The sequence below is a fragment of the Rhyacophila brunnea genome, unplaced genomic scaffold, assembly GCF_057557595.1.
Source record: "Rhyacophila brunnea isolate RB1 unplaced genomic scaffold, BYU_Rbru_1.0 scaffold_201, whole genome shotgun sequence".
NCBI lineage: Eukaryota > Metazoa > Arthropoda > Insecta > Trichoptera > Rhyacophilidae > Rhyacophila > Rhyacophila brunnea.
In genome coordinates, this window is record NW_028232862.1 from 4922 (window position 1) to 73644 (window position 68723).

The 68723-nt window shown below is 32.7% G+C and overlaps 1 long non-coding RNA gene across 1 annotated transcript; it reads right to left on the reverse strand.

Moving 5' to 3' along the window:
- Positions 1-14444: 14444 nt before the first annotated feature.
- Positions 14445-56905, reverse strand: LOC147071009 (uncharacterized). The gene is made up of 5 exons (XR_015070861.1): positions 56541-56905; positions 51252-51335; positions 20837-20968; positions 19003-19155; positions 14445-14471 (listed from the first exon to the last, which is right to left on the reverse strand). It is a non-coding gene; the product is annotated as an uncharacterized LOC147071009 (long non-coding RNA).
- Positions 56906-68723: the final 11818 nt, after the last annotated feature.

The following is a 68723-nucleotide window of genomic DNA, read 5'->3' on the forward strand; positions in this document are numbered from 1 at the left end:
CGATTTGTAGATTGCCTTTGGTTTCGTTTTATTTATACTTACCTCACATTTGACCAGACACCAGATGTATCATTATTTTTTGAACTTTATAATAATATAATTGATAGGATGCATAATAGGTATTATGATATTTAGTTTACTATAAATGCATCAAAATATCAAAATAATACATAATAATATAATGTGGCAATACTATAAAGTGTTATCTTTTGTCTATCGCTGAAAAAATCATTGACTACTATCACGGAAGTCAAATACCGGTGTTAATATCGCTTACACTTCATTAGTGACTCGATAATCTTTGAAAACGAACGCTTGCAAATCGTAAAATGGACGTGAAACGTGAAGCAGGTGACTTCGAACCTCATGCAGATGAACAACATTGGTTCAAAGTCTCCTTACAGGGAAATAATCCAGAGTCAAATACTTACATCAAACAAGAGTATGCTGATGATCCCTGCCACGCTGCCGAGGTTAGTTTTTCAAAGGTTATTTTATTCTCTCTGATGGTAAACATTCTTCAGTGAATCAACAACTGATAACGCCAACTATATATTTATGTAAACAGGAATACAGTATATTATTTCCGAAAGAATTACTTATGTGGTTATTTTAGAAATCGAATTAGGAATTTATCAATAGCCGTAGAATGAAACTATTTAACACTTTCAACGATTAGGTACCTATAATAACTGTAAATGAGACGCCAGCGATAGTTAAACCGATTTATTTAGATAAGGTAACGTTGGTACGTTTGCTTTGAATTAACATCACGGATTCTTATTTTAGAGTTTAATTCAATATAGCAATTGAATTGGTCGACATGATTGAGTATGGACCAGTCTGCTCCACTTAGAAGTGTCATTATGACATCTCCAAAATTACCTATATTCATCATATTATTTTGTTTTATTTTAAATTAATTTATAAAAGGTATGAATTGACGTTGACAATTATTTAATCATTATCGTAGATTAGTATTGTTTGAAATATGCTTGTTGTCACTATATTTTAAAATACTCGTGCTTATTAAAGTTTGGCGTTAGATAACGATATACACACCATTGGGTCTATTCTATACTTATCGACAGATAAAAAATAAATATTATGAAACTTAGGGTAGGTTTGTATCAAAGTATTATCACTTATTGTACAGTTACAATACGTTGGTTGTAATTGTGGAATATCTACCTACCTAAGTTTGATAATATTTATCACTTTATCACTCTAGCGGGCGATAAATATTGAATAGACCCACATGTCCTCATTACAGAGTGTAAGAGCTGAGACCCCTCAAGTGTGTGGTCGAGCTTCACTCGTATTGTCGGTCTTCTTAAAAATATTCTAGATTTTATTATATAATGTTTTGTTTTTCAGAATATTGTTTCAGACCCAACAATAATATCATTGACGACAGATACTCAGCTAATTGACATCAAGACTGAGCTTATTGAAGTCAAATATGAAGATACGCAACAGGGTTGTTCTTTTTCGGAACAAGTGAATAGGGTAAGTACATATTAATAAGTACTGATCGTGTGAAGGGGTGGAATGATTATAGTGACGGAATGTACTGTAAAACATTCGAATATTTTGATATTGTTAGCTGTCACCAGTAGGTACCATAGAAATAGTAAAACAATTTGCATAGGTACTTACCTACTTGATAATTTTTAGATTTTTCTTGTCGTTTCTGCAATTAAAAGCAATACACCAATACCTATTAGGTGTACTATTCGTGAAACATACCTATTGTTGATGTAGGTACTTTAGAATAGGTAACTATTGGGTAAAGTATTCGGATAGCATTGGAGTAGTGATAAAATAAGTTATAAGAGAGTGCTAACTACTTTAAATGCAACCATTGTCGAAAAATGCTTTTTAATAATTCAACTCCATTTGGTAAAGTGCTCAGATGACATAAAACAGCTCAAATCCAACCGATGTATAACTCATTGAACAACCAACCGTTCCAATTCTTTAAAGTGAATAAATGAAAGCCGATGTTTGATTAATAAAAACACAACGAACTTGACACTGTTGAATGTTTTAGTAGGTACGTAAACATTGTGTTTGCTATAGTTTTTATCTACCATGGATCGGGCCATTCTGAATCACATGTACGCTGGACATGCCTACCCCTCAGCCGTTACTTTCCCTATCTATGCATCAGCCAGTACTCTCGCTTCGAGCATGTGTCATCATGCAGTGACTACAGGCGAAATAAAGGGCTGCACATGATGGCTGTTATAAATCAATCTCTTACCAAATCTGCCAATCTGTGCATCTTTATCTAATAACCGATTTGTTTTATTTAAAATATATTTATTATTTTTTTTTTCAGAGGCCTTCAACACACATGCCCAGTATTCAATCCGATACCAACTTTCAGCGAGTTGATTTCAAAGTGGAGTATGTTGGCGACACAATAAGCCAAAGCATTCATGAGGAACCAAAACCCGGTTGCTCTTATTCTGAATGGAAACCAGTATATCAAGTAGGTATCTTCACAATATTATATGAAACTTGAACAATGCATGTAATGCAATGCAACAACAAATTAATCTTTGTTTTATTTGTTGTTGTTAGATTAGTTAGTTAGACTACCTAATATATTAAAGAAATATTAATAAAACTTGGGTAATAGGTACGCGCACTTTGGCGCGAAAGGTACTTAGGTTCTGGAACGTGACTCGAAATTTTCTCAATAAATCGTTCCAGTCCACCAGCCAAAAGAGTTATGTGCAGTAATTTCGAGTAAACACTTGAATCACTTGACCAGTTTTAGCATCAGAAACAAAAACACACCTTTGTTCATCCGTACTAGATTCGAAAAACAAAGATTTTATGGAATCATTTTGAATCGTGAAATAATTCAATGATTTCTTTTGTCTCGCACCCCACAGACAAGCAAACGTGGAGTAGAGGGTACAGTTGTTATCTTTCAATATAATCTTTAAATTGGCTATTTATTACCCACATAAATCAGTAGTTTCATCATTCAGACCAATTTATTTACATTGTCATTACGTATTTCTGCTGAAGCATCTTTAATTTACGAATCGTTAAAATATATCAGCGATTATTTGGTTGTGACAATATCTTTTCTTTAGAAATTTCCGGAATACATCATTGTTGAGTTGATAAAAGTAACATTGCATTGAATTTTGCAAAGGTAAGCACCTTTACCTAGTCACGACCCAGTGTTGAGGCGCCACTTTCTTCTGTCCATCGCCAACTCTCGTGTCTCCTCCCACCATGCCAGACCTGTTGCACGTAGATTGCTATCGAGGGCTAACCACGGCGACAGAACTCTTGAGGCTGTGCCACAAGTGTTCGTAAAGTCGCACTCGCTGGTGGCATCTGGAACACATTTCCCAGTCACGTAAGGCGTTTCTTCGCGATTACCCCAATCACTGAAGGCTGCTGTGTCTGCTCACGAAGACATCTTCAAAAGAAATAGAAATAGAAAATAGTTTTCGATTTTCCGACCTATTTTCATCTTCAAATGGTCTGGATAATCGAGCTAACCTAGCTCAGGGAAGTTGCGCCTGTGATACTCAACGCAACATTGAATTGAGATTAATGTTTGTTACGCCAAGGTAAACGACTCCATAGGAGGTGGCAGAGAAAAAAACGTGCTGGTGAAATCTCGCATGCGTATATTAATTGTTAAATTATTTGTCCACGTTAGTCACATAACAAATACACGGTAGAACCGACAAGGTTCACTTCCATCTCACATCACAAGTCTTTCAGCGGATATATTTTACTTCGTATTCAAAATGCCCTCACAGGATTTGCTTCAGGCAGACTATATTATATTGTCTTAAGTATAAACTGATATGATTTTGTATTTAAGTATAAAGTTTATTTATTTTTTAGATCTCTTCAAAATACCTTAGCAATGTAAAATCGGAAAAGTATTTCGAGCGGATTGACTCTCAAGCGAATGTTCGCCAAAGCAATTATGAGCTATCTAGTTGCTGTTATTCCGAATGCAACCCAGGAAATCAGGTAATATAACAATCTATTCATTTAAAATAATCCACATACGATTTTAACGGTGTTAACTCTGAAAAAAAGCTCGATATCCGAATGGGAATGGCTGGAGAAACATTTAACTCGATGCTGAATGTCTGTGATCATCATATCAAATGCTGCCTATTGGACGCTTGCATTCTGACGGTGCTGCTTTACGGTAGCGAATCATGGCACCTCACGAATGCTCAGAGCAACCGTATACTGAGCTTTCAAAACAGAATTTTGCGACGGATACTAAATGTGCGGTGGTATAAATTTAGGAGTTGAGAGAACGTACCAAGCAGCCTCTCATCACGATGAGAGTGAAAAAGCGATGTTGGACCTGGTTCTGCTACGTGCTGCGGATGCTAGATGAGAACCGCCACCTGGATTGCCTGTTTTTCAAGCCGACCGGATTCCAGCGTCCTATAGTAATACTATCTATAGCGTGTATACGGCGGAGCTACGGAAAGTTGGTTTGCCCTGGAACGAATCAATAAGACCGGCGAGCGACAGGGATTCTTTGAGGCCCCGCGTGGTGTCCATTTGCTCCAATTAAGGGGCGGATATGGCCGAAGAAGAAAAAGAATAAGCTACCGAATTGTACCTGTGCCTGAATTGAACCATTGAACCTGTGCGAAAAAAACAGACGATTTAAATCGATTTTAACTAAAAAAACTTAGTAGAACTCACTTACCTTATTCAACACACTGTGAGTGCCAATTTAATAGTTTCCTATTTCTCTGATGCTCCAACATGCGGTCATAATATAAACTTTCTCAACCGCCATGAATCTAATTCATAAAGGTCAGTTTCCAAATAGGAATGCAAAAATTTGACAATGACTTGGCTTAAGTGATATTATTATTTATTATTTAATAGAAAGGTGATGCAGTGTGTTTCTAACGCGGTACATAAGACTATTAAATTTTACTGATTTTCAATTTAGATGCAAGAAAGTGGAATTATCACACACTTCAAAAAACTCATCATTACGAAGTCAAGTAACAGGTTGGAAAGGTGCGGGTAAAGAAATGCAAACTAAGTCGTATACTTAATTTCAGGAAGTTGATTTCAACGAAGAAAAGTATGTAGCTGAATTCTAATCCCGGTTTCTCTTTTTTATGATGTCCTGTAATTCGATTACATAGATAATATTCTATAAATACTAGTCTGCTGCTTAAATAATATATATAGGTCGGCAGCGAATATATTTAGCTAGGAATAGGATGCTCTGATAAACATATATGGATGAATAATGTTTTTTTATAATTCCTCATAAGGTTAAATGAATATAATATCTAGTCAGATTCCATATTATTAGAGTTATATTTTTAGTCTTAATAATATATTTAAATCCCATGTGAATTGACTGTAATAAAAATACTGATCCAGATAAGTATCCATTTTCCCCTGACATTATCCACCATGCTTGTCAAGATTCCTATGTTTATTATTGAGATTTTTGATTTTAATTCGATATTTCACCTTCTTTTAGTTGATTTCTGCCACCACTGCCGTGACCTATTCTGGTAGTCTCGGATTGTCAGAAAGAAAAGTACACGACCCAAACGATGAAATACAGATTGGCTACCAAGACATTAAAAAAGAATTGGATGTATATGAAACAATTACTAATATTATAGTCAGTCGCACTGCTAAACGTAAGCATATTATACAATCTACCCTCACAGATCCAAAATTATTAGTAGCTATTATAAAGTTAGAGAAAAAATCATTTAATAAGGAAAATTTTGTGTGCAGTTTCTGTTTTGATTTTTTTGCTTCGCTATCTCAATTGAAGTTTCACAAAACGTGTCATAAAAAATCAATAGCGGCGACTGTTAATTATGTAAGCATGCGATCCAAATTCAAGAATCAAAACAAAACGACCCATTCTGATAAAAAACCATTTAAATGTGACCACTGTGATTACTCTTGTAAACAATCCGGAGTAATGAAAATACACAAAATGATTCATTCTGGTGAAAAGCCATATAAATGTGATCAATGTAATTACTCTTGTATAACATCTTGTGTTATGAAATGGCACAAAATGACTCATTCTGGTGAAAAGGCATTTAAATGTGACCAATGTAATTATTCTTGTATAACATCTTGTAATATGAAAAGGCACAAAATGACTCATTCTGGTGAAAAACCATTTAAATGTGAAAAATGTGATTATTCTTGTAAACAATCTGGCACAATGAAATCACACAAAATAACGCATTCTGGTGAAAAGCCATATAAATGCGACCAATGTGATTTCTCGTGTATAACATCCAGCAACATGAAAACACACAAAATAACTCATTCTGGTGAAATGCCTTTTAAATGTGACCAATGTGACTATTCTTGTAAACAATCTAGTAATATGAAAAGGCACAAAATGACTCATTCTGGTGAAAAACCATTTAAATGTGAAAAATGTGATTATTCTTGTATACAATCCGGTACGATGAATTCACACAAAATGACTCATTCTGGTGAAAAGCTATATAAATGTGACCAATGTAATTTCTCGTGTATAACATCCCGCAACATAAAAACACACAAAATGACTCATTAAAACTCGTTAAAATTGGCATGGTCAGCAGATTACGATCTTTCGATATTCGATCTGGTCATATGAAATTCACAAAATGACTCATTCTGGTGAAAAGCCATTTAAATAGTATTCTATAAAATCGTGTAATATGAAAATACACAAAATGACCCATTCTGTTGAAAAGCCATTTCAATGTGACGTTGTAATTTATTATTCTTGTATAGTATCTGGCACCATGAAAGTACTTAAAATGGCTCATTCTGGTAAAAAGCCTTTTAAATGTTTCCATTGTTATCACTCATCCACAAGTATAAAAATACACAAAAAGGTTAAAAACTATTTAGATATGACCATTGTAATATCTCATGTTTTCCTGGTGATATGAAAATACACAAAATGATTCATTGTGGTGGAAACCAATATTAACCATATAAATTAAGTGTACATGGGCAAAATAGGAAATGTCGCACAAAACTTAAAAATTGCTTAGGTTTTTGGAAAACTTATATTTCCACGTGTACTTTTATCTAACCTAATGAAAAAGTATAAAACAAATCATAGTCCTTCGACGACAACGTATTTCTCAATACCCCATACAGGTCCATATGTGGGACTTCCCATGACCTGTAATGATTTGCATCAAGGAATGTCAAACATCAACTCTTACGTTAAGCATTAAAATGTCCAATATATATTAAAACTGCTACACAAGTACCTTTTACCCGAAATTAAATTGTGAATTATGACAATTTTTGGTTTTGTGATATTTCTTGTTTTGCTAATTTACCCTTCAATAACTCTTGTGTTAGATCTGGTAATATGAAAATACACTAAACGACTTACTCTGTAAAATGCCATTCAAGTGTGTTCATTGTGATTACTTATGTCGAACATATTATAGCATGAAATTGCATAAAAAGATACGTCATTCAGTTGTTAACATCTTAAATAGTCAATGCTTCTAGTTTTAGGTTGTTACTTATCGTTTTCAAAACTATAATTAATATGATTTGATTATGACATTAATATTTTCGAATTCTCTATCCTGTGTAACACTGGTCTTGTATATTATTAATAATCATCTATATGTATATATAATGATTGTGTGCCTTATTTATACTTATACAATGTTAATTTTCTTATCAGTATAATCTAGCCATCATCGTGACGTATAGAGTACCTAACATAGACAATAAAGGCTTGAACAATGTTACGAAATTAACCGAATTTACGTAGAAAATCAGTAATCGATTCTATATTAAACGACTTATCATTATCAATATCAGCCTGAGGATCATTTAACTGCTGGATGAAAGCCTATCCAACATGGTTTCGCTCTTCCCGGTTCTGTGCATTACTATATTTATCAAAATTACATAATATGCAGCTATTTATATCATCATTAGCACCAGCCTGTATCAATCCATTTCTAGATGGAGAATTCCATTCCTCCCGGTCTAATGAATTCCTCCGTTCATCAAAATTTATAAGATTATAAAGATACATACCGCTATATTTATAATAGTCATTATTCCTAATCAATCCACTGCTAGGTGAAGGCTTCCCCTAGTTGATTCTGCCCTGTGCATTGTTTTATTATGCTAAATAATAGTCAATGAATAAGGAAAGTGCGAACTAACGATAATAGTGAGTGAAAAAGACAAACTTGTAAATAATCCTACACTTGGAAGCCTTATTGGCTCACGACCGTAGTAATAATTATTTATATAATGTGACATAGTGTATTGATTTTTTTTCATATAATAATGTTTCCAATATGTCTTAAAAGTAATATACATACCCAACTCCGCTCGGAGACTTCAACCATGTGTATTATTTTCTTGCTAAATGACGTACATAATCAAAGACTCCGAAGGGTTGCGCACTGTCCATAATTGCTACATGGCCTTCCCATCGGAGTTTATCTATTTTAACAAATTTTAATGCTGAGATACATTATGCTCGGAAGAGGTGGAAGAGCTCTTGGGTTTTGGTAGGCTCTGCTGACAGTCTACCTACTTCAAATGTTGATACAATAATTAATTTCTAAACGAATTTAAAATCAATCTTTCCTAGAAATAATAGATGCTAGCGGCTGTAGTCCTACCCATTAATAGTATCGGATTTCAAATTAGGCGTCATATTTTCGCTGAAACTCCAATGTGTGTTAGTAGGTAACTATATAGTGCTGTCATTAAAATTTCCATACCTATATAATATTGTGTTGAGTCCTTTGGTGATATTTCGGACACGTCCATAATCGTTATGGCTATTATGCAACATAATTATACGCAACAATCTATAATGATTGAATTCCAAGCATTGGTATTATTTGATTACGATTCGATTAACAAAATAAATCAAATCAATGTAGAATGATCGCCGTTTCTATATTATATGGCAAATATGATAACTGTAGGTCACGAAACGGGCGGCAATTATTCACCAGTCTCTCCGACTGTCAAAAAAATAAACGGAATGAAGAAAGAATTGCCAATTTTCTTATTAAACTCTATTGTACATATTTACATTATTTTTCACATCTGAGAAAATATAATATAACCAATGGAAAAAAAATTGAAAAAATATGATACATCGAACCTGCGTCTCTCGGGATTTGCACCCATGCACATTGACCACTACGTTATAGGTATCATATCTAATTGCAACACATTTTAACTAATGGCTCTTAGAATACTTTGGTAGGTCATACAATACCAGAGTGGTCAATTTGCATGGGCGCGAAATTCGAGAGACGCAAATTCGATCCTGCTGGGTGTCGCATTTTCCTCATAAGAGATTTTTTCTATCGATTATATTGTTTTCTCAGAAGTGTTTTCAAAATTATCTATGATAAATAAAAAGAATGTTACATTCTTAAATCTAGCATGTGAGTCGCAATAAAGCGATTTCAACAAAAAGTTTGGATCCAAATAATGTGAAGAAATAAACGCTTGATAGGTAATTATGTATTAAGTAATTCAAAAAATAAAGTTTTGAATGTGTCTCATTTTATTATTAAAACAAGAACATATTACATTTTTTGAATTTTCTCCAGAACAATGTGTATTTTTCGATAAAAAGTAGGTTCTAACATAATAATATATTATCTAAAATAATTTTTTGGGAGTTTTTACCAGCAGAGTTTTTATATATAATTGATACTATATTGTCGAACAAGAACATCTTGCCCACATGTTAAAACTAAGAACTTAAAATCCATCCCAGTGCAGCTAATCGCACTTCCGTTATCAAATTCAAAAGGCGCCCCCAAATTTGTCATTTCATTTTACGCCCCAGTGATGTTAGAATTATTATTATATTGTTCACTTTTGGTTTATTGCTAAGAATAAAAGTAGTCGTATCTAAAAAGAGAGCCGATACATTATTTAACACGCCTCTAGTACGCGTTGCCGCCATGACAGGTAAGTCACTGAGAAGTCTTCTGTATGCAACTACAGCGAGTTCCTGTCGTCGCCGATTTCTTGTTGTCGGACAGTAATCAAGCCTAGCAAGGCAATTGAGGTTATAACTACTCAGAATAGTGATCATATGAAGTATAACAAAATATATATATAGAATATAATTAGGTATTTATAAAAGAGTCAGTTATGTATCTAAGTTGTCTATATGTATTAATATAGATACATCGGGGATTTTATCGACTCATCACACAACTTCCTGACACAAAAGGCTCAAAATAAATTTATATTAATCCGAGTTCACAATAAAACTTAATAAATCGCATAAGTTTTCAAGATATTTAAAGTTCACACAATAAAATAGAAGTTTTAATTAATTATAGAAACACACAAGATCGCACGAGGTCCCGGGGTCACAATATTAAATGTTGGGAGCCGATGTCCAAAATTAAATAAGTCTGAATCCGTCCGACAGGGTTTGAATTGCACAAGAAGACTGTTGATGAAAATCGAAAAAATAAATTACATGTGTCACAGAGATCTTCTTTAGGTAGGTAAGTACAAAAATGATAAATTGAATTCTTCGCTAGATATTCTGTAAAATAGTATGTAATTACAAATGGCTCATTTTTCGTTTTACAAATAGGTATATTATAATCGCTATGAATCTCTGCAATGGTCTTACTTCCATCAATAAAACGTTTTGATGTATAAGCACGTGCATAATGGCTCTCAATTTTCGGAACAGACTATAAATTGATTAATTAAATGCCTTGCCTAATACTTTCGTCTACCTTCCTCTGCTTTTCGTGTTTTTCTCGTCGATCATTTTCAAGTAAAACGTCAACAACTTTTTTTTTGTTTTCTAGGATACCTAGTACGAATTGGGCGATTGTTGATATCTAATGTGTTTTTAAAAAACAGTTTACACACTCGTTCTTGCTGATTATGTAAATGAAAATAAAAGGTGTTATTATTCTGCCTTTGGTTTCTCGTACCACCTATACGAATGTATCGACATTTGGCTGAATGATTCGCGTGCTACCTAATCGAAATATATTGCCTTTGCATTTCAATACCTATTTCTAAACTCCCGATATGCAGAGAACTTAATTCTCTCTTCCTCATTGATCTTCGTCGAAAATTTTCGCTTACATTTTTTCCGGACAAGCCGGTTTTATCTTCTTATTCCTAATTGTCTTGCTACTTGTATGTGATTTGTACTCCTTGCCGATATTTCTCGCCTTCAATACATTCGTCTTCCAAAAACCTTCATTTCTTTTTTTAATGGAGTTATCGAAATGGTAGTGTCATCTTCAGTTGACACTTTAAACAACTTGCGTTGAGAGTACTGCTCGAATCTAGAGAAAAAGTAATAGTTGAAGTGGTTTGATCAGTGATATTAATTGGAATATCCGGTTCATTGCTATTGTCAGTCTCACTATTTTGCACCGGTATGTAGGTTGTATTACCAATCAAATCTTCACTGTCTTCATAGCATGACACAATTACTTGAGGACGAAGAATCAGACTCATCAGATGAAGAACTGGAATAAGATTAATTGCCAGAAGCAGCACAAATATCTCTAGCATTTTAATTAATGGTATTATTTAACCAGCTGGGATCTCTGAAAAATAAAAATATATACAATATGTAAGTACTGTAACACCCATGATTATTGGGCCTCTCCCGATAGTCTAAATTACGTGCGTAATTATTTGGCGTAACCATGTTACCTGACCTTGTTACAAAGGATTGAGCAGTGCGGCTTAATGCTTATTTACCTATAACGGCTAGGCACAAAATATATGTTACAAACAACCAACTAGACAGGCTTCGATCCAACTTATTAAGGAACAAAAAGAACAGTGAGTCTCTAAAAGGAGAAATCGGTAAGGTAGGTTATGCGTACTAAGATTGTCCACTAAGATTGGCATCATGAAAAATCTAGCTACTATAAAAATATTCGTTCGTTCTCACATCAAAAAAATAAACTTAAGAATAAACAAGTAATTAAGTATACGCAGATACTTACTAAAAAAACACTTGAAATCAGTCGGGTCGCAGCCTATGCAGTCTTTGCTGCTTCAGTCGGTAATTTCTCTTACGAGTATGGTTTGAAAATTACTAGTCATTTTTATAATAATTAAAATTTTAAAACTTAGGATATTTACAATACTTACTACTCAAATAATAAGAATTTTCTTTCAACAAAAAAGGTAAAGCGTTTTTTATTAATGGTTAACAGTAACAGACTAGGTGTTAAATGTTTTATTAAAACATTTGCTTGAAACTAATTTGTGGAAATAAAGTATTCGACAGCTGTGGAGTATAAAAGCCAGTAGCTGAAAGTTAAATTACTGGATATGAGTCGTCTTACAGTAATCGTTTGACAAAGTTCGTAGTATATATTACACGAATATACATTATGATAGTTTACAATATGGTGTATAAAAGTATTTGGTATACATAATTATACATCAGCAACTGCATTTTGATCTGGCGTTTGATTTGTAGTCAGCAGTGGCGAAGGGTGGAGGTAGGTTGTTAAGATCCGCCATAAATAGTGCACATTAACCTTTTTCAGTGAAATGTATATGTTTTTATTGAAATAAGACTACATTTTACACATGGTGTTGGTTGAGTTTTAAAAATCAATTAAACCCTGTCTTAACCAAACCATAATAGTATTGGTATATTTTAGGCGATATGACAAAATTGTGCACATTTTTTCATTCTTACTTATTTGTTTTCGTTAGATTAAGAATACGTATTACACATATTGTTGGTTCATTTTTTCAATTCATCAAGCTATGCCTAAACCAAACTATAATAGATAAAAAATATTATTCTATCTATAAAATATCCAAATTTGTGTATCATTTAATTGCATAATTTTAAATATTTTATAGATATACGAGTAATTTTTGACTATTATCTATTATGGCTTGGTTTTCGCAGGGCTTAATTGAATTTTAAAATCTACCAACACCATCTGTAAAATGTAGTCTTATTTCAATGAAAACAAGTATGTATGACTGACAAAGTTTAGTGTGCAATATGTATGGCGGATCTTAACAGCCTACCTCCACCTTTCGCCACTGGTAGTCAGTATATTAGTGATCAAATATCTATTTTTAACTTATTAAATTATTCGACCGCAAAATTATTTTTTTTGCGACTCATATAACGGTAAACAAGTTGACTGTTTAGCTGGATCAGCAGATTGATTGACGAAATGAAATTCGGTGTTGCAATGGAAAATTAGTCGAATAATCCTTTCCCATAGTATGATATTATATTTGTAATAATAAATAAAATTCGCAAACTACTCGAATTTAAACCGCTGACTCGTTCAAAATAATTATGTACCAGAATATAATGTTTATGTATTACTTTTGACTGTATAAATAACTAATAATGATTTATCAAAATATCACTCGAATCTAAGTACCTGGATCGGTACTATCTCAGAAGGTAGATAATATGTACTGTCATTGTATTTATACTATTGTGCCGATCGTTACGCTGCTAATAAAACTCGCTCCTGCATACATCTTCGTCTTCTTCATTATCATCCTCAACACCATAACCCACACATCGAACACCACAATAGTGACACCAACAGATTCATTAATATCGGAATAAACTCACTGTTTTTAAAAACAGTCTCCGATTATATAATTTTTTTCACCAAAGTAAGCCATTTTATGTAATTTTATTCTAGTGGATTATTTACAAGAGTCGTTAGATTGGCACATTTAATTGGATTTTATTACCAGAATGAGTCAATTTGTGTTTTTTCATATCACTAGATGTTATACAAGAGAAATGACATTGATCACATTTAACTGGTTTTTCACCAGAATGAGTCATTTTGTGTTTTTTCAGAGAACCAGATGTTATACAAGAGTAATTACACTGGTTGCATTTAAATGGCTTTTCACCGGAATGAATCATTTTGTGTATTTTCATATGACAAGATTGGATACAAGAGTAATTACATTGGTCACATTTAAATGGCTTTTCATTAGAATGATTCATTTTGTGAAATTTCATACCACTAGATCGTTGGCATGAAAAGTCACATTGGTTACATTTAAATGGTTTTTTAACAGTATTTTTTTCTTTTTTCTTTAGATTCTTGAAATAAGATATTTTATGACACGCTTTGTGAATGTTTAATAGAGATAACGATTCAAAGAAATTAAAACAAAAACTGCACACAAAATTTTCGTTATTAAACGATTTTTTCTCTAATTTTATAACAGCTACTAATAATTTGGGATCTGAGACGTTAAATTGTTTATGCTCACGTTTAGCAGTGCTACTGACTATATTAGTAATCGTTTCACAAGCCCCCAATTCTTTTTTAATGTCTTGAGAGTCAATCTGTATTCCATCGTACTTCTAAGATTCTTTCTGATAATCCGAGAGTATAGAAATAGGGCATGTCAGTGGTTGCAGGAATCAACTAAAAGAACGTAAAGTACTGCATTTTAAGATGAAGATAAATGACATAGGTACATATATCTGAGAATAAAAATTAAAAAATCAAACACCCTTAAAGGTCGACTAGTGCTAGGTCAAACTAGAGATGATAATATGATATTTTCAAAGTATAAGACTAGACATTTCTTAAATGTTGTAGAAAATTTATTTATATAATTTTATGCTTTATTATTTATTGAATTTGTATTAAATATTTGATGTTGGCATAACGTATTTTTATTACATCTATATACATAAAACAAAGTCGGGTTAGTTACACCATTTATAACTCGAGAACGGCTGGACCGCTTTTCACGATCTTTGATTTTTTGGATTTGTCTTAGCCACGAATAGCAGAATAACCATTAAAACATCGGATAAATCACGGAAAAAATAAATTATGAAGAAAATTATTTTCTCATACATTTTGACATTTTGAACAATGAACCTCGTGCATTCGAAAATAAAAGAAAATCACAAAAAAATTAAATCCGTATATAACGCCATCTCTGATACATGACAGAAACGATAATCAAGAAACAAACAAACAAACAAAAGAAAGAATGATAGTCGAAATGTCTAACTGTCAATGGTGTAGTGTGCCCAACATTTCGTGCTTCATGTCAAGAGCTCAATTTGCTTGAAAACGATACTCATTGGGATATGACAATCGCTGAAGCAATTAATTCTACATCTCCAAATCAGATACGCACATTATTTTCTATCATTATTTCGACATGCTTTCCATCGAATCTACCTGAACTGTGGAAAAAGTACAAGGATGACATGTCAGAAGACATTTTACATCGAATTCGTGTCAGTTCAGGGAATCCCGATCTTAAGGTGAATGACGAGATACATAACCAGGCTTTGCTATTGATCGAATACATGTGTTACCTTATGTGCAACAGTTTTTAGTCAAGTTAGGAATGCCAACGCCACATCGTGGAATGAACGACGCTTTCAATCGAGAATTGGAACGTGAACGTGAATATGATCGAGATGCATTGAACCAATCAGTTCGAACGAATGTATCACTGTTGGACCCCTTAACAGAAAGAAGTGTACGATACGTTAGTGAAATCAATTGATGATGGAAATGGTGGCTTATTTTTCCTCTACGCGCCCGGTGGAACTGGGAAGACATTCCGCATATCATTGATTTTGGCTACTGTTCGTGCGAGATCCGAAAATGCTTGCTAGAAGGATGCCGAACGTCTCATTCAACGTTGAAATTGCCCTTAAACCTTCAAACGACTGAAAAACCGACATGCAACATTGCGAAACACTCAGCAATGGCCAAAGTTTTGGTAGCAAGTAAAATCATCACCTGGGATGAATGCAAAATAGCGCACAAACGCGCATTGAAAGCACTCAATCGAACTATGAAAGATCTGCGCAATGACTCAAGAAGTTTTGGAGGCTCAATAATTCTACTATCTGGCGATTTCCACCAAACACTACCAGTCATTCCAAGACCGACCGCTGCCGATGAAATAAATGCTTGCCTCAAATCATCGATCATCGCTATGTGAAGAAACTTCAGCTGACGACAAACATGCGAGTTGCATTGCTAAACGATCCATTTGCCAAAGATTTCTCCAAACAATTGCTGACTATCGGTAACGGCCATGTTCCTGACGATGAATCGAACGGATTGATTTCGTTTCCGCTGAATTTTTGAAATTTAGTCTCAACTAAGGACGAACTCATCAACAAAGTGTTCCCGAACATCATTGCTAACCACAAAAATCACAATTGGTTGAGTGAACGAGCATTATTGCGGCAAAGAACAAAGACGTGGATCACTTAAACTTCACAATTCAAAATCAAATCGTTGGTCCACTGCATTCCTTTAAATCTATCGACTGTGTAACAAACGAAGACGAACCAACCAACTATCCAACTGAATTTTTAAACTCATTGGATCTGCCTGGCTTGCCACCGCACAATTTACAACTGAAGGTTGGCTCGGTAGTCATCATGCTTTGAAATCCGAAGCAGCCAAAACTATGTAGCGGAACGCGTTTGGTGGTGAGAAAACTCATGGGCAATGTGATTCACGCGACGATAATCGAAGGAATGTTTAAAGGTGAGGAAGTTCTCATTCCGAGAATTTCGATGATCCCAACCGATATCCTATTCGAGTTTAAACGAATTCAATTCCCAATTCTTCGTGCATTCGCCATAACGATCAACAAATTACAAGGCCAATCCTTGAGTGTTTGTGGCCTAAATCTATAAAATGAATGTTTCTCTCACGGTCAATTGTACGTAGCATGTTCATGTGTCGGCAAACCATCTGCTTTATTCGTTTTCGCACCTGACAACAAAACGAAAAATGTCGTATATCACAAGGTGCTTCAACGAAGGGAATCGACCCGAGTGCAACCCATCCAGCAAATAATTTAACAGAAAGTAGTGCAACAATACTATGCGAATCATTTCGATTCGCTTCAATAAAGCAAATGCCTTGCTGCCACGTGAATTACATTCTTTTTTTTTCTTTTGACCATGTCCGATCCTAATAGGATCATATGGGCCATAGCCAGAGTAAAGGTTTGTATTAACAGATTTTATTTTTACGAGAAATGGATGTCAGCCACTTGCTCAACCTATTAGGACCATACTCTGACTCATGTACGAATTAAAAACAATATGTGAACTTGCCAGACCCAGGATTCGAACCTGGGACCCTCGACACTATACACCGGCGCTTAATCCACGCAGTCATCGTGGGTGTACAGTTCAATGTAATTAAAATACTTTTCATTTTGATTTGATTTTTGCACATTTATTGAACTTCTTCATTTTGAGTATTCATTTTAACTTAATAAAAAACTGAATTTAATTCAGCTAATAAGTTAACACAATTCATTCATTCATCATTCTGAGGCGGTACAAAGTTCGCCGGGTCAGCTAGTATAATAATATATTTTAAACCTCTCGATCTAATGGTTTCAGTACATTAATGTGCCATGGAGATTTCACTTTTAAAAATTATTAATTTTTCAACGCATTTATAAAGCTATTAGTAAAATTGTTGTTAGTGTTATATACTTGATAAAATAATTACGGTATAAAATTATATATATTATAAGTGTGAAAGCAAAACTGACACAGTCTAACAAGAATTACGAATGCTGATTAATTTGTAATAATTATCGACCCTAGAAGAGGTAGTATTTTTTTAAATACGCCATATCTTTTGGTGGACTTCCTCATTATACTTAGCGCTCTATTCGCTTCAAACAGACTTCGGACATGTGCTCGTCTGGAATGTCATTTTTTTGTCAAAAAGTAACTCAAACGCATTGGGGTTGTATTCATATAATAATGTTTATAAATGCGTGTATTATGAAAGTGCGTGTATTATTACTAGCCAAGTATCAACAAAGCAATGGCATGTCTATGTTATTCAAAGTTAAAAAAAATACAACCTAACATTCCGACATCTAAATGAATATTTTTAACGAATGATACCAATAAAATTAAACCTTCGTATTTTTTTTACTTTTTTAAAAATAAAAAATAAATTATTACGATTTGTTTTTTAGTTCGCGTAAACTACTATGCTTTATTTTTTTTTCCAATCGTTCAACAACAAATTATTAATATCATTTTGTTCATCACCTTAATTTTTCATAATAAAAAATACACTAATCGGCCAAATACCAATATTCCACTATTGCCAATACTAACTAGTGCAGCGCTATGGGTATTATGTATGGCAACATTAAAATTTTATAAGTATAATCAGTTTAATTGCATAGATCGAAAAAACGATTTTAGAATCTCTTTAATTATTTAAGATAATAGTAGGTAGATATCTATATTTTTTTTACATATAATTAATTTCCTTTTTGATATTATGTGCGCTGGCTGGATACGTACGCTATGAATCAAAATGTAGGTATCAGGCGAACATACTATTCTAGGACGTGTACAATTCTGTAGCGCTCTAATGCATTTATTTATAATGTTCTATATTTGAAATAATATAGGCAATGGCGTCACCTCTTAAATTAGTTAGTACATGTATCTTCTTGATATTTCTAAGCGCCTGGTATAATGAAATCAAATCAAAAAGTATGAGAGACAGTAAGTATGCGATGAGATGTTCAATTTGATTGACGGAGCTCTAACGGTCTAATGTTAGATGCATTTGCAAATAATGATAATATTGCATTCGTGTTACAGGTACAAATACCTCTTGGATGTTCTGACCGCCTGATACACCGACACTAAATCAAAAAGTATCCGTATCCTATTTGGCAACTGACCAAAATAAATCAGGTTAATTATCAGAAGGAATATTTGGAGCATCATCAAAAAATAAACTACTAAATTGGCACCCACAATGTGTTCAACAAGATGAGCATGTTCCACTTAAAACCTAGTGAAACCGTTAGAATTTTAGACCACCGGTGAGTGGAATTCGTTGCCCTATCACGCACATTAAAGTATTATTTTTTTCAGTTGCAACACCATTATAATTGTATGTAGGTAAGTACCTGATTTTCTGGGTTGCATTCGGAATAAGAGACACTGCGTTGAAGGTTATCATAATTGGTTTGCTCTACTTCCTCTTGAATAATCTCATTCTCTGAGTCAACCCGCTCGAAGTCAATCTCCGATTTTAAATTGGTAAGGTATTTTGAAGCGATCTAAAAAAATACATTGATTTCATAAATATAAAAGCATAATTGTTGTTTTTATTTAATAAAACGCAATTTTTTTGTAGTACTTATTCCACTTTTAATTAAGAGTTTAGGACTGGTTTCGTCCGCCTCAGAGGGACATTTTCAACTAAATACTGAAATAAGTACTACAAAAAAATTGCGTTTTATTAAATAAAAACAACAATACAATGCAGTTCCACCATGAATTGACAGTTAACAAAATAAAAGAAAATAAAAGCATAATATAAGTGTCTTCTTATGAAGATGTAATATGGTGTACCGAAGAATTGTGTGTGTAATAAAGTGTGTTAGTGGATCAACAGATCTTTGCCTTCTATTAAAAAGTCCTTCTTCGACCATGTCCGATCCTAATAGGATCATATGGGCCTCCACAGAGTAGAGGTTTGTATTAACAGATTTTTGTTTTTACGAGAAATGGATGTCAGCCACTTGCTCAACCTATTAGGTCCATACCCTGACTCACACACATATTGAAAAACAATATGTGTACTTGCCAGACCCAGGACTCGAACAGTTACACCTCAATAAATATGTCCAAAAAAGTCGATTGTTTTCGATCAATAAATACTTTTGTTGCAAAAACTAAGCCTACCTACCATAAAGTTAGTCAATAAAGAAATGAACCTAATGACAAAAAATCTGTGATAGCATAGTCATTTCGTTAGTACGAAATATATAATTACAATCCTTTGTTAAAATATGTATGTATATATATTGAATTTCCGCCCATCCACGTACCATTACATGTGCTTAATTTAGTTTGTAAATATACTCCACAATATAACTCATAACACTTTAAAAGCATGGATAATTAATTACAGACATTTTCAAATACATTATATTATATTTGCCTTGATTTATCTGTCTGTAACGCTCGGCAACAGCACAGCACACACACTCTTTTTCCTGTTTGCGCATTACATGTTGAAAGCATCGAGCCCAACTACAAGAATTTTGATTGGTGACACTGCTACCCGGTGTATAGAAACTAGTTATTATAATACTTATCTAGAAAAACACTTGGCTTGAATCCTGTTTCACACGTAAGTAAGTACCTACCTAAGTAGTGATGTGAAAATCCCGGGAATTTTACAATAATTTTACTTGCTCGATCATATCAAATGTTTCGGTACCTTCGTATTGAACATAAGACCACATTTTATTTCGTAATTCGCTACTCCTCACACATTAAACAATAATACTAAATACTTGAGATGAAACATTGCTCTAAAATAGTAAATGTGCAGAACAAAACATCGTTGTAGATGCGCACAGTACTGGGATTAATAATATGTAACACATTTATGAGACACACTTAATGAATGTCAATAATAAAACACCAAATATACGAAATAACAGGGAGTCCTTTTCGCAAATCTAGTACCTATCCAAAAACCAAGCACCGAAGAAGCTAAAATCTAAACATTGATATATTATGTAGCGTTTTGTTCGTTACGATAAATTTATATAAGACATATTCTTACATAATACGCTGTATTCAATGGTATAACAATAACGGAACCAAAAAGACATGATCACTTACAAACACGATATATGTATATTACACAATATTGTATAAGTATAAATGCATAAGTATGTATAAGTATGTATAAGTAATGTATAAGTATAAGTATTGTATAAGCACCTGATTTATTGGCTCGCATTTTGAATATGAGCAGCCAGGTTGCGGATCACTGTCTTCAACAAATTCTTCTTTAAAATCAACTCGTAGAGGGTCAATCTCAGTTTTAATACTGGCAAGGCTGGTTACAGGGCTCTGAAAAACAGGACAGAAGGTATTTTATAATACGAGTTTACGCCTATATTGTTATTATGCGTTGAGCGCAAAAACATGGGCGTTTCTGCATGTGACCTATTATCACTGTTCGACAGTCTCGCTATAATTAATAAACGTCCGACAGCTGTCTTTATATGAATGAGAGTAGTTAGCCTGCAGCCCTAGAGACGCAGAACCTATAGGTAGGTACTTTGTCAAACAATCGTTATTACTTAAGTGTCAACACAGCGGTGTATAAGTGTTATTGCATGTTTCAGTTAGTGAAGTCCAATATGTCACGCAACTGTTTTATTTGCATCATTAAGAAACCACTTCAACATAGAAAAAACATTTGTTTACAATGATTAATAAGTATAGAAAACCTAACCTCAATATTGCCGTAGACATCGTAAGCATTCTCCTGCTTTATACAAATGTTTGTAAGCGGATTGTTTGGATGGATTATTGGCACATCATCTAACCATTGCTGCCCATCTTCAAAAGCATCAAGTTCACGGTTTATATCCATTTTACGAAGTTTAATTGACGCAAAAATGTCACAAGACTCGGTAAGTAGATTGACAGACGTGACAATAGAAAATTGACTAAACTATATTCATCTCTCGGCCATAGACAAAACATCTGCATTGTCACTGCGACAACTTTACAGACGTACAAACTTATCTATAGAATGGCCAAAAAAGGAACTACGAACAATAATAGGACGCCTTTTTGAAAATTTCATTCGAATGTCAGATTTTGTCCAGTTACGAGTCTTGATTGGGTTGTTTTTGACAATGGCTCTCCCATCCCATTCTTCAGATAAGTTTGTAGGTCTGAATGCTGTTGACGATATTCTGAACAAAATCGTTACCTACCTACAACTACATCATAGGTAATATGGTATAATGTATTGTCATGTTATTTTATAACATAACACACTAAGCCAAGGAAGTCTTTACGAGGGCAACACTACGCAATGTTCTTTTATGTTACGGTCCACCGAATTAGTCTTTGTTTCGAATTAGTCTTTGTTTCGAATTAGCTTTTGGGTATTTGTTCTTATTTATTTAAATATTGCATCGCATTAGGTGCTCGTGATTCACTTAAGTAATTTTACTTCTCTATACACTGTAGCCCGCAAGTTATCTTATTTATTAATATACAATTGTTGAAATTTCTCTACTTGCTTTTCATTTAATTTTCCTTATCACTATTGTCTCTATGCATCAACATAGAGTGGCGCTCAAATCCGAGATATTTATATTTATTCCATCTTTATGTACTTTATTATAATACAGGAACATCCAACGAATGAGTATAGTAACCGGACAGGTAACTGAGGTCTTAGAGGTAATTGTCAAGCCATCCACGACCCTGCCTCCTATTTCCCCGAGTCTCATGCTTATCCCTATCCTATATCCCCATCCATACCTATCCCATCCCCCTGTCAAAATCAATCCATGATATTGGCGCCCCACGTTGGGCGCCAATATCATGGAAACGATTTTGACATGGGGATTTAGGAAGGATGGGATGGATGGGGATAGGTATGGAATGTGACAATTGATCAGATTGTGACGTAAGGAAGAGAGGAGTGGTTATGGGATATGGAACGGGATAGGATAGGGATAAGCATGAGACTCGGGGAAATAGGATGCAGGGTCGTGGGTGGTTTGACTTTTACCTCTAAGACCTCAGTTACCTGTCCGGTTACTTTACTCACTCGTTGGATGTTCCTGTATAATAATAAAGTACATAAAGATGGAATAAATATAAATATCTCGGATTGAGCGCCACTCTATGTTGATGCATAGAGACAATAGTGATAAGGAAAATTAAATGAAAAGCAAGTAGAGAAATTTCAACAATTGTATAATTAATAAATAAGATAACTTGCGGGCTACAGTGTATAGAGAAATATAATTACTTAAGTGAATCACGAGCACCTAATGCGATATAATATTTAAATAAATAAGAACAAAGACCCAAAAGCTAAGTTCGAAACAAAGACTAGTTCGGTGGACCGTGACATAAATGAACAATAAATACCAATTACAAAAAGGCTCTTCAGCCTTTTCGCTGCCCTCGATTCCTTCCAGGGCGGAATCGAGGAGTGCGTCTTCGAACGTGTGGGAACCGTGGAGTTCCTCCGATCTCCTGGCGTGGGGGGGACGTCCTTCAGATGGCCATCGTCCTCGTCTCCAAAACGTCAGGAAATCGAAAGCCCTGTGCCCAGGGTCCGAGGCTCGGAACTGGCTAAGACGTCTGCTTCCTTCGAACGATCAAGACTGAGAGATCGACTCCTGCTTCACCTTCGTGTAAAAAGCCCGCTATCTCGTATAGCGCCGGAAATAGTGTCACGAACTCCGTACAAACTATCCCGTGCGCAGGCGCGATCCGGTCGTACTTTTGCGTAGTGTTGCCCTCGTAAAGACTTCCTTGGCTTAGTGTGTTATGTTATAAAATAACATGACAGTATCTACGATAGTACAAAATAAATCATACCATTTTATGCGTACCATAAATATATATTATATAAGTACTTATGTATATCAATAATAGTTCGATGCTGCTCCCTTTGCTGCATAGCTAACCATATTTAATTAAAATGATATTCGAAACTCCTTCAGGTAAATCGTAGGTAATTTACCAATCGTCAACATAAAGGTGATAAATGGCATAGTAAATTGATTATAATTAAAAAAACATGTCGAGTATTATATTACATTGTCTTGCAAGCACATTTCAAAACACCAACAGAATTTTTTGTGCTTTGTCAAAACCAGTAGATTTAAATAAGTACCTACCTACATTTTAAAATAATTATCGTCCGCATCTGTTAGTTGGTAGGTATCATTAATTATATTTTCGGCACGCGCGAATGCTTCCGAGATGCTATTTAACAAGACTACTCGGCTTACGTCGTCTGAATCGGAAAACAAATCTCAAACGATAAGAAAATTACATTTCACTAAAACTAACCTCAAATGAGCACATGTCACCGTCGACATTCTCTTGTTTTATATTACAAATGCCGTCGCCTGAGCTGTTTGGACGTAGTATTGGCTCGTCACCCATTGCTGCCATTCTGAATAAGATCCAGTTTAACCTGCTTCGCGTTTCACATCCATTGCTACGTGTTTAAAACAAATGGACAATGTAAATTATTGGCAGTCGTTAGACGTTTGGTCTTATGTAAAAATTGAATTGTATTGCCAGTAATTATAAAAGAAACACCAATGAATTAATATTCAACTAGGCCATATAAACTAATGAAAGGAGTCTTACATACCGATAAAATTCTTCTTATTCATGTTGACTTTGAAGTCCTTGGGATAGGGTTGGCTCTTTCTTTTTCGCGTGAAGTGTTATTCTACAATTTATTACTTTTTCTTGTCGTTAAGTTTGTCATGTCTCCTTTTTATGTACTGGTCATACCCGCCCAGCGCGTCACTTTCTATAATCACGGCTGCCATATTGGTTCATGATTAACAGTAGTTGTTCATGTGACTCGATAATCTTAGAGAAATAACATTTTTCAAAGCGTAAAATGGACGTAAAACGTGAAGCAAGTGACTTCCAACCTGATGCAGATGAGGAACATCGGTTCGATGTGTCCTTACAGGGAAATAACCCAGAATTCAATACTCGCATCAAACAAGAGTATGTTAATGATCCCTGCCACGCTGCCGAGGTTAGTTTTTCAAAGGATATTTATTATAAAAACTGCCTACCTGATAAATTATTAGTGATAGTTTTTTTTCCAATCATTATATTTGTGTAGGTAATAAATAATATTGTAATTCAGACAATCAACATAGTATAATGACGCCAGCGATATCAGTAAACAGGAATAAAGTGTATTATCGTCATAAGAAGACATTGATATCCTTTTTTATTTATAAAATCAATGATTTTTTTTAGATCCCTTCAAATCACCTTACAACTGTAAAATTGGAGAATGATTTTGAGCTGGTTGGCTCAGAGAATGAGATTGTTCAACATGATGTAGAGAAAAGCTATTATGATAACCCTCAACCTACTTATTCCGAATGCTACACAGATCATCAGGTATACAACAATTTATTAATATTAAATAATCTACATACCTACGATCATAACGGTAACACAGAAAAAATATGCGCTAAAGGGCAACGAATTCGATTAGATGAAGCGAAAAACTGACGTTTTCTAAGAGAGTTTCCTAAACTTTTCTGCGATGGAACACTTTGCAAACCCGTAATTTTTGATGTAACACTTTGTCTATTTTATGTATGGTAGGTAAATTCAATCAATAAAAAATGAGAAAAAGAAAAATTTGGCACTTTTAGCAGTAGACTGTAATTTGAGGATGCTGATGGACGGATTACGGAACTAGGAGGTAGGGGGTTTACACAGGATACCAGACACGAAACTTTTTATGTTGAGAGGGCTGTCGTTCGCCGGAGTCAGTTCGGTGTTCACGTACTCACGCACGGTTCGGTATGCAACTCTCACGGTTTCACTTGGTTTTTGGAATGAATGATGATGGAAAGTTCAAGATGGATGATAGACGCGACGTTCGCTCAAACCGTATCAGATTTAGCACCGACGGTCGAATATAATAATATGTATTTTGAGTCACTCTGTTGTTAACGCGACCTCATTCGTATCGTATCAGACAGAGCGCGATAGCCTTAACAAGCCTACGTCCATCGGCTGTCTCTAAGTAACTCGTGATAACTAAATGTTATTCGCAATCATGATCGTCTCATGATCCGTACACCCTGGTCTTGCGACAACGATTTGAGTGATTTTGGGATTTTGAATTGTAAATCTTGATATTTAGCACAATATTAAAAAGTTGAATTTTTATCATTGGTATGATGTCGAGCTTGTTCCTAAAACTTGAGTTTGTTGCAGCATCATAGTTGTACTTAATATAATGTGGCAATACCTACTATAAAGTGTTATCCTTTGTCTATGACACAAAAAAATCATTGTCTACTATCACGGAAGTCAAATACCGGTGTCAATATCGCTTCCACTTCATTAGTGACTCGATAATCTTTGAAAACGAACGCTTTCAAATCGTAAAATGGACGTTAAACGTGAAACAAGTGACTTCGAACCTGATGCAGATGAACAACATTGGTTCGATGTCTCCTTACAGGGATATAATCCAGAGTCAAATACTTACATCAAACAAGAGTATGATGGTTATCCCTGCCACGATGCCGAGGTTAGTTTTTCAAAGGTATTTTATTCTCTCTCATGGTAAACATTCTCCAGTGAATCAACAACTGATAACGCCAACTATATATTTATATAAAGAGGAATAAAGTATATTGCCGAAAGAATTACTTATGTAGATATTTTGGAAATCGAATTAGGAATTTATCAATAGCCGTAGAATGAAACTATATAACACGTAATACACGTAAATATGTACCTACTGGGTAAAGTATTCGAATAGCATTGGAGGACTGATAAAATAAGTTGTGAGAGAGTGCTACCTACTTTAAATGCAACCATTGTCAAAAAATGCACTTTAAACAATTCAACGCCATTTGGTTAAGCGCTCAGATAACATAAAACAGCTCAAATCCAGCCGTTGTATATCCCGTTGAACAACCATTCGTTCCGATTCTTCAAAGTGAATAAATGAAAGCCGATGTTTTATTAATAAAAACAAAACGAACAACTTGACAATGTTGAATGTTTTAGTAGGTACCTACGTAAACATTGTGTTTGCTATGGTTTTATACTGCCATGATTCGGGCCATTCTGAATCCCATGTACACTGGATGTACCTACCCCTAAGTTGTTATCCATGCGACATTCTGTAGGGGTGAGGGGGGCGCCTTCAGCCACTTTTCACAAGACTATTTTTCACACATAAAAATGAGTTTCTCTAGTAGTTTATACATTTAACTAACTAAGAAAATAGTTTAAATTTTTTAAGTTAAGTTCATCATAAAAATATATGCTGTAGAAAAAAATGCCGGCTATGGGCCATTTCATTTTTCAGCCATTTCATGTTTCAAAGGGGTAGATTCGGCCACTGTAAAATTGTAAGGTTAATTGAAAAAATAGATAAAATAATGTCAATCTTTATTTTAAATGATTTGTGGAATATAGAAAAATATAAAACAGGACATAATATGTATGATATTATTTATTTTTATATTAAAATTAGAAAAATCATACATAAATGTTCATGATTGCATTGTTCCTGCTGTTCCATTTGCCTGTACAGGTTGCAGCGATTTCGCAACAACGTCATTGCGATTTATAGATGCGATATCGTCTATTAATGGATATAAGAATTTATACGAAGTTGGTCCCTTACACACTTACAGCATAAACATATGATCACATAATCAGGATCCATTTTCTCAATCACATTTCCCACATAATAAACACTGGTAGACTTCGTCAAAAATTTGATTATCAAATAATCCTCTTTTTCGATCACTTCATCGTCCAACATTCCCCTATCACATAAGAGTATATCGTCCTATTCTGCACTCGCTAGACATAATGAATCATCTGACTTAAGCATCATGTCAGAATCAAAATCACTAGAGGAGGATGAATATTTAGGTCTTTTATTCTTTGAAGAAGTATTTGAAAAGATGTTTCTCATGGTATATTTCTTTTTCTTCCCATTCTAACCATCTGAAACAACATTAAAGTAATGTTAACATCTTTTAGGGGCAGATTTACCCATGCTGATTGTATCCCGGGGGTTATTGCTGAATGTGCCCCGGGTACTGTATTTTTAAGAAAAGTTGTGTATATACCAACAGCGAAAAGGTGAAGTTAAATTTATGATATAAAAGTGTTCGTTTTTTAACACTCTGTTTAATCGAATAAGTAAAAAAAAATACAAAACTCAAGTACAAAACACAAATCACAATATTAGCTGCAGTGAAAATCTTAATTTGAGTATAAAAAACACACTTTATTTTATTATATTTTTTCCAATGTAGAAAAAACTCCAGCGACAACCTCAGATGACAAACGGAAGTATTGTCAGTAATAATATATTTTTTTCCCAATTAATATTCTACAAGGTTAGGAAATAGCATGCATGACTGAATGCGAGAATATGCTGAAACCGCCTCCCTTTCCTTACTTTCACTTCTAGCATGTTTCTTCATGCAGTGACTGCAGGCGAAACAAAGGCCCGCACATGAATCGTGATTTCCGACAATTAATAATTTTTGCCAGTATCTAAAATTAATTCAATACCTACCACACTTGACACTTGTCTCTAAAACAGAAACACATTGACTGAAATGTCAACTTGAGATGAGTATCATGAAATTCTAACCTGCTATAGCTCGTTATCTACGAGAACACAAATTTAATTGTCGGATGCATTTTTATTTTAAATGTATAAAATATAATCACTGCTCCATTGCACCCAACGATGGCCGACTTATATTATAGGTAGCGCAATAATATATCGATAAAATGACTAATAAATCGTCAACACCTAATAATAGATCATTAGTAATTATAAACAATAAAAATACTGCACTCAAGAGGTGTCAAATCGTCCATTTTGGGAACAATGGTAACGAATTGGGAATTAATGGAGCTAACTATCGAGTTGATATATCTATCATATCAGTGTTTAAATAAAAGTTATCATTTCAACAAATAATTTTCAATAATATTCTTACATGATACCTATTTTTTTATTATATTATTTTTTAACTATTACATGTCAACAAGTAAACCCACTTAATATATATTTGTATACACACGTACCCATACCTATATCCACACCTACATACATAATGATTGTATATTGTAAATAAACCATCATATTATAGGATATAGCAATGGGCTATTAGGAAAGCTAAGTTGATCATTCAAGATAGGTAGGCTCGTCGGTAGGGTGTGTTATTATTAAAATGTACAATATATATGACAATATTCGTAATAAAATAATTCAAGGTACATTCTCTTCATTTTTTTTCAGCCCGGAGCACACGAAATTCCTAAGATACAAGCCGCAATGCCGAACAATGCAATTACAATTCACGAACATGACATTAAGCAGGAAATAGTGAATGCTGCCGATAAAGAAATATGTTTAAAATTGACAAGAGATTCCTTTTATCTGAACAATTTTGTATGCAACGTGTGTTGTGCATTTTTCTCTTCAAAAAAAATTCTGACCTACCACATGTGTATGCATGACGTATCTCTGACTTATGATGAAGTGGCTCTGCTTCGAGCACAAGCCTTTCAAGAGTTTGGTGAACGCTCGGATTCGTCAATGTTTAATAACGATTCACAGGTATGTCCCATTGCCATTGCTACCTTTCTTATTTTATATTTGTAATTTTAACACTTCGGAATTGAATGAAATATATATGGTTGCGTTTTTCATAGTGGACTGTAATAATTGATTAGTGGAATGATTGTGATGGTGGATGTGGATGGTGAGAGGGCACGGTTAGACGTAGAATGCCAACCACTGACCTTTTATGATGTTCTATGATCCTATTAAAGCTGATCCTTGGTGCATGCTCTCTCGTCCTTGCACAGTACAATTTTGACGAATGATATGCCAAATGAGGAAACACCCTGTACCGGTAACACGTATACAAGTGGTTTGATTAACGGAGTTTGCACTGAGACTTGGTTGAAACTATGGCTTCCACGACGATTGCACTGGACACGCTCGTGGTATGCACTTTATTTTTTGAATCAGTCTGTATGTTAAAATTACTCAATAAAAGACGGTATAGCTGTAATAAGCCTACACGCGCCCGTTGTCATAAGGTAACTGAATGTTATTCAATATATGACAATAGCTGAGATTTGAGGTGGAGAGAAGTATTGGGAAACAGAGCCACCATAATTGGCCCGATCAATTCTTAAAATATATAGAAATCACCTATTTCTTTATTTACTTAAGTCACCAGTTTCACTGTAATTCATATTTATACCCTCCTTCATAATCAACTTAATGCTGAATAAAATGATTATCTATCTCTTGCTACTCACGTGGCTTTGGTACATTATTTTTTTGACAGTGGTTACAGAGGCTTTGTGGACAACTAATTATAACCTCTTCACTGACTTCGTATGTCACCGTCTCATATTTAAACATCATTGAGTGAACAGGGAACATAGAATTAATGGGAACTAAAATACCTAACGGGTGTGGAATAACAGGCAACCTATCTTGAATGTAGAATAATATGGGATAAAGTTAAACACGTGTCAATAATACGTCATTTTAAGCTTGTCCTTCGTTCTGACAACTGCTCTCGGTTTATGCACTGACGCTCATTTAAATTGCTACACACACTAAGTTTCCTCCACTTAGAGGTGTCCTTATGGCGTTATATGCATAATTATATTCATAATATTATTTTGTTTTATTTAAAATTAATTTATAATGCGTATGAATTGACATTGACAGTTCAAACATTAGCAGATTAGTACTGTTGACAATATGCTTGTTACCATTATATCTTAATGGAGTTTGCCGTCAGATAACGACAGAAACCATGCCCACATTGCAAAGTGTAAGAGCCGAGACCCTTCAAATGTGTGGTCGAGCTTCACACCTAATGTCGGTCTTCTAAAAATAATCTTGATTTTACAACATGTTTTGTTTTTCAGAATATTGTTTCAGACCCGACAATTATAACATTGACGACAGATACTCAGCTAATTGACATCAAGACTGAGCTAATTGAAGATATTTATGAAGATCCGCAACAGGGTTGTTCTTATTCGGAACAAGTGAATCGGGTAAGTTCCTACTTTAATACTTTTAATTAATACTGATCGTGTGATGGTGTGGAATGATTGTAGAGATGGAATGAACTGTAAAACATTCGAATATTTTGATATTGTTAGCTGTCACTAGTAGGTACCATAGAAATAATAAAGCAATTCGCATAGGTACCTACTTAATAATTTTTAGATTTTTCGTCTTTCCTGCAATTAAGAGCAATACAATATCAACACCTATTTAGTATAGGTACTATTCGTAAAACATACCTATTGTTGAAGTAGGTACCTACTTTAAATATAGGTATCTGCTGGGTAAACTACCAGTTACAGTACAGTACAAACTACAGTACCAAACACGCGCTTTAACATGATCTTATTCCCTACTTCAATAATCGTTTGTCAATTTATGGCTACGGCCTCATGTTGTAGCTTAGCCACTGGGAAATGCAAATAGAAATGGCGTATTTCAAAAAAATACTACCTTATTCTTAGGTCAATAATTATTGTATAGCAAAGCTATATATTATGATATATATATATATATATATATATATATTATAAAGCAATCATTATTCATAGGATGTTTATCACACTTGAATGGTCAAAGACATAGGTTATAATCAGTACCTTTAGAATTTACTTCAAATGTGTTAATCGTGCCCATTTTTTGTGTAAAAATGCCTAATTTTTATCAAATTTGAGATCACAAAGAATATGAAATATATTTTTTTATCGAAAATATTTCACGAAGTATATAATGTTAACATTCATTTCACTAATGGGTTTGTAAATGCGTTTAAAAAATTTTAAATGTAAAAAATCTTAACACCACTTCACATGGACTTACTGAAATATGACTATATTCTAAAACATTAGAGCGACAGGTTTAAAAGAATACTTTTTTATGTAATAAAAATACTTTATCTAAAATAAATCTAAATATTTAATATAGTCATCAAATGTTTAAAATAAATATTAGGGATAATAAGGCTTTAAAATTATATAAATAGATTATCTCCATCGTTTAAGGAATTTCCAGGGTTATGCTCTGAAAATAACATAAAAGCTCCATTTTGACCTTCGCTGAACATGTGGACTGTTAAGTGATATTATTAATTATTATCAGTAGGCAGGTGATGCAGTTTATATCTAACGAGGTACATAAAACTATTAAATTTTACTTTTTTTCAATTTAGATGCTTTTAATTGAAACTGGAATTATCACACATTTTAAACAACTCATCATTACGAAGTCAAGTAACAGGTTAAAAGATGCGGGAAATCGTATACTTATTTCAAGAAGTTGATTTCAACGAAAAGTATGTAGCTGATACAAAACCTCTAAGCAAACATAAGAACTCTAATCCCGGTTTCTCTTTTTTATGATGTATACCTGTAATTCAATTACTTACAAAATATTCTATAAATTTAAACAAGATAGTGTGACTTCCACTTAAGAAAAGTACCTACTAGTCTGCTGCTTAAATAATATGTAGGTCAACAGCGAATATATTTAGCTAGGGATAGGATGCTCTGATAAACATATATGGACGACTTGTTTTTTTATAAATCCTCACAAGCTGAAATGAATTTATTATCTAGTCAGATTCCATATTATTATAGTTCTATTTTAAGTCTTTATAATATATTTAAATCCCATGCGAATTGACTTGAAATAAAAATACTGATCAACATAAGTACCCATTTTCCTCTAAATTTTATTCACCATGCTTGTCAAGATTCCTATGTGTATTATTAGGATGTTTGATTTTTTATATATTATTCTCTCATACAGCTAAGTCATTTGCTTACATGTTAATGCGATATTTCATCTTCTTTTAGTTGATTTCTGCAACCACTGCCGTGACCTATTCCGGTAGTCTCGGATTGTCAGAGAGAGAAGTACAAGAGCCATACGACGAAATACAGATTGACTATCAAAACATTAAAAAAGAATTGGAAATAAATGAAACGATTACTAATATAGTCAGTCACACTGCTAAACGTAAACATATACACTCTACCATCACAAATCCCGAATTATTAGTAGCTGTTATAAAGTTGGAGAAAAAATCATTTAATAAGAAAAATTTTGTGTGCAGTTTTTGTTTTGATTTTTTTGCCTCGCTTACTCAATTGAATCTTCACAAAACGTGTCATAAAAAATCAATAGCGGAGACCGTTATTTATGTAAGCATGCGATCCGAATTCAAGAATCAAAATAAAATGACTCAATCTGGTAAAAAAACATTTAAATGTAATCAATGTGACTACTACAGCATTCATTCTGGCAATTTTAAAGTACACAAAATGAATCACTCTCGTGTAAGGCCATTTAAGTGTGACCAATGTCACTACTCATCTAAAACATCTAGTGAAATGAAAACACACAAAATGACTCATTCTAGTGAAAAGCCTTTTAAATATGACCATTGTGATTACTCTTGTATACAATCTGGGGATATGAAAATACACAAAATGACCTATTTCGATGAAAAGCCATTTAAATGTGACCAATGTTATTACTCTTGTAAATTATCTTGTAGAATGAGAAGACACAAAATGACTCATTCTTGTATAAAGCCCTTGAAATGTGACCAATGTAATTACTCGTGTATAAGATCTGATTATATGAAAATACATAAAATGACTCATTCTGGTGAAAAGCCATTTAAATGTGTCTACTGTAATTATACATGTATTACATCCACAAATATGAAAAAACACAAAATAACTCATTCCGGTAAAAGGCCATTTAAATGTGACCACTGTGATTACTCTTGTATACAACCCGGAGTAATGAAAATACACAAAAAGACTCATTCTGGTGAAAAGCCCTTGAAGTGTGACCAATGTAATTACTCGTGTATAAGATCTGATAGTATGAAAATACACAAAATGACTCATTCTGGTGTAAGGCCATTTAAATGTGACCAATGTGACTACTCATCTAAAACATCTGGTGAAATGAAAAAGCACAAAATGACCCATTCTGGTGAAAAGCCATTTAAATGTTACCAATGTGAATACTCTTGTATACAATCTAGGGATATGAAAATACACAAAATGACCCATTCCGATGAAAAGCCATTTAAATGTGACCAATGTTACTACTCTTGAATGAATCTCATAGAATGAAAAGACACAAAATGACTCTTTCTGGTGAAAAGCCTTTGAAATGTGACCAATGCAATTACTCTTCTATCACATCTCATACTATGAATAGACACAAAATGACTCATTTCGATAAAAGGGTTTGATTAAGGGGTACATGGGTAAAACTGGAATTTTCACAATAAACTAAAAAAATGACTAGTCAGCGCCATTTTTAGATTAATTTAGCCTGAACATATCCTTTTCCACAAGCAACGAGTTTTCCACTGTTCAGATGTCAAAATGAGATCCCAGATTGCTTGACATATTAATTCGCTCTTGTTTCAAATTGAATTATAAAATATCTTGAATCTAATATATTAATTAGGTATCAGTGTTATTTATAAATGAAAAAACATTCCTGTTATTCATCAGCTGTCAATATCAGACTAGTCTTTCACACAAAAACCGGTGGTTATTTCGATTTCCAAAAAATGTGTACCATCGATCTATACATTACATTTTGGCCCCTTAGAGTCAAAGAAATCTATCTTAATTTTTCACAATTTTGAGTTACATATGGTACTAAACATTAAATGACACGTTATGTTAAGTGACAAAGAAACTTATCAAAATATTTAATTGATAAAAGATAAGTCAATACAAATCTCCTGCAAATACTTTTTTGTTAATGTCTGTGGAATGTATATTTACTTGTGTTTGGGTCTCCTGTAAAGTAGAGAAAAATGAAATACGATTCTTTGTCTCTAAGGGGCCGAAATTTGTAGAAGGTGTATTATTGCTTATGTATTATTTATCATTTAACTCATCTATCAAAATTAAACCATTCTCTGTGGAAAGACAGCTGGAACTATCGATTTGTAATATCATTTTAAACTCATATTTTTATTAGCAGTATATCCATATATTATGAATAGTGTTTGCTGAAAATAATATGGCTTGTAATGAAACTGACATCAAATAATTCATACGTTTGTAAAATTGATCTTCACATTCTCTTATTATACTCATCACGCGTCTTGTGTAAATAAGCCCTGAAAACAAGGAATATATTATGAAACAATGCCAGTGTGTATAATAAAATATGAATCTTAAAATTGGTTATTTTTTATCTTATTAAATGTCTATAATACTCCAGTTTCGCTTGTCTTTACTTACTATCCATTTTAGAAATCTGGTATTTTAAAAGCCACGTGAAATTATTATATCGTCGATATACTGGCAAACAACGTTTAGTCTAAAAATACAGTTTTGAGATAATTGGCTTTTAAAGTTAGGTCTCCAAGATACTGACATAAACATAAATGCGTTGATCTTTAGTTGATGTTAGTAGAAGTAGAATCGTAACGACATAACTGTATATTTCAGCCTTGTGTCATCCTTTCGTAGTTTGAAATGACGTTAACTGCTCACAAATAAACCGATTTAAAATCCCCAAATTAAGTCCCGCAGTTTACACTGATCGGTCTACCGATTCCTCAGAGTGAGCTGTGGATGATAGAAGTCGACCTGGAAAGGTCATGAACAAATTATGAGTTAGTATTATAAAAGGTATCACGCAGTGTGATTTTTTTAATTGTGCAGGTTTTACTCGCATTACATAAATTCGTTTTACATAAAATGGTTCCTTTAATTCCGAAGATTTTTTTAGTGAAAGCATTATTAAATAGTGATAGATTAAAGATTGTAATTTATTATGGTTTAATTTTTTCATAATATTATTAATAATTGATGCAAGAATAAATTAATATTAAATTAAAACTAAAGACTATTCGACTTGTTTCCAGTGACGACAAATAAATCCTCTACATTCATAGTTCTATAAGGAAACAAGTCAAATGTTTCCTTATAGAAATATGTTTGCCTGCGCAAACTTGTTTGAATGCTGCTTGTCTATAGAAACATTAAACAAAAATATCCTCAAAAAACCCAAAAATATCAGCAGCAAAAAAGAAGGACCTAATTTTATTATGTGATAGCAATGTTATTCCTAGGGTCCATTGGGATGTTTACAAAAATCTTAAAGCAGATTGATACACTTGAATAGTATCTAAATCTTTTATATTTTTTAATATTTTTATAATTATTCTTAAGTCACTTTTATTTTTTACTAAACATTGTTAAAATAAACATTGTCATGTCCCGAATGCCAATTTTTTATATATTTTTATTCACATATCAAAAAGAAGGACCCTATTACAGAGTAATAATGTCATAAAACACTAAAAAACATGATTCCAATTCTAATGGATTTAAGTTTTGTACTATTCCATTTGAGTCGAATTTTGCTACCCGGGTTTCCCCTTTCGGCATCTTCAGGCGCTATTGCACCAATGGCGAAGGGTGGAGGTAGGCTGTTCAGATCCGCCCAGTGACGTCGAAGAATGCCGCCCCTAGGCAGTGCCAAAATGCCGCTCCATTTTGTATACAGTATTTTTTATCATCTTTTCTTGACTCCATTATATAAGAAATCTGTTGTATGGATACACTATTCAAAAAATATATACCACTTAACATACCAAATTAAATTTATAAATATTTTTAATTAGGTAATAAGTTAATAAGTCAGATTTTAATTAAGTATTCACAAAACTGCATGTGTCGTTTATTGTCACCAACGACATCAAAGGGCAACGGAAGTAAACTAGACATCGCGAACACGACAAAAAAATTATAGTCCTGTTAAACTTTTTATGTTAATTAATACATTTTGTTTCCAACCAGTAAGCTCATTTTTAATGGAAGGTTATTTTCGTTATTATTCGAGTAACTGCCGTACCCAAGTGACACTCAATCTGCCTACCCCCACGGAACATCACTGGATCCGCCATAAATAGTGCACACTACCCTTTATTACTCAAACGTATTTGTTTTCATGGAAATAAGATAACAATTTATAGACGGTGTTGGTTAGTTTTTAAAATTCAATTAAACCCTGCGAAACCAAGCCATAATAGATCATAGTGAAAAAAAAATGTTTATCTATAAATTTTCTAAAATTATGTAGTTAAATCATAGAAAACTTTGGATATTTTATAGATAAGTAGTACAATATTTTTTTATCTAGTTTGGTTTAAAAAATGAACCAACAATATGTGTAATATGTATTCTTAATCCAACGAAAACAAATAAGTATGAATGAAAAAGTGTGCACCGTTTTGTCGTATCGCACAAAGTTTAACAAAATTATTATGGTTTGACTTAATCAATGTTTAATTGATTTTAAAAACTAACCATCACTATCTTTAAATTATTTTAGTCTTATGTAGTTCAATAAAAACAAATACAAAAGACTGTCAAAGTTAGATGTATACTATTTATGTTGGATTTTAACAGCCTATCTCCACGCTTCTCCACTGATGTGCACATATAATTAATTCTATAATATTATTGTATACTTAAAAAACCTATGCCTATCTATTGAGTCAAGGATCACAATAAGAATTATTACAAACAAATTATGAATACCTAGTTGAAGTGTTTGTAAAAACCCCTAACTTATCACCTTGTTGGAACAATGGTAATATTTATCTATGATATAAGTCTTTAAAAATATATTAATTAAACCAAAAATATTCAATAATATGCTTACCTGATACTTTTTTTTAATAATAATAATTCAAGTAATTTCTGTTTTAAATCATGAATTTACTACTCGTCCGATAGAATAATGTTAAATAAATCATTTAATATTACAATAAATTAGTTATCTATTTAAAAAAAATAGCCTCATGGTTTCTGAATAATAATTGCGTTAATGAATAGACTGTCACTGGTTTGATTTTTTTTAAATTGTTTCCTTGTAGAATTATGACAAGCTCAATGTGGTTCAAATTTTTTAGTTCAATAAGGAACCACATAAAATGTTTCCTTATAGAACTGTGAACATGTAGATTACACATAAATTCAATATGGAAGTATTTGCTTTTATTAATTATTGATATTTTTTAGAATTTTTTTAAAAATTGGAATTATGTAGCTGTCATGATTCTTTATCACATGGCATTATTAACTCAAAACTGCAAAATTTGAGTTTGTTAGCATTGAATCAGGCATTGCAGATGACAATTCAAATACACACGCAAAACGCCTATGGTCCCACTGTAGAATGATTTACCTATACAACCCACACACTGCTTCTTTCATACTGTTTACATTTTATTGTTTATACAAGACAATTTACAACTTAAGATATTTTTCACATCATTTAATACAACATTAAAATTTTATCTACTTAACAATTATTTACACACTTTCATTCCAAATTTACTTACCTACTTTTCCCTCTACGGCCCGCATACCAGTGGCAATATACGAGTCGTAGGACATCTGGAGTAAAAATATTAACGGGTTATTAAGGAGCTGGGTGGCATGTTTTGTTTAGCTGACGATTTTTGGAGATCAGGTAACTTGTTTCAGTCTTTTGAAGCTACAGTGCAGGCTCTAGCAATAGGCAAATGTGAGAGTGTATCAATACCTTGAAAACAACGAGACAGCGCTCGGAACAATATTTTCTTCATACGCTTTGTTTAGGTCCATTTACCTGGATCACCCAATGTTAAAACTCCAACTTTTTTTGGGTGCATTTGTTTGTGCATCGTTAGTGCACGTGTTTTTCGTTTGTGCACATATAATAACAGAAAAATTCCAATTTCAAATTGGGTGTTCCAGCTAAACGTTTGGTCTCTAGTGACTTGATACTTGAACCAATAAATTAGCCCTAAATTTTATTTGTTAGATGCATCTGATTAGGTATATTTATGTTAACTTTGAACGCGATTTTTTAAATTTTTATCTCTTATATTAAGCTAGTAATTTGATTTTGAGCAGCCGTCAAGTTTTAAAACCAAACATTTTTTTTCCACATTTTTTAATTACACACCTTTGAGTAATTTAATTACATGATTTTTCATGGAGTTTTTATTGTTTTTTCATTTAAATTTCGCGAAAAATTCACATTTTTCCATTTTCACTAAGTACCCCGTGAAAATATCCCGAACAAAAACGACCGCATCCGTTTGGAACATCCAGTCAAAAGAGTCTATACAAAATAGCCAAAACGGTGTAATGCTCACTAAATGTCGATTTATAATAGACTACCTTAAAATTGATATTTTGATTACACAAAAGTGTCAAAATTACAAAACCATTCTTAACATTTATCTTTTTATTTATGATTTTGAATAGATCAATGTCAGTTGCATACGGGAAAAGCAGTAATTAATAATTATTCTTAGGTACCTACTGTTTTTTAACAATATGATCCGTAATAAAAATAAATAAGTTATTAGAATACAATTAGGTATGCATATTTTTGAAAAATGCAATATATTTTTATGCAACGATATTTTCTTCAAAAGATAATATTGGAATGACATTTAAGTATATTTATTTTGTATATAGGAGTTACCTTGCAGGCACTTAACTCTTCCTAATAATATTTGCATAGGTATTATGATTTTTTTCTTTTTCTCTGTTTCTCCAGATGGTGCAACGTATGCTTGTAGTTCTGGTAGGTATTATGTTAGGAGAGAAGTGTTAGACAAAAACTTCATAATTATTATGCTCTCCAGAATCGATATCAAATGAAGTTTTGAAGATACTTTAAAAAGTTATTGCCTCTGACGGCTTCGACAATTGTTTCACGCAAATGGTTTTCTTCTGAATGTGTGAGTTAAACAACGTACCGACCTACATATCTGTTTACATTTATATTTAAATTCATCACGTTTATGAGTTTTTAAATGACATATTTGTTTACATTTAAAATGAAATAGATCACACGCAAATGGTTTTTCTCCTGTTTCGTTTTGTGAACTTTAAGATAATGTTGTGCCGAGGGTCCGTATAGGTAGTCAATTTATTTAAAAGGTTATTCACCATTAAGTATCTTTACATGTGTTTGAAGATTACTCCGTCGCGATCATCCAAGTGAACATACATTGCATTTATAAGATTTTTCACGAGTATGTTCTATATATGTATATATTCATTTCATGTGTTTTAAAACAACTAAGTCGCACGCATTTATATGAATATACATCGCATTTTTAAGGTTTTTCACCAGAATTGATCATTTGTTTGTTTTTAAGATGACTAAGTTGCGAGCATCTGTATGAGCATACATTGCATTTATAAGGTTTTTCACCAGTCACCAAAAATGCCGGCGCAGCTTAAGAGTTGGCCTATTGCGTCGAGGGTCTCAGGTTCTAATCCTCGGACTGGCAAGTACGCATATTATTCGCGAGAATCAATATGAACATACATTGCATTTATTAGATTTTCTTCAGAATGCGTCATTGTGTCTTTTTAAAATTTAATTCGCGAGCATCTATATGAACACAAATCGCATTTGTGAGGGTGTGCACCAGTATTAATTGTCATTCAACATATTATAAGACTACAAGGTGTTTTTAAATGACATATTTGATTACATTTCAAATCACAATCATCACACGCAACTGGTTTTTCTCCTGAATGTGTAAGTTTATGAGTTCTTAAACAACGTATTCAATACGTTGCTGCCAAAAGTTGGTAAGTCGATAGTTTAGGTATTTTGAGCTTACCACGGATAAGATGTCTATGCTTATATACGTTTGCTAGAAAAAAAAATCAAGATCATCCGATTTTTAGAACATTGTATTTTTAGCTATTCATTATGTTGATAAAAATACGTAACTCTTGATTTTTCAATTTCCCAACATCAAAAGACTGTAGAGATGTTTACAGTATTAATCTAGAATAATGTAATTACATTATTTACAACAGAAGGTGATTGTTTTGTTACATTATTTTGAACTTTGGTGAGTTATTATGTGCATACCCGCAAAGGTTTTTGAATTTGAAAAACTATATTTTTCTTCTTAGTCTTCTATTCATATGCATTGCTATACCATTCATCCGATTGCAATGAAACTTTCGTCAGTTGCTGTGCTCACAACCGCGAAGGTTTATGAATTAGTACAACCATCTTCTTCTTCTTCTATTCCTATGATTCATATAACATTCATCCGATTGCGATGAAATTTTCGTCAGTTGTTGTGCGCACACCCGTGAAGGTTTCTAAATTAGAAAACTATCATCATCTTCTTCTTCTTCATCATTCTATCTTCTTTTATTCATATGGTTCCTATACCATTCATAACGATATAGAATTTACTATTGTATACATATATATTATATAATTAAAAATATTACAAATAATAATGAAATAGAACAGTAGTCTATACTTATATATAAAAATGAATGTTTGTTTGCCCCGCATGCGTTCTTATACTATTCATCCGATTGCAATGAAACTTTGGTGAGTTATTATGTGCATACCCGCAAAGGTTTTTGAATTGGAAAAACTATATTTTTCTTCTTAGTCTTCTATTCCATCTTCTTCTATTCATATGCATTGCTATACCATTCATCCGATTGCAATGAAACTTTCGTCAGTTGCTGTGCTCACACCCGCGAAGGTTTATGAATTAGTACAACCATCTTCTTCTTCTTCTATTCCTATGATTAATATAACATTCATCCGATTGCGATGAAATTTTCGTCAGTTGTGCGCACACCCGTGAAGGTTTCTAAATTAGAAAACTATCATCATCTTCTTCTTCTTCATCATTCTATCTTCTTTTATTCATATGGTTCCTATACCATTCATAACGATATAGAATTTACTATTGTATACATACATATTATATAATTAAAAACATTACAAATAATAATGAAATAGAACAGTAGTCTATACTTATATATAAAAATGATTTTTTTTGCCCCGCATGCGTTCTTTTACCATTCATCCCGGGTGTGCGCACAACTGACGAAAATTTCATCGCAATCGGTTGAATGTTATATGAATCATAGGAATAGAAGAAGATAGAAAAGAAGAAGAAGAAGATGATTGTACTAATTCATAAACCTTTGCGGGTGTGAGCACAGCAACTGACGAAAGTTTCATCGCAATCGGATGAATGGTATAGCAATGCATACGAATAGAAAAGAATAAGAAGAAGATGGTTGTACTAATTCATAAACCTTTGCGGGTGTGAGCACAGCAACTGACGAAAGTTTCATCGCAATCGGATGAATGGTATAGCAATGCATACGAATAGAAAAGAATAAGAAGAAGATGGTTGTACTAATTCATAAACCTTTGCGGGTGTGAGCACAACAACTGACGAAAGTTTCATTGCAATTGGAAGAGTGGTATTGGAACCATACGAATAAAAGAAAATAGAATGAAGAAGAAGATAATTTTTCTAATTCAGAAACCTTGGCAGATGTGCACACAATAACTCACTAAAGTTTTATCGTAATCGGATGAATGGTATAGGTATAGTGTAAATATAATTATTTATATTCTAGTTAGTGGCTGTCCCTACTTTATATTTTGTTATTATGCCATTTTAAATATTTGTATAGAAAATAATAAGTTGGTAAAACCGGTCCTGATAATTAATAAAATATGTGAAAAAAGTATTTAGTCAATAGGTACATATTTCACGTTTTCAATGGTTAACTGTAATTATTTTAAATCAAGAAATTTTATAATTCACAATAGGGAAAGTATGATGAGACACCACTGTATTATTGGACAAATAACACGCAGAAATTGTCAGTATTCACTTGCCGTTTTTGGCGTTCGATATTGATTTTCCATATTTATTTTCTTTCTAAACGCTTCCTTAACTCATTGGGCTTACGTTTCGACACATTTATCAGTTCAACATTCATTATAAATATCGAAAAATACTATTAACCTACAGAGCGATCAACACGAAGTCACTTTAATTTTGTTCAGGCAGACATATTGAAATCCGTATCACATGACCATCAGAGCAGCCGCTGATTGGCTTATTCATTTTAGGGGGATTTGAAACTCACACGAAAATACTTTGATAATAAATATTAAGGGCTTTAGGCCTTTTTTGAAACTATAACTTTGTCCAACATATAGTGGACAAAAACATATATATAAATATATATCTAACTCAAAATTTTATGAAAACCTTTTTAGGGGCTTCTGAAACTAGGCGCTTCACTTGATGAATTAAAAAATACCAACAACATGACGTGTAATAATAATATGTATTTTATATTCAACGAAAAGAAATAAGTATGAATGAAAAAGTGTGCACAAAATTGTCGGATTGCCCAAAGCTTACCGAAACTACTTATTATGGTTTTATTTTTGCTGGGTTTATCTGATTTTTAAAAACTATCCAACACCACATTATGTAAATTATTGTAGTACTCGTTCAAGAAAAACAAATAAGTACGTATGACGCACAATGCACTATTTATGTCGGATCTTAACAGCCTACCTCCACACTTCACCAATAAGAAATAATATAATAGTATTATGTATATACCTACATCAGATTGAGTATGATAATATTTATTTATATAAGTAATAATATTATTTGGTAAGTACTGTCACCAGATGGAAAAAACCCCCGGTCCGCAGTTTCAAATCACATATCCACAACCTAATCATACGCCCTCGAATTAGGGTTCACCACCCCTGATTTACGAAATAACATCGCCACGGGACATTTCAACAGCGGCAAAAAGGGCGAATACCTAAGCCCAGCTACTAGGAAATGGTAACTTGCCGAGAGACAAACAAAAATTTACCGTAATTTTTGTTTCATCCCTTTGCCCCTCCCTCTTGCCTCATCACCCATAGATCCGTCGTAGATAATTGCGGGCAGTACAAATTCTCCCGGGAGAGTGGTAGGTGTCCAGGACCACGTGCTCGGCGTGGCCTGGCCACGCTTGTCTCAATATGATAAGTTAGTGAATCTCTTTCCCCGTTATTGTGTTATTAATAATCCCTATAACCACCTCAAAACCACGCGTCGCGTCCCCGACAAAACGTTTTCGCGCCGTTTGGCCAATGTGTTCAAACACGTGCTCCCACATAGTGCTCCCACATAGTGACTGTGCCGTAGCTAAATCTAAGACTCCTTTAAGTGTAATTAATAATGTAACCCAACCAATGTCTGGAAAGTTAATGTAATTAAACGTCCCTGCGCAGGGAAATTGTCAAATCAAAGACGTGTTTTATCTTGAATTATATGTCCTGATGTCCACACAACCCTCAATCAAGGTGATACTCGTGAAGAACGCTGCCAGCATACATGTGAGTTCCTCATCCATTCTTTTCGGTATCAGTACTTATGAAATTAGAATGATTCAGTAATCTTAAAATGAATTTCTTGTACCTACCTACAATCCACCGATCTTATGGAGATATTATAATATATAGTTAATAATATATAATATTATAACACAATATCATGTAAACACAACAGGTTCACTATGATTATTTATTTACATATTATTAGGTATGTAAGTAGGTACCTACTTTATAATTTTATTATTGGTAATAAAAAATTACGTAAAATTAAGAGATAAAAACGTAAAAAAATAAAAGTAAATATTCATTGTACCTACTAAAAGATATTATACCGATTTCTCCGACGGGTAAGTTTGAACATAGGTAACTGCAAACACTATAAAATATTTTTTGCAACTGTGTGTCTACTTCATAAACAAAAGAAACTCCACGTGTACTACCTAGTTGCACTTGAATTGCATTTGCTGACTCATTATTATTTTCGGATGAAAGCTATTATTAGTGATTTACGACGACAATACAATTTATTACGGTTCAACCATGGACCAACAAAATAATGTCTCATTTATAAATCTTTTATAATTAAAAAAAACTTATATAGGTAGGTATTAGTAATTTCGTAAAAAAAAGGATATTTTAGGATATCGTATTAACCGCACCGCACCGCAATTTACAAAGCTACAGTTAACGATAATAAATAGATACAAACATATTATTATTGATGCCAGTCATTAGAACATACCTACATTTTCGGTAGCTGTCTGATTTTAATGCAGGGTATTTATTTAAACGGGTTTAATATTTGGGTTTGAATACAACATTTGAATGAGTAGGTACAACAATATTATGAAATTTATCGCATTGTATATTTTTCCTAAAATTCTAAAACAGAATGAAATAATATTACCCTTGCCAATATTTAACATATTGCATTGCCTAATATGATAATAGTATAAACATGTAGAACATGTGAATACGCCACGCCACATGCTGTGCTGTTTTTATTTAGCCCGCTCGAGAATTTTTTTCAATTGCTTATGTCCCACAAACTGATGTAATCTTTACAAACCTTGCAGCAAGGGTCTATATTCTAAATCCGGGGAAAAAGGTTTTTACGACTTGACTAGACAATGGTCAATAGCATTGGATCCTTTTCGTCAATTGTTTATGAATAAACGCCACATGTAGCGAAGTTAACACGGTAAAATGAACACTAATAACATTGCGTTAAGGGTTGCTTTGGCGTTTATCGTCAGATGTATTTGAAAAATGTATACTTCAAGGTTCGATATATTATGGGAGGCTATAACTGATTGCATTATTCACAGAATTATGTTGAACAAAGACATACATTTCTATCTCTGACTAACAAATGACATTTTAAAATAGTGTCTCATGTTTACATTACTATTAAGCGCGTTTCTCTAACGCATATCTTTCTAGATAGCCCTATCACTGTCTTATCAAAATATTGATTAGACTTTCGAAAAATGATTAATTTTACATATAAAACATTCAATTCAACCACCTATATATTTTTCTTTTTATGCCTAAATATTTTATCTACAAATAGCTAAAAGTAGACGTTTATATACATAATAATAAGTGGGGTATCTATGATTTAAGGTCATTTCTAAACTGCGAGACCATCGTGGCAACGGGAGTGTTAAGAAAATATTTTCGTAATAAATTATAAAATTATAGAACTGCACTAATTTGACACATTTATATTTAAGTTATTAAACATTACAGTACCGTGGGTTTTTATAGCATTTGCCAGTTTATATATTTTAATACTAAATAGTAGAATTACACCCATAAATATTCATCTAATAAAACTTTCGAAAGCTATGTGGAAAATATTTAACTATTCACATTTCAATTTTAGATAGGTATAGAAAGTTGACAAATAATTTTTCAAATATATTACCTATATAATGTATACCGATTCCATAAAATAAAAAATACTATTATTATTCACTGTTTCAGATTTGTGTGCATTTGTCAGTCGCTATTTTCTAAAAATAGCTTTTCTTGTCTTTTTATACATAAATTATTCCGTATTTTACTTAAGATGTCAAATGTAAATAAAAAGCGAAGTCCTATTTGGACACATTTTACTTTAATGCCAACTGGTCTAGCAAGATGCGATATTTACAGAACTCATTTATCAACAAAAGGCGGCTCAATCAGTAATTTATCTCGTCATTTAAAATCAAAACATGGAACAGTTACGTTAACTAGAAACTCGGTCGTTTCAACTATTTCAACGGAAACCACTAATTCACATAGTCATATAGTTAACAACGACAATATTGCTAATTTGTCACATTTATCACCAAGTACATCAATGCAATCTGCATCCCTAACGACCGTAACCCTAAATAATGTAAGCGTTGGCAATGTAAATAATATAATTTCTGCGGCAACAACTAACACTCCTTCAACGTCAAATATTCGCGGTTATTTTCATCAACCCATGAACATTGCGAAATCAAAAATCATTCATCGGGAATTGTTAAACATGATCGTCAAAGATTACTTACCATTTTCTTTCGTAGAAAGTGAATCGTTCAAGACTCTTGTTAATTCATTGAACCCTACCTATAGTTTACCATGCCGTAAAACGCTGTCAAATTCACTGCTGGATGCAGCATATAACGAGTGCGCTGAAAAATTGCGCAATAAGTTAAGAACAGTAGAATTTTTCACGATAACGACAGACTGTTGGACATCTACGTCTCAAGACGGTTATATGGCTATGACTGTTCATTTTTTAAATAGTAGTTATCAAAACGAGTCTGCCTTATTAGGTTGTTTTCATGGATCGGAAAATCATACTTCTGAATATTTGGGGGCAGAGTTAAAAAGAGTCTTGCATGAGTGGAATATCCCGAATGAAAAGATTATTGCTGTAGTCAGCGACAACGCACCCAATATTGTTAAAGCAATTAGAGATAGCAACTGGAAGCACGTGCCGTGTTTTGCACACGTGCTTAATTTAATTGTAAAAGCTGGAATTGATGAAATTCCAAATACCAAGGATAAGGTGAAAAATATTGTTGAATTTTTCAAGCGATCGACTAAAGCCAAAGAGAAGTTTTTCACCCTTCAGAAACAAATGAACCCAGAGAAGCAAGCATTGTCGCTGAAACAAGACGTCCCCACAAGGTGGAACTCAACATTTTATATGTTTGAAAGGTTCCTAATTCTGAGGGAACCGATCATAGCTACAATCCCTTTGTGGGATACTTTGAAGTATGCCACTATGCTATTATCATTTTTTAATGATGCAACGATTGAAATGAGTAGCGAAAAGACGGTAACCTTATCTAAGGTCATATTGCTGAGCAATATCTTGAAGAAACATTGCGTCAAATTTAAAGCAGATTACAAGTTTACTCCAGTTTTTGATAAGATGATAGACAAGATGTTGCTTAAGATGGACAAATACTTTCACCAGTTAGAATACAATAAATTATTGGCAGATGCAACACTTTTAGATCCACGTTATAAAAATTATGGCTTTAGTGATGACAGCTCCTGCAAAATAGCAAAAGATAACTTAACTATGCTTGCGAGAAATGCTCCAATAAGGTCTGCATATATTTCTCCAAATTTAGTAAGTGCTGAATTAGCTCCCCCTCTGGAAAGTTCTTCAACGATATGGGATGATTTTGATATGCAAGTAACCAACATAATACAAGATTATAGTCCACAGGCTAGTGCTTTAATCGAAGTGAACCAGTATATGAAAGAACCAATGTTGAATCGACGTTGTGATCCTCTTAAATGGTGGTTCTATCCTAGATAGAAATATTATCCTAGACTTGCATGGGTGGTTAAAAAGCGTCTATCGATCGTAGCAACTTCAGTGCCTTGTGAAAGAGTATTTTCGAAAAGTAGTCTTATAATCAGTGACAGACGTTCTAGACTTAAACCAAACAAAGTGTCAAAAATGTTATTTTTAAATTATAATTTGAAATAAGATTAATCACATTTTTTATGAATTCAAAGTGTCAGTGTTATAAGTTTGTTATAATACATAATAGTATAGTGTTAATATTATTAAAGAGTGTTCAATTAATTACAGGATAAGTCATGACTAATGTGAAATAAGTTAAATTATTATGTGTTGAAAGTGCCAGTGTTACAATAAAAATAAAGTGTTCATATATTAAAGAATTTATAAAATGTTTTCAAATAATTACAGGATACGTTACGGACGTTACGGTTATGCGGGGTTGTTTTTTACGATTGAAATCTAAAATCCGTTATTCAATATTATGATATTAAAATATAACATGGCATATGGTTACATAAAAATATTTTGGGATAGGTATTTATATTTTGTTTTGCTATAATATTACATAATATAAAATTATCATACACATGGTAGATATCTGTAGTTATTTTTACCCACTATACATACTACGTCTTACTAGGTACTTTATTAGATACATTCAATATGTTACTTTGGGAAATTCATTATTAAGATTTTGAAAATGTTAGGCTTACTATGTATTAAGCATGTAATACGATTAATACATCAGCTGGTGTAGCATGATGCCACTTATGAGGCTGAATATTAATATCTACTTCCCACATTAATTTCGTGGGTCGGGATGTGTAGTCAGGTAAGTCACAAAACAGCAAAAATGAGATATGAATGCCACTATACTAGAAAAAAAATAATCTTTCGTTGTGTGTAGTCAGGTAAGCCGTACGTCTCACCATTTGCGAGATGCAGTTTCAGTCAAAACATATTTTTTATTTTACGGGGTGTGTACACAGTTAAGTCACATGAGTAGTCAGATAAGTCAACGTTTTGTGTGACTTACCTTACTACTCATAGTTGGCTTACCTTCAAACGTCATACCTACTCAGTGTTGCTTTTGATGAATCTAACGTATTTTTAAAGATATTTTGAGAAATTTTGAAAAAAAAATAACAACAGAACCTTAGTAAAATAGTCATATTATAATAAATTATGACTTATATAAATAAGTATGTGTATTATTTGTAAATAATAAAAAATATACCAAATTTATCGAATTTGATTTATTTAAATATATATAAGGATATTACACAATATCCAAATAAATAATCTTGCTTCTAGGTTCAACCACATACTCCAATAACTTGTATGTTGACGATTCATTGATAGCATAAAAGATCCTGATTTTAATATTCAAGAATTATTACAGTCTAATTTACCGAGATTGAAGAACCACGCCCTTCATGCTCAAATAGTGCTTCCACGATTACACATCACAACGATGTTTTAACCTGTTACCCTCGTTCTCGATTGAGAAGTAATAATCACCAAAAAATTAACTTAAGGGATGATACAAAGCCTTCAGAAATGATAAAAATGTTGCACGAAATACTGGCAAAAGTTACACAACATGTACCTATAATGGACGTTATAAATACGAAAAAAAGTTGTGTCAGACAAAGCGAACAGGAAAACAACATTTTCGCCAAGTAACAGTTCAATATTATTTGACTGTTGAACTGTTACAGAAACCAATTTGTAAAGGATGTACACTAAAAACATTACGTGAAAGTCACATTTTTTAAAAATATGTTTTGAGAAAAAAACGTGCGACTACTTCCGGTATACTTATTCAAGAAGATGCAAGAGGAAAAATATCTCTAAAAACAAAGATAGCGAAGAAGATAGGCAAATAGCAAAGACACATATACTCTCAATTCCATCATTATGAGAGTCATTACTCTAGAAGGGACTCTCAGAAAATACTTACCGCCACATTTGACAATAACTGTGATGTATTCTCAATAGTTGAAGAGTATTTGCTCTAATCCCATCAATATTCGTTTATACGCAGAAATATTTCATGGCATGAACTTAACATTCAAACGGCCAAATAAGGATACTTGTCAAAAATGCGATAAACTTAACTTAATTAAGAATTCCACCAACGATGAAGAAAGAAATAAAAATCGTGAGGAATTGAAAGAGCATCATGACGAAGCTGACTTCGCATATTCAGCTAAAAGTTGTGATAAAGGGTACTTGCAAGATTCCTCTTGCCAAATTGTAACATTTGACATGCAGCGAAGTTCCTGGCCTTTTACAAACGACATTTGACAGTGCATGATTGTGATAATAACCAGGGATATTGCTATGTATGCCATGAGACTCTTGCTAATAGAGAAGCTAACGATATCGCTTCATGCCTGTTCAAATACCTAACCAAGGGAATACATGATAATATTAAGCATGTGATCATGTATTCTGATAGATGTGCGGGTCAAAACGAAAATAGCCACGTAGCTGTAATGCGAGACTTTAAACAAAATTGATGACACTTTTTAGTCCCTGGCCACACACATATGGAGTGCGATAGTGACCATCGTATAATTGAGAAGAAAAAAAAGACATTTAGTGGAACGATCGAACATCCTCTTGATTGGGCCAAATCAATGTGTGAGGTTGCAAAGAAAAATCCTTTTAAAGTCACTGAAATGACTCGTGCAGATTTTTTTAACTACTCGAATCGATTAAAAGGACCATTGCCACTCAAAAAAATAGACACAGAAGGGGAATAAGTTTGTTTGGAGAGATGTTAAGTGGCTTCAATTCAACAAACACAAACCGGGAATAGTGAAATTTAAAAGAACTCTCGACGAGACGACTGCATTTTAACAAATTTCATATATAAGACGAGACAAGACGAAAGATTTGATAGACTTACTTCCATACATTTCACCGTATTATAGAGAATTTTATGAGTCACTTGAGACATCTGAGATAGTCAGTGATATTTAACCTGATACCATTGAAGAAATCCATACTGAAGTTTAATGATAACGATGAACCTTTATAATATTCAGGTTTGTGTGCCTTTTCACTACTTAAATAACATTAAAGTAAAAAAAAAAGTTATAAAAATGCTACTTTTAAATTTATATAATATTTTGTTCAATAAACCAATAAGATTTATGTATAAAATGTGTGTTTTATTGCTAATATTAGTCGGATTAACATGAAAAAATAACAATATTACTTTGTGCGTAGTAAGGTAAGTCAATCGTTTTTTGTGCAATTCCAGTTAAGTCAATTCCCCTTTTTTTAAACCAAATAAGTTTTAATGAAACAAAATAGTTAGAATACTTCTAGGACATATAATTGAAAGCCAATTACATGTACTTTGATTTGTTATCCATAAAAAAACATAACTATAATTAGGGGAATGTGGGGAATTTTTTGAACTTTGTTTTTGCTATATCTCAAAATGACAATTTGTGACTTACCTGACTTCACATCCCGACCCACGAAATTTATCCCCATCCTTTTTCCTAATCCTGGCAAGGTATCGCTTCCGCCTCCTCGTGGCCCTGCTGGACAGTACAATTGATTTGATTTTAATCTCAATCTTGTTAAATAACAATCAACTCTACTGACAAAGAGAAGCTTCTTTTCATGCTAATAGATATTCAGCCTCATCCATTAATATATATTTGAAAAACCCTTCAATCTACGTGATTGTTTATGTAATTTTTATTTATATTTTTTATTATTATATTTATATCAGTGTGAAAAAATATTTCAAAAATACTGAAGATTGATATAAGTATTTCTTATTTTATCATACACCCATTCAAAGATATGATGTATTTAACACTCCCGTTGCCACGATGGTCTCGCAGTTTAGAAATGACCTAAAATCATAGATACCCCACTTATTATTATGTATATAAACGTCTGCTTTTAGCTATTTGTAGATAAAATATTTAGGCATAAAAAGAAAAATATGTAGGTAGTTGAATTGAATGTCTTATATGTAAAATTAATCATTTTTCGAAAGTCTAATCAATATTTTGATAAGAGAGTGACAGGGCTATCTAGAAAGATATACGTTAGAGAAACGCGCATAATAGTAATGTAAACATGAGACACTATTTTAAAATGTCATTTGTTAGTCAGAGATAGAAATTTATGTCTTTGTTCAACATAATTCTGTGAAGGATGCATTCAGCTGTAGCCTCCCACAATATATCGAACCTTGAATTATAAATTTTTCAAATGCATCTGACGATAAACGCCAAAGCAACCCTTAACGTAATGTTATTAGTGTTCATTTTAGCAAGTCAACTTCGCTTTATATGCCGTTTATTATTCTAAAATACTTACCGGAAGGGCTCAGTTTTATTGAGCCGTAATAAAAAAAAAATGTACCCGGATTTTGAATACGACCCTTATTGACAGGAATGTAAGAATTACATCGGCTTGTGGGCCATGTGTATTTGAAAACTTCGAGCGACCTAAAAAAACATACTATTATTTGGGTGCACAGCAGGCAGTCGAACGGTTAGATTTGTGCGTACTCCCATCATCTACACGCCGATTATCAAATTGACAAATATTTTGAAAATATTTAATCATGCCGAGAAGATATTTAACAGAGGAAGAAATCAGGGTGGCTGCAGAGGAGTTTTGTGATGACTCTGATATTGAGTTTGAAGTGAACGACAATAATATTTCGGATAATGAAAATATAATAGAAGTTTATCAAAGTAGTTCATCTGAAAGTGAGCACGAACCAGACGTTCAAGTGAATGATAGTGATAGTGAATCGGCAACAATTTACAAATCTAAATCAGGATTTGAATGGAGTTCAGTGCCACCTCCGGTTTGTAGACGCAGGGCTCATAATATTGTATCAGAAAATTCCGGTTTACGCAATGAAGCGGTAAGTGTTGAGAATATTTGTGAAATGTTTAGATTATTTATTAATGACGAAATGATTGAAGAAATTTGCACCCAAACAAACAATTACTGCCAAAATTTGCATGTAAGTGAACAAGGCAAAACATTTTTACCAATTACTGCAGACGAAATGAATGCATTCATTGGCATTCTAGTATCATCAGGCAGAAATAATACCGGTAAGTTACAGCTTAGCGATCTTTGGACCAGTGAAGTTCTCCACCCACAGCCTTTTTATACAGCCGCAATGTCCCGCAATAGATTTATATATATATATATATAGCAATATACGGTTTGACGATAAAACGACGAGGGCACAGAGATTTTCAGAATCTGGCAATAAGTTAGAGCCGATAAAAAACATTTTCGAAAAGTTTTCACATGCATGTAGCAATATGTACTCACCTGGATCTAATTTAACGGTAGACGAAAGATTAGCTGCCTTTAGAGGTAACTGTTCATTTCGTGTATACATGAAAAGTAAGCCTGGAAAGTATGGTAAGAAAAATATGGACTGTTGCAGATTCGGCTGTTTCATATATTTTAGATATGTAGGTATACACAGGTATGATAAATAACGTAAGGGAGGTAAATCAAGGACAACGAGTAGTAACAGATTTAGTACGAAAATATTACGGTTCAAACCGGGGAGTTACCACTGACAATTTTTTCACGTCGATTCCGTTGACGGAAAATTTATTGGAAAATAGCATCACTTTGACAGGAACTTTGAGAAAAAATAAAAAGGAAATTCCAGCTAATTTTTTGCCAAATAAATTAAGAGAAGTATTTAGTAGTACTTTTGGATTTACCAGCAGGTTAACTTTAGTTTCGTATGTTCCGAAGAAAAATAAAGCAGTATGTTTATTATCTAGTCAATTTCACGATGCTTCAGTTAGTGCGTCAAATGAAAAAAAACCCGAAATTATACTTCATTATAATAGAACAAAAGGAGCAGTTGATACAGGTGATAAAATGACCGCAGGGTATTCTTGTGCGAGACCCACCAGAAGATGGCCATTCAGGCTTTTTATGGAAATGATAGATATAGCGGCTTTAAATGCTTATTATTTGTGGGTTTTAAAATATCCAAATTGGAAGAAAAATGATAGAAGTAGACGAAAACGATTTAACCGAATTTTAGCTGATGAGTTAGCAAGATCTAACGTAGAAAATAGAAAAAACAGTACAAAAAAATTTCACATTCAACAGCAGGATGCTATTAATTTTTATTTGTCAGAAATTAGTTCAAGTAGCACAAAATTACGACCTCTAGAAGAAGTCGCATATTTTGTGAAACATGTGAAAAACCTGTATGTGTGGTACATAGGGTTGAAAAAAAAAGTTTTAATTGCCTTAGCTGTAATGAATCTAATAAAAAACAACATTCAAATTAGAGTAGCATTATGAAAGATTTTTAGATACTGGGGATATTATGTGTGGTGGCGTATTTATATATAATTAATTATTATGAAAAATAGTATTTGCATGGCTTACGTGTATTTTTAGATACCTTTGTATTTTGTTTTAACAATTTACATACTTTCATTACAATAAAATATTAAGAATTCATATCATATCAATTATAAATAAATTTCATAATCTTGTACCTACCCATTCAAATGTTACATGCAAAACCAAAGATGAAATCCATTTATAAGTATTCCATATTGAAATCAGATAGCTACATAAGTAATATTATGTTCTAATGAGTTTTAAACTATGTAACTTATGGTGCACCAAGGCTTTTAGTACGATATTCTAAAATATCCTTTTATGACGATATTAGGGTAAATAATACATACATATTATATTAGTTTTACTAAGAAGAATTAAAAAAAGATTCCAAATATTATTTTATTTAGTTTGTCCGTAATAAATTATATTGTAGTCATAAATAATTACTAATAATAGTTTTCGCCCGAAAATAATATTGAGTTCGGACGTGCTGACTGCAATGTTAACTGACTTTCCCTAATGGGTATGGAAAAATATGGGATATACTTGAACACATGTTAAATATTATGTTTTTTTCAATAGTTATGTCTGTATGATAATAATATGCCTTAAAGTTTGTCACGTACATTTAAAGTGCATTCAATATTGAGGGCTGTCGGTATGCTTTGTTATATTTGGGTTTTATGGCCATAAAAGTACCCTACTTCAAAAGCTTAACCCATGGTGATGGCTTTTACATTTATATTTATTATTCTTCTCTGTATATGTGTATACGAACCGCTATGATATCTTTCAGTAGGTCTCGTACAAAAAATAATAATTACTTACTTATATTTATTTTTATATTTTCATTTTATACCAAATAATATTAAGTAGGTACCTACCTATGTAAATAAATAAATATAGTAAACCTGTTGCATTTATATATTTTGATATAATTTTAACTCCATGTGTCCCTAAAATCGGTGATTTTTTAGGTAGGTACGAGTAATACATTTTAATATTACTAATTAATCATGTTGCTTTTAATTTCAGTTAAATAATATTGTTTTATTTTAAAAATGTTATCATACTCTATCTGATGTAGGTATAAACATAATATTATATTATTTCTCTGCACCCATGTCTGTAAAATCAATTCATTTTATGTAGGTTTACCATTTTAAATTGAAATCGTCCATACACAATGGTATTGACTAAATATGTAAATAGCATAAAATATCCTAATCCCCTGCGTAACATGTTTTTATGTACATATTATTATGTAATTTTTTTTTCTTAATATTTTTCGTTTAAGAGAATAAGTATTATTCTTAGAAATATAATAGTAGGTAGTTTTATTATTTAGGTTGATTTATATTATATAAAGTTTTGTGTCTCCAGTTAAAATTTAATTAGTTACTAATATGTAGATACCTATAGTCATTTTTAGTTTGTATAATATGTTATACTTAGAAGATTGAGTTAAAATTTAGTACTGTGGAATAGGCCTAAAGGGGAAACCACAGATTAAAAAAAACGCGCCATTGTACTGTACCTCCACGGTGGTGTGGAAATTAGTACAATTTTCCGTAAGTACGGGATCTTTCCCACCGTGATCTCCTGATTAAATCTAATGATTGGCTTATTATAATGTTGAGTATCTACGAAAATATATAAGTATTAAATTACGGTACCTATCATATATATATATATAAAAGTAGATTTTTCTGGGGATACAATATTATATTAAATATATGTTTATGTATTTTATCATTGACTATAAAACCTCTTGTTATGAACTTATCTAAAAGAAGGTGTGATATATCTATAGTCTAAGAGGTATAGACTTAATACGTGCATATAGGTTCAAGTAGCGTAGTGATTTAATTTTTTCAATGTGTATTATTTCAACATAATAAACATAATATTAAAATATATTTAGTGGAAACTATACGATCGGAGTACTTTTGTTGTTTAATTATTCATAATTATGTAAGTATATTTTTAATGTGTTTTAAAATCCGATTTTTAATAAAACCTAATAACATGATACAATAAGATCACAATGTTTTAAAATTATATAGGGAATCGATATTGCAAAATTATAAATATTATTTTATGTGGTAAACGTGATAACGCAAGTCCATGCAGATGTTATGCTACCTAAAAACATCCCTCATTCACTTCGGATGAATTAGCCACCCCCACTCTTCGTGAAATGACAGCGTGTGTTGGTTGTTCCATTTAAAACAGATCGAGACATGCCGTGGTATGGTTATGACGTACATTTATCGATGTTCGATTATTATACACGATTATAAGATAATTGCATGTGACATACACATAATATCATGTTAAACAATGACTAAATAGTATTTAAAAACATACTTTACCTCTTGAAGCAATCAATTAGCTTTTAAAATGCCTTAAAATGCCAAATTTCCATCGGGACACTGAGTGGACGGCATGGGATCGGGCGTAATTTTTTTACCATGGTAAGGGAAAGGTTAATTAGAAAAAAATGACTCAAACGAACGACTGAGTCTGAACGACTCGGTACATCTAATTGAACTAAAGTCTCCGAGTCCTTCCTAAATGACTCATTTCCCATGTCTACAACGATTATCGAGTCACACTAAGGCCCTCCTCCCACGGCTCTACTAAAATCTGACAGAACTGGTTTGTGAAGGAACTCATAAACTGGCCAATGTGATGCTTCGCACACGGCGCTACTGAAACCACTTAAAATAATAATCACATAACCTCAAACTGTCAAACTGGACCATCAGCTGTTTTGTACAAAAACCAACAACACGCACGCTGCCGCGTTTACTTGAATAAAATTAGGTTATTTCAATTTTGCTTGTCTTGTACTTTTGACGTCTTGGGTTGTAAATGGTTTTTATAGCATGACACTTGTTCGCAGTGCTACCAATTTTGGTAAGAAAATATGATTTTTCACCGAATCTAATGATGTTGGTACCACTGTTTTACGGCGGCTGGAAACTTGAGAGACCGCGCGACTAGCATGTCGCATCTCTTCGCGACCGTTTTGAAGCCGAGAGATTCCAGTCTCGCCATCAGCGAGCCGCCATTGAAATACATTAGCTAGATACTGGCTGGAATTTTAGTTTCAGTTCCGACGGACATAAGTTGCGCCGTGGGAGGATGGCCTAATGAATTACTGACACACCGGTATATTCTGGCAGCCGTGATAGTAGACAATGATTGCTTGTGCCATAGACAAAAGATAGAACAGTATAATTTAATTGCCACATTACGACACTTATTATTTTGATACTATGCATTATTAATCTAAACTAAATATTATTATAGTAATAAATTAATATGCATCCTATCAATTCTATTATAAAGTGCAAAAATATTATGAAACATTTGACTGTACATTTTGTCTGGTCGGGTGTGAGTTATATTAATTAGTGTGTTATATTGAATTTTATCAATACACGGTACATATTTTATTATTTCGCTTCGACTCTTGGAAAAACGTAAAATAGCTCTTCGGTTCGGGAATAATTATTAAAATCAATAAGCAGATACTAGGTAGGTATATTAATATTATTTACATTATTTTTATCCGACCATGTCCGATCCTAATAAGATCATAATATTATTGTCTTCGGTCTTGACGTTGTGTATTAACACTCCCGTTGCCATGAAGAACTCGCACTTTATTTAGGCCCTTAAATCATGGATACCCCATTTATTATTATATACAAAAAAATCTACTTTTAGCTATTTGTAGATAAAATGCTTATGCGTAAAAATAAAAATGCACAAGTAGTTTAATTGAATGTTTTCTATATAAAATTAATCATTTTCCAAAGTCTGATCGATATTTTGATAAGACAGTGATAGGGCTATGTAAAAAGATATACGTTAGAGAAACCCACATAATAATTTTGTAAAGTGAGACACTATTATAAAATGTTATTTGTTAGAACAGCGAGACCAATTTATGTGTTTGTTCAATTTAATTATATGACTGATGGCTCGTATAAATCCTCCCATAATATAACGAACCTTGAAATTTAAAATGTTCCGTGCATCTGACGATAAATGCCAAACTAACCCTTAATGTAATGTTATTAGTGTTTATTTTATCATGTTAACTTTGCTTCATATGACGTTTATTCCTAAACACTAACCTTAAATTCCCGGTATCTCGGGCATGTCATAAAAACCTTTTTACCCAGATTTAGAAGAATACCAACCCTTATTACAAGGTCTGTAAAGTTTACATCAGTTTGTGGAACATGTGCATTTGAAAATATACCTACCTCGAGTGACCTGCACAAAAACGCACAGCAAGCGGTCGGTTTTCCTTTGTGCATATGAGTACTTGCATATTCTACCTCTATAATAAATTATATTGTAGTTATAAATTACTAATAATAACTTATGCCCGAAAAGAATATTATTTAGTCAGGACATGCATTTCAAATACAACTAGATATTCTTTTGTTTATGAAGTATGTAGGTATACAATAGTCGCAGAAAGTATTTTTAGTATTTTCAATAGTATAGTATACACGACATTCTCGTGGTACGAACCACTATGCTTTCTTTCAGTTGGTTACGTCTAATGAATAAGTGCTTACTGATATTTATTTTTATCTTTTTTATTTAAAAAAAATAATATTAGTGAGTAGGTACATGTCTAAATAATTAATTATATTGAAACTGTTGCATTTACATGTAGTTATTATACTATAACATTAACTCCATGTTATTATGTCCCTGAAATCAGTGAATTTATTTAGGTAGGACTAATACATTTAAGATTACCTACTAATTATTAATTTTGCTTTTAATGTCATAAGTACCAAATAATATTATTTTATTATAAAAATGTTATCATACTCAATCTGATGTAGGTATAAACATAATATAATATTATTTCTCTGCACCCCATGTCTGTAAAATCAATTCATTTTATGTTGGTATACCATTTTGGACATAGTCCGTACATAATGGTATTGACTAAATTTAATGTAAATTGCAAAAAATACCTCTATCACATGTATAAAATGTTTTTATGTATTTTGTATATATTATGTAGGTAATGTTATTCTTAATATTTTGCATTTCAGAAAGTGAGTATTTTTCTTAGAAATATAATAGTAGGTAGTTTTATTATTTCGATTGTTTTATATTATAATATAAAGTTATGAGTCACCATTTAAATTTTAATTAGATAATATTATGTAGATATATTCATTTGTAGTTTGTATAATATGTTATGCTTAGAAAATTAAGTTAAAACGTAGTACAATGAAATAGTCGTAATGGGAAAACCACAGATTTAAAAAAACCCGCAATTTAACTGTACCTCCACGGTGGTGTGGAATTCAGTACAATTTTTGAAGTAAGGGGTCTTTCACACCGTTATCTTCCACCTAAGTAAATCTAATGATTGTTTTATTATATGTAGGTAAGTATAATGTTTAGTATCTACAAAAATACACAAGTATTAAATTACGGTTCCTATCAAATACATCAGTGATTTCCAAACTTAATGTTATTACGCCTCCTTTTTAAAAAAAAATGAAACTTGGCGCCTCCCCCCTTTATTTCATTAAATAATTCAGACACCTTTTTAAATAGTCAAAAATGTAGGCACTAATACAAAAATAAAGAAAACTTAAATATATAAATAATAAACAAGGTTTTACTACTTATATTACTACTTATACTTATTTAAATTAATTTATTTTTCATGCGATGGATGTTTAAAAAAGATTTTGCGAAAAGCGAGCCCCTAGGCCAGGATATTTGTCGGGCCCACCTACCTATCTCTGAGGTTAAGGGCAGTGTGGTACTATAATGTAGTGTTTCCTAAATTATACACATACACGGGAGTTATCATTACATATATCACTCATGATATAGGTATCACATCAAACGTACAACTACCTACATATTTAATATATCATAGTTTTGAAATCAAATGATTTTTTTACTATTAGAGTAAATTTGTGAAATAAATAATGGGGAAAGTGCATTAGCAAACTATCATAACGCTCAGTAAATAGATTTTTGTTTGCTTCAATATATCTGGCACAAAATCATTTAAAAGTGGAAACATGACGATTTTTTTTTTAAATTTTGATTTCCAAAGCTCCAATTTTTTATGTATGCCTTCACTTTGTCTTTTTAAATCAGTCAATGCATTAGTGGTCCTTGCATTGATTTATTCACTTTTTTTTAATTTTAACTAAATAGACAAATTAAACAACAGTTATCATTCGTTAACAAATTTGCCTCAAATTTCAATATTATGATTTGATCCTTGTATATCATTTTTTCACGAGATAGCCAGCACACTCAACAATAGTATAGAAGTGAGGTATTAAAAAATTAGTCTACATATTATCTTCAGACAGTTTAACAAACAACGTTTTTTAGGACTGTTTTTATGTAGTTTATAACTAGCGGCTGTTTTATAAACTTTATTTGCAAACTGCAATCATGACGTGGCTTTATTTGTGTAAAAATTTTCGTGCCTACCTTCGCAACACTGCGCACCTACCAGTTTGGCAATATATAATATGTATGAAAGTACATTTTTATGGAGATACAATATATTTATTTTAACATAGACTAGAAAACCTCTTGTTATGAAATTCTCGAAAGGTGGGTATATTATAGACTTACTACATGCGTATAGGTACACATAGCGTAGTGATTTAATTTTTATTATGTGTAATTATTTCAGCATAATAAACATAACATTAAATAATTTTAGTGGAAACTATAAGATTGAATTATTTTTGTTTTTAATTATTCTTATATAAATATTTAACGTGTTTTGAAATTATATTATAGGTGAGATACCCGGCTTCGCACAGGGTCGCTTAGTGGATACATTTACCTTAGATATTTAAAAAATAATATTGAAATTATCTTTTTAATATTAAAATATCTGTGTAATACAATATGAAAGTAATTCTAATAGGAGTAAAGGTCAAACAAAAGAACTGTAAATTAAAATCGAATCCAAAATATGCAAACGTTATTAATAGTATTAATATGTAGTAAAAAATTCAAAATTGGATGGAACAAACAAACAACAAACTTTGTATTTTATATAATACTAACCATCCCAGGTGTGCGAACAACAACTGAGAAAAATTTCATCGCAATCTGATGAATGTTATAAGAACGCATACGAATAGAAGAAGAAGAAGAAGAAGATAATTGTACTAATTTAGAAACCTTCGCGGGTGTTGGCACAATTACTGACGAAAGTTTTATTAAAATCGGATGAATGGAATAGGTACGCATACGAATAGAAGAAGAGGAAAAATATTGTTGTACTAATTCAGAAACCTTTGTAGGTGTGGGCACAACAATTGACGAAAGTTTCATTCCAATCGGACGAATGGTATAGGAATCATACGAATAAAAGGATATAGAATAAAGACGATGAAGAAGAAGAAGATGGTTGTACTAATTCAGAAACCTTTGCGTGTGTTAGCACAACAACTGACGAAGGTTTCATCGCAATCCGATGAATGGTATAGGAACCATATGAATAAAAGAAGATATAATGAAGAAGAAGAGATAGTTTTTCTAATTCAGAAACCTTTGCGGGTGTGCACACAACAACTCACCAAAATTTAATCGCAATCGGATGAATGGTATAGGAACTATATAAAATAAATGAAGATAGAATGAAGAAGAAAAAGAAAATGGTTGTTCTAATTAAGAAACCTTTTCAGGTGTTAACACAACAACTAACGAAGGTTTTATCGCAATCGGATGAATGGTATAGGAACCATATGAATAAAAGAAGATATGATGAAGAAGAAGAAGATGATTTTTCTAGTTCAGAGATCTTCGCGGGCATGCGCACAACAACTGATCAAAATTTCATCGCATTCGGATGAATGGTATAAGAACGCATATGAATAGAAGAGGAAGAAAATAGTTGTACTAAATCATAAACCTTTGCAGGTGTTACCACAACAACTGACGAAGGTTTCATCGCAATCCGATGAATGGTATGGGAACCATGCGAATAAAAGAAGATATAACGAAGAAGATGGTTTTTCTAATTCAGTAATCTTCGCGGGCATGCGCACAACAACTGATCAAAATTTCATCGCAATCGGATGAATGGTATAAGAACGCATACGAATAGAAGAAGATAGAATAGAAAAAAAGGTTGAAGAAAATTGTTGTACTAATTCAGAAACATTCGCAGGTGTCGGCACAACAACTGACGCAAGTTTCATTGCAATCGGACGAATGGTATAGGAATCATAAGAATAAAAGAATATAGAATGAAGACGACGAAGAAGAAGAAGATGGTTGTACTGATTCAGAAACCTTTGCGGGTGTTGCCACAAAAACTGGCGAATGTTTCATCGCAATCCGATGAATGGTATAGGAACCATATGAATAAAAGAAGATATAATGAAGAAGAAGAAGATAGTTTTTCTAATTCAGAAACCTTTGTGGGTGTGCACACATCTTCTTCTTCTTCGATGACGCTACAGCTCAAGTCGAGCCCTGGCCTCCTCCACCGCTATCCTCCAGCCGGAACGGTCCTCCGCACGTCTTTTCCAGTTCCTGATTTTTAGTATCTGGTTGGCATCTTTTGTAACATTATCACGCCATCGTGTGCGTGGCTTTTCCACTGGCCTTTTTCCTCCTGGGTTTCCTTCGAGGATCTTTTTCGGTATCCGTGACTCAGGCATGCGCTGGACATGGCCTGCCCAGTTTAGCCTCTGGAGTTTTATGAAGTTGGAGAGTTTTGAATCTTGGTATAAGCGGTATAGTTCCGTGTTGTACCTAATTCTCCACTCCCCATCATCATTCATGGGTCCGTATATCCGCCTAAGGATCTTTCTCTCAAAGCAATCCACCATTTCAGCTGCTTTTACATTTAGCGTCTATGACTCGCACCCGTAGTGCACACATCAATTCACCAAAATTTCGTCGCAATCGGATGAATGGTATAGGAACGCATATGTCAGACAGACTTTCATTTGTATGTATAAGATATAGTCTATAATCTGCGCGCAAGTGCAAGCAATAAGTTGACAAAGTTTTATCGCAATCGGATGAACGGTATGGCAGCGCATAAAAAAACGAACAAACAAACTAACAAATATTCATTTTTATATTATAGATTATAATCAGGGAATCGATATTGCAAAATTATAAGTATTTTTTTTATATACTAGGGAAATTATCTAAAAGTAGGTAAGATATATCTAAAGTCTTAGAGGTATAGACTTAATACGTGCGTATAAGTTCAAGTAGCGTAGTTATTTATATTTATTAATGTGTATTATTTCAGCATAAGAAACATGATATTAAAATATATTTAGTGGAAACTATACGATCAATCGGAGTATTTTTCTTGATTAATTGTTCTTATGTAAGTATATTATTTTAATGTGTTTTAAAATACGATTTTTAAAAATACTTAATAACATGATACAATAAGATCACAGTGTTTTAAAATTATATAGGGAATCGATATTGCAAAATTATAACTATTATTTTATGTGGTGAACGTGATAACGCAAGTCCACACAGATGTTATCCTACCTAATAACATCCCTCGTTCGCTTCGGATGAATTAGCCACCCCCACTCTCCGTGAAATGGCAGCGTATGTTGGTTGTTCCATTTAAAACAGACCGAGACACGCCGTGGCTTAGATATGACGTACTTTTATCGATGTCCGATATTATACACGATTATAAGATAATTGCATGTAATATACACAGAATAAAATGTTAAACGATGACTAAACAGTATTTAAAAACATACTTTACCTTTTGAAGCAATCAATTAGCTTTTAAAATGCCTTAAAATGCCAAATTTCTATCGGGACACTGAGTGGACGGCATGGGAACGGGCGTAATTTTTTTATCATGGTAAGGGAAAGGTTAACAGATTTTTGGTTTACGAGAAAATGGATATCGACCATTTTGCTCAAAAACGTCACATCCTCTTAGAACTTGTGAATCGAGCCTACCACCACTCTGAATCATTCTAAACCAATGAACTAGATTTAACAAAAGTGATTTGTAGTGATACGATTTTCACATTTAATATTCATTCGTCGATCGGAAATTGTCCCGTAAAGAAAATATTATAAGAAGATACCTAGGTACTGCTTATTTAGACGTAAGTATACGCCCTATAGAAAAGGGATGACAAATGTATGCACCCTTCAATTTATCTGTTTATATTATAATCGAGCCAACAGCGTACTTTGGACGTGACCTTGAATTTATATTAATTCTCATTCTATTTTCAGCGCATCTGGTTTCAAATAATATCGCCTTCAAAATATTCAGATTCAAGGTCACGAAATTATTCTGCTATGTTGAATCATTATTCATCTATTTTGTTTATTTACTTCGAGTATGATTGACAATTGTTATTTCTCACAGGTGACAAATTACCTGTGCTAATGTCTTAAGATATTCTTCTAATTGCTTACGTAATATTCATTAGAACTACTGACTTATTAATGGTCGAAGTCTTTTTTTTCAAAGTGCGCGCATATGGATATTGGTTCATGTATACAATATTTATATTTTTATAATAGTAGCTTAACAAAACCTTAATCTTATTTTATAGGTATATGTTTCTTTTCTTTATTTTTATACAGTAAAGGAATTTATAAGTATTAATAATTCTATATTTCCACATTACTAACACTTGCTCAAGTACGTATGCACTCATAGAGTTCCACACGAGTATTTATTTGCATGTTCTATTTTCTTATTTTAATAGCCATTACTCTAGCAATTTGCTGATTGAACAGCAAACAATCATAAGATACTGTAAATCCCAAAGACTACGATGGGCGGGACATGGGGAGAGAATGCCTGAAGTTAGAGCACCACGACAAGGATCATGACGAAGTGGCTACCCCACCGGAAGAAACCCAGAGGCCATCCAAGAAGGAGATGGGCTGGTGTCGTAGAAGTGGACTGGCTTCATATAGGAAGACCCGGTAACTGGAGAAGTGTGGGGAGAGACCGGATTGAGTGGAGAGCGATTGTGGAGGAGGCCAAATCCCACCCCAGGATGTAGCGCCGTGGAAGAAGACTAGCAATTTACATTTCAAAATGACATCGGCAAAAATCACCTTTTGTGCATATCAAGGTCTGTTATCACAGCGCTACGATATTTACATAACAACTTTCGATTTCTGAAGCGACATTTTCTTTTATATTTTATTAATATGGTTAACATTAACATATTTATTCTCAACTACTAAGTGATTATTCTTACGTACTGCTTCTTTATGGTCTTTTTTTCGGCTTTATTTCTTCTTCTTCCATAGTTCATTCTTAGAAGTTGTTTTTGACTTGTCAGCAAGTACTATGGGACTTATGTACAATTCATTTCTACTTTGTCGCGAGGTTGTCGTACCAGTATCTAGTGGCAAAATTGACTACAAGGTATATACAAGATTTGTATAGTTATGTCGTCAAACTATACCCTTTTTCAAACACCAACTGAAGGTCGGCGTTTTTTCTGTGTCAACTACTATTATAGTCTGAAGACGCCACCTAATGTTAAGATGACGTCAGAATTCAGTAGGTATATTTTTATTTTATTTTAAAACATATTCACGGTCATTACCTGAAACATCAGAATCAGCTGAGGATTCAATTTTAATGTCACTGTATACACGTATGTACTATAATATTGTGGTACCAATTTATTAGGATTACGGATGTGTTAAATTAAAGGTCCAATTAATTAAAGTTTAATTATTTATTTAAATTTTATAATTAAAATAATTTTTATACATAATTTTATTCGGTAAACTTATTCACAAATATTTTATTATAATTAATTCGAAAGTATTTATTTTATTACACACGTCACACAATTTCATGAGGTGAGAGTCAATGTCCTCCTAAGATTGAGGACTATTGGTTTGAGTAATTGGGTCCTCGTAGAGGTACTGGAAACCGGCTGCTATGCGCGGCTGATAATGAATGACGTCTTCGTAAGATGATGCAATTGTTTACATCGAACGAATAACGAAAAAAACTTAGTAACCTACACAACTAACTAACTAACCAACAAAACAACTAACCAACAAAACTTAGTAACCTTAAACTTAATAACCTAGACGCTGTCCGGGGGGGGAGGGTACGGAGGGAAAAATGACAACATTTCTGGCGAATCACACTCTAGTTATATGTCGAAATCTACGTTCGATTATAATATATACTAATCGCCCATTGATCGGAAATGTTTTCATATTTAGCCAATCGTATGCTAACCAAATGTCTTCATTTCCAATCAATTGTACATTGTTCAAAAATAGATCTTTTATTTTCTTACGAAAGAACCAAAGTTTATTTCATATAATAATACTTACCTACTCATGAATTCTTGCGCGTATATTTATTTTGCAAAAATAATATGTAATGTAAATAATCTTATAATTCTTTTTCTAATACATTATATATGTGTCTTTCTTTCATTGAAGCCTTAATATAAACCAAACATAACATTATTTAAGGACATCGTTCAACTAGTTAAAATATTTATGAGAAAAAAAGCAATAAAAAAAATATTCGTAATTATTTATAATATTAGCAAATATTTATTTCTACGTATTACGTTCGCTTGATTCTATTCAAAAGTTAGTTTATTTGAATTAGTTATGAATTTACAATATATGGATAATAATGATAACACACAAATTGTTTACATAGAAGTACTTCTTTAACCTTATACTCTAGAGTAGACCCATGGTATGTTTACAATAACATGACTCTTACGATTGCACGTGATATTATTATATTACTAGGTATATAAGTATTAAAAATAAATAGTAAACCACAGTTTAAAATAAGTTATATTAAAAAAAATCAATAAGGAATTTATTATAATATTAGGTATATTATGTATGACTATTTTTAATACTAACTAATATATACTATATACTTACTTTTATTTTTTACTTGATTGATTCTATACAAGAATATTCACATTGGTCACATCTAAATAGCTTTTCACTGGAAGGGGTAATTTCTGTCAATATCGTACTGGATTTAATACAAGACTAATCACACTGATCACATTTATATTGCTTTTTACAAGAATGAGTTGATCTGTGTAATTTCAACGAATAATTTGATTTACAGGAGTAATTTCATTAGTCACATTTAAATGGCTGATCACCAGATTGAGATAATTTGTGTACTTTCATGGTGGTTGATCGAATACATGCGTATTCACAGAGGGCACATTAAAATGGCTTTTCACCAGAATGAGTCATTTTGTGTAATTTCATCTTATTTGATGTTATACAAGAGTAATTACATTGGTCACATTTAAATGGCTTTTCACCAGAATGAGTCATTTTGTGTCTTTTTATATCACCAATTCTTATACATGAGTAATTACATTGGTCACATTTAAATGGTTTTTCACCAGAGTGAGTCATTTTGTGTATTTTCATACCACCAGATTGTATACAAGAGTAATTACATTGGTCACATTTAAATGGCTTTTCACCAGAATGGGTCATTTTGTGGATTTTCATAGCACCAAATCGATTACAAGAGTAACCACATTGGTCACATTTGAATGGCTTTTCACCAGAATGAGTCATTTTGTGCGTTTTCATAGTAACGGATGTAATACACGTGTATTCACATTGGTCACAACTAAATGGCTTTTCACCAGAATGAGTCATTTTGTGTATTTTCATACCACCAGATTGTATACAAGAGTAATTACATTGGTCACATTTAAATGGCTTTTCACCAGAATGAGTCATTTTGTGTTTTTTCATACCACCAGATTGTATACAAGAGTAATTACATTGGTCACATTTGAATGGCTTTTCACCAGAATGAGAGATTTTGTGTACTTTCATGTTGCCAGATGTTCTACAAGAGTAATCACATTGGTCACATTTAAATGGCATATCACCAGTATGTGTTAATTTGTGTTTTTTCAAAACACCAGATGTGACACAAGAATAAATGCATTGGTCACATTTAAATGGCTTTTCACCAGAATGAGTCATTTTGTGTATTTTCATCGAACCAGATGTTATACAAGAGTAATAACATTGGTCACATTTAAATGGCTTTTCACCAGAATGAGTCATTTTGTGTATTTTCATTCCACCAGATGTTTTAGACGAGTGGTGACATTGGTCACACTTAAATGGCCTTACACGAGAGTGATTCATTTTGTGTTGTTTTAAATTTCCAGAATTAATGCTGTAGTAGTCGCATTGATTACATTTAAATGGCTTTTCACCAGATTGAGTCATTTTATTTTGATTCTTTAATTCGGATCGCATGCTTACATAATTAACGGTCTCCGCTATTGATTTTTTATGACACGTTTTGTGAAGCTTCAATTGAGATATCGAGGCAAAAAAATCAAAACAAAAACTGCACACAAAATTTTCAATATTAAATGATTTTTTCTCCAACTTTACAACAGCTACTAATAATTCGGGATTTGTGACGTAAGATTGGATATGCTTACGTTTAGCAGTGTGACTGACTATATTAGTAATCGTTTCATTTATTTCCA